The sequence below is a fragment of the Lontra canadensis genome, unplaced genomic scaffold, assembly GCF_010015895.1.
Source record: "Lontra canadensis isolate GAN:19392208 unplaced genomic scaffold, GSC_riverotter_1.0 scaffold76, whole genome shotgun sequence".
NCBI lineage: Eukaryota > Metazoa > Chordata > Mammalia > Carnivora > Mustelidae > Lontra > Lontra canadensis.
This window is the reverse complement of record NW_022631070.1, coordinates 2,649,268-2,721,356: the sequence shown is the minus strand read 5'-3', so window position 1 is coordinate 2,721,356 and position 72,089 is coordinate 2,649,268.

Genomic DNA, 72,089 nt, shown 5'->3' with positions numbered 1-72,089 from the left:
TTATAATTCAATATAACCTCTGTCAAAATCTCAGTAGACCTTTGTACAGAAATTGAGAAACTGAAATTAAAATTGATATGGACATACAAAGAATGTGGAATAGTCAAACTAAGTTTATAAAAGAAGAATATAGTTGAAGACCTATACTATGCAATTTCAAAATTTACGGTAATCAAGACAATGTGGTATTGATTAAAAAATAGGCATAGAGTTCAATGGAACCAAATAGAGTAGTACAAAAATAAGCCCTCACATTTATGATTGACTGCCATTGAAACAGGTACCAAGATGATTCAGTAAGAGGAAATATAGTCTTTTCAACAAGTAGTATATGAATAATAATTAGATATTCACGTGCAGATAAATAAACTCTGATCTCACAACCATAGACAGAATTAACTCATGAGGATCTCAGGCTTAAATTTAAGAGATAAAGCTATTAAATTTCTAGAGGTCACAGGAGAAATCCTTGGGTTAAACTGGGTGTTTCTCAACCTTGTTTTCATTATTACCCCCTCTTTAAAGAGATTTTTAAACATTTTTATCTAATTGGAAAATTCTAATTGAAATTTTAACATAATAGACTTAGATTTTCCCTTCCTCCCTTCCACCCTCCTTCCCTCCTTCCTTTTCTTTCTTCCTTCTTTCTTCCTTTCTCCCTTCCTTCTTTCCCCCTTCCCTTCCTCTCTCTCCTGTTCTTTCTTTCCTTTTTTTCTTTTTTTCCTTTCTTTCTTTCTCCCTCCCTCTCTTCCTCCCTCCCTCCTTCCTTCCTTCTTTCCCTTCCTTCCTTCCTCTTTCTCTTTTTTCTTTCTTTCTTTCTTTCTTTCTTTCATTCAAGTTTTTCACCCATTCAGAAGAACCCATATTTATCCCTTTGAGGCTGATAATGCCGCATTGAGAATGCCCAAATTTGGGAAGTGTTTCTAGATGTGCTGCCAAAGTATGAGCCAAACAAGGGATATTGATAAAGTGGAATTCATCAAAATTTCATCACAGGATTTTATGCTTCAAAAGACACTGATAAGAAAATTAGAATAATACTCACAAATAGAAGCTATTCGCAAATCATATATCTGACAAAAAATTTGTATTTAGAATATGTAAGGAATTTTTATGACTCAATAATACCAAGATAAATATCTCAATTAACAAATGGGTGAGGGGTGCTTGGGTGGCTCAGTGGCTTAAGCCTCTGCCTTTGGCTCAGGTCATCATCTCAGGGTCCTGGGATCGAGCCCCGCATCAGGCTCTCTGCTCAGCAGGGAGCCTGCTTCCCCCACCTCTCTCTGCCTGCCTCTCTGCCTACTTGGGATCTCTCTGTCAAATAAATAAATAAAATCTTTTTAAAAATGGGTGAAAACAAAGCACTTAAATAGACATTTCATTAAAGAGATATATGAATTAAAATGTGCTCAACATTATTCTTCATTAGGTGAAGGCAAATGAAAAATGCAATGAAATATCATTACAGAGCCATTCAAATTGCTGTATGAAAACCAGACAAAACCAAGTGCTGATGAGCATGTGGAGAAATGGAATCCCTCATATATTAGACAATGATATAACCACTTTGGTAAGTAGTCTGACAAATTTTTAAAAAGATTAAACTTAAACATCATAAAACTCAGCAATTCCACCTTAGGAATCTACCTAAGAGAAGTGAGAAGATCTGTATGTGCACATACATCCATACTACGAATGTGCACAGAAATATCATACGTAATAGTGCTAGAATGGAAAAAATCCAAATACCCATCCAAATATACACCACCTGGTGTACAGGTAAAAAAATGAGGTGTGTGTGTGTGTGTGTGTGTAAAATAAATTTTATGTTTATATATTTTCTATATAAAATATACATTAAAAGTAATATTACTCAGTAATGAAAAGAATATGATACAGAATCATCACAACACGGATGAACCTGAAAACATTATTCAAGGTGAAAAAAAAAAAGCCAGATACAAAGACTATGTAGTGTGTAATTTCATTGCATGAAATATCCAGAAAAAGGCAATTTTTAGAGATGCTAGTTTTCTGGGGCTGGGATGATTGTGTATATTGACTTGACGATCAATAAAGCACTGGACTCATGGGAATTCTTTTGGCTGATGAAAATATTCTGAAATCGGATTGTAGTGATACTGCCAAAACTTTATAAATTTAATAAAAATTATTGATTGTACTCTTATAATGACTGATATTTATCAGTCATAAATGATAATATGAATAAAATGATAATATGATAAATGAATAAAAGATACGAGTGTATCTTTTATTCAATAAAGCTTTTTAAAAACTATTAAGTATCCTGCTTAACAGTGTTGTAAATATTTAGGGCTTTGCAAAGATCGGATTTTTAACTAAAACGGATAAAGACTAGCATAAAAGAATGAAAAATTTATGTCTGAAAGCTTAGTCTAAGAGAGCTACAATTTAGTAAAAAAACATAGTTTAAGATCAATCTTTTTAAAAAGATTTTATTATTGACTGACTTGAGAGACAGAGAGAGAGAGAGATTGAGAGCATCTGTGGGAGTGGGTGGAGGAGAAGAGGGGGAGGGGGACGGACAAGCAGGCACTGTGCTGAGCAGAAGCCCCATGATGGGCTGGATCTCAAGACCCTGAAAGCATGATCTGAGCCAAAGCCAAAAGTCCTATGCTTAACCCACTGAGCCACCAGATACTGAGCCACCAGATACCCCAAGACCAATCTTGGATGGTCTCTTCAGAACGCAGAAGAGTTTCTTCTTCTTAGATGGTTTCTTCAGAACTCAGAAGAAATGCAGAAACTCAAATGTAGAAAAATGTTACAGTGACCAAGCTCATGTGAGCACTGTTATAACTCAGGCTGAAACCTCTGTGATGGGCTGGGGATCAGGGAAAGGGGGAGTATAGCAGGACAGGAGTCAGGAATACCACTAAGGTTGTTGGAAAGGCCAATGCTCAAGGAACCAGGTCGTGCACATAATCAGTCCTCGGGTGGCAGCATGGTTCTGTGAGACTACATCAAAACCTGCTTCCTGACCACAGTCTGGGATGTACAGAGAACAGCCTAGAGTCTGACTGCAAGTCACATATAGGGCTCTGAAAGGGGATCCTTAGGAACCTGGGGGCACTGTTGAAGCCGAGGCAAACAGTAGAAGAGATAAAGTCTCTGGAGAAGGGGTGTGTGGGGCAGAGGTGAGTGGAATACATATTTCCAAAATGTGTAATAGAGTCTGTGAGTGAAAATTAGCATAACAAATGAGTCCTCTTAGATCTAAAATAATGGTGGTCCTATTCCTTTCTTGGAGAGAGAGATTTTTCCCATTAAGAACAAAGCTTTACATTAAAGAGGAATTTTTCTTTTTTTCTTACAGTAATAATTGACTTCTTGTTTCAAATGATACATGTTCACCCAGCAGTCAGATTAAGCTTTTTATTTTTTCATTTAGGAGGGAAATAGTCTCTTCTTCTCAAATATAATCAAGGGAATGAGAAGAGCGTTACTGGCGAGTTCAGATATACCTCATTAATTTCTTCATTCCAAGAGACATCTGACAAGTCAGAGAAATCCCCTTAAGAAGAAAATAAGTTTGACACGTTAGGAGATGGTAGCCATATGTGCTTACTAAACAGCATCTCACAAAAATGATGATTTGATAGCTCCTTAATATTATGAAATTCTTTATTTCCTACGAATTTCCTTATTTCTCCATGTTTTTCAGAAAAGAGAGAAACTAGAGAATCTTTTCTTTCTTTCTCTTTTTCTCTTCAAGTGTGTTACAGTGGATCATCCAGCTCAGGGACCCATACTGTAAAAGTAATCAGTTGCTTACAAGATTTTGTAAACGAAGCCCCTTTGTACCTCGGAGAATATATGATTTAGATCGCTTACAGAGCAAGCTAAAACACAAAGAACAGTGACACTGGCCTTTTGAAGTGCAGCTTCACTCAACATCCTATTTTCTGCTGTGAACCACACAACTCTGGGAGCACAGACTCATAGAGTCTGTCTTCACAGAGAGAGGCAGCAAGGAGCAGCTCTCTCTTGTCTGATTATCTTGGTCCAGGTTCTGAGCGCACGGTTCCAAATAATAAAAGCAGGACAGTCCTTCCTGGGCAGAGTGCATAAAAGTGCCCAATCGTCAATGAGCACTGTTTCCAGAGGGTCCTGGAGAGATGGATGCTTATGTTCATAGTGTCAACACCATAGTTTAATTTGATAAAAGTCAATATAATTACTAAAAATTAGCATGTCATTTATAGTTTCCATCCTCTGGTGACCTACTAAAGGCTGATGACAGCGATCTCCAGCTAAGTAAATCTCCTTTTGTTATTTTCAGTTTTCCAGCATCATTCCTTAAATGTTTTATCCCGCAAATAGAATGTGGCTGGATTTATTTTGCTCAATCTGAGACTCTCTTTGCCTTAAGGTAGGAAGGTATTTCCTTTCCAAGTATTTGGATTCCTCCTATGTTTGTACTTTTTCCTTGTCAATTTATTTTTATTTTTTTATTTATCATGATTTGTAAACCATCTATGAAATGGGATATTAATAGAAAATAGATCATAGAAATTATTATGATAGCAATGTTATGAGTAGTAAATGAACAGTGCTTGGAACATAATAAACAGTATGTAACAGTGAGGTAAAACAAAAAAACATGTTGTTCCTTTATTTTCCTCTAGAGGTTAGGTGTACTTGATCTTATCTTTATTGTTATAACGGTTACAATTAAAGCTTAATGAAACATGTTTACACATTTGTTTAAGAATCATAATGATGAGTATGCATAAGCTTCCGACTTCGAATAAGCTGGGCTATTTGAAAACTATCTTACCTCATTTTTCACTTTCATTAACTATTTGCTGTTTTAATTCAAATTCTACTTACAATTAATTTTTACATCAGGAAGCAATTCTTTCTGATGATTTCAGTAATCTCCACTTTTATTTTATTTATTATTTTTTTAAAGATTTTATTTATTTATTTATTTTTTTATTTGACAGACAGAGATCACAAGTAGGTGGAGAGGCAGGCAGAGAGAGAGGGAGGAAGCAGGATCCCCGCTGAGCAGAGAGCCCAATGCGGAGCTTGATCCCAGGACCCTGGGATCATGACCGGAGCCTAAGGCAGAAGCCCAACCCACTGAGCCACCCAGGTGCCCCTCATCTCCACTTTTATATTGTAAATACATTTTAAGATTTCAGTTTCACTATTTATGGCCTCTCACATTTCTTAAATTCTAGCTCTTCTCTTTCTTGTTTTATTTTGCTGCAATGGATCTTTGATACTTTCCGATGACAGCATTGTTGCTGGCAACACTTTGTAGTCCTAACATGTTCTATGATATCTTTGTCTTCACACTTCACTGATAATTTGGAGGAATAACAATTCTAACTCAATTTTCTCCCTCTGAATTAAAAAAAAATGTTAATAGTTCTTTGTTAGCTAGATTTCAACTGAGAAATTTGATGCTGTTTTGATTTTTTTTTCCTCTACATTTTTTGAGTTTAGAAGCTATAGAAACATCTTTCGGTAAAAGTCTTTTCCATGTTTTTTCTTTATTGTTGCCAGAAAGGGCCACTTTAATCTTAAGACTTGTTCTGTTTTTCAGCTTGTAGACATTTTTCTTTGACAAACTGTTGATTGAATCATAATCATTACTTTTTGCCCCAGCATGCCATGTCCCCATTTAATGTTTCTTTTTTTCTTCTTTTCCTGGGGCTTTGGTGATGTGGATGTTGGATCTGCTCCATTTAGCCTCTACCATTCTTAACTCTTCCCACCTTTGCTCCTTCTCTTTTCTTGTCCTGGGGGATTTCCTTGACTCTGTCTTGCAGAATGCTACCCTGATCTTCAGACACACCCGCTGAAAGGGAGCCAACTGTCCTGTCTACTGCTCACCGGTGGAGTCTCTGGACTGTCGGGTTTCCCTGGCGAAGTCTGGGTGAGAAGCAGATAAGGAATATGGGAAAGTGCATAACTGCAGAAACTTTATATTCATCGTGGAGAAATTTTATGTATTTCGTTAATAGCCAGGGTTGTCTTCCTGTATCCCTTCTCTGTACTGAGTTACAGATCTTTTTTTTTTTTTAAAGCAGGGTCCACACCCCATGTGGAGCCCAACACAGAGCTTGAACTCACCACCATGAGATCAAGACCTGAGCCAAAATCAAGAGCGGGATGCCTGACCTACTGAGCCACCCAGGTGCCTCAGTTCCCAAATTTTCTTCTCTTGTTACTTCTTTTTATCTCCCACTCCCAGGCCTACCCTAAAGGCTCCTCACCCTCCCACAGATCTTATTTTGCTCATTAAAAAAGAGCATTTTTTGTGCTTTAGTCTGAGGACAACCTGCAGCCAGTGACATAAACAAGGTGGCACGTGGCAGAGAGTCCTCTCAATATTTGCCCCTTTACCTACCCTGTCGCCAGCTCTGATTTTTTGTCCTTATTTATCTTTATTGAAGTGACTCTGAGGCTTGTGAGTTCCTCCTGAAGAAAGACTCGTATCACCATGCTAGCCTTTTTCTCTGTGTTGTTTTTACTGCTCTGGTTTCTGACTCACTCTAGTCCGGTTGGCTTCGTGTGGTCCATCGATCCTTCAGGAAGTGCTATTAGATCTTTTTTGTCGTCTCCTCCCAACCCCCCACACCTTCCTCTTCCTCCTTTTTCTTCCAGCCATATTATTGATTCATGTGTTTCCTTATAGTTTTTTTTTACCCTTTTTTTTTTTTAAGTGAGAATCTTGGGAAAATCTTTAAATCTTACATGAGAAAGGGAAGGTGAACAGCTATGTTCTTTCCACCTTGTTGAAGAGTAAGTTTGGCCAAGTCTCTGGATTGGGTGAATCAACTTTCAATGACAACCTTTTCCTCCTTTGTCTGTTTCTATTACCAAAGTTATGAAATCTAGAAACTAGAATGGGGAGTCCCCTTTAAAGCTAGAAGTGGCTGTGTGACTCGGTGTTGGACAATGTGCTGTAGGCATAAATCTTAGGGGGAGGTTTTTTTTCAAGAGTAAAAAGTGAAAATCCTTTACCTTTTTGTCCCCCTCTGTCCCTCAGCTTTTTTTTCTTTTTTTCCATTTTCCCTCTAATCTGACAATCTTTGAAGTAAGATCATGGGATCCAAGCCAACATTCTAAGGATGGTGGAGCACAAAGAAAGAAATCTTGGTCTCTAGTGGTATAGATGAAGAGCTGAATCAGCATTAATAGGATTTTCCCCACTTTTTCTTTGTGGGGAGGAGAACCCTCTTTTTTAAAGCTACTGTTAGATCCTTTTTTCTATCAGCTAAAGGCTAATGTAACCTGACTAAAGCTTATTTCCATCTTTGTGGGCCACAGTGTTACCACAGCAAAGGGGACACGGTATCCTTCAGGAAATTGCCAAAACATCTATATTTGTTTCTGATTACAGTTTTAATGACAATATAGTATGTCACTGAAATGAATCCATTAATTATTAATTATTGATAATGTATTATTAACAATATTGTTAAAATGGCAATATCCCCACAATTGGTCTATAGGTTGAACATTGTTGCTACCAAACTTCTTTCTAACTTCTGTGCAGAAATTGAAAAGCTGGTTAAAATCCATAGGGAAATGAAAAAGAGCAAGAATAGCCAAAACAATCTTGAAAAGAAATAATACTGGTAGACTTCTACTTCCCGATTTTAAAACTTACTACACAGCTAATAATGAAGACAGCATGGTATTGGCACAAGGACAAACAAGTAGATCAGTTATTGACAAAATCATGGCATATTGGTTTATGATAGCTGGAATTCACTGATAAATTTAAATATAAACAATGATGAAAGTCAAGCTATTCAGGATTTATCTAGTAAAATTTGAACCTGGGCTTGGGGAAGAAGTCACCTTATTTTTTTCTGTTTGTAAGCTGGATTCTTACCTCATCATAATTTCAAGGTGATAGCCCAGTTGCAAAATAATTCACATGTCAAAGATGACAATGTCAGAATTCTATCCTGGGAACTTCCCATGAAAGTTAACATGTAAATATTGTAACAGACATGTGCCAAATAACAACTCAAGTTATGAGGATGAACTTCAACCTTGACTTAAAAATTACTTTGGATGTTAAGTGGAAAATAGAGCTACCCTACGACCCACCAATTGCACTACTAGGTATTTACCCCTAAGATACAGATGTAGTGAAAAGAAGGGGCACATGCATCCTAATGTTCATAACAGCAATGTCCACAATAGCCGAACTGTGGAAAGAACCTAGATGTCCATCAACAGACGAATGGATAAAGAAGATGTGATATATATAGTAGCCATCAAAAGAAAAGAAATGAAATCTTGCCATTTGCCACAACATGGATGGAACTAGAGGGTATTATGCTGAGTGAAATAAGTCAATCAGAGAAAGACACTTATCATAGGATCTCTCTGATACGAGGAATTTGAGAGGCAGGGCAGGGGGTTGTGGGAGATAGGGAAGGAAAAAATGAAACAAGATGGGATTGGGAGGGAGACAAACCATAAGAGACTTTTAATCTCAGGAAACAAACTGAGGGTTGCTGGGGGATGTGGGGTAGGGATAGGGTGGTTGGGTTATGGACACTGGGGAGGGTATGTGCTATCATGAGTGCTGTGATATGTGTAAGCCTGATAATTCACAGACCTATAACCCTGAGGCAAATAATACATTATATGTTAATAAAAAAAAAAACAAAGCAAAAAAAAAAAAACTACTTTGGATGTTAGCTGAATTCTTGCTAGATGGTTTGGATGCATTGTAACAGAATGTGAGGTCTGTATTATAGGCAGAGAGAAGACTTAGTAAAAAGTCAAGAAATGAGTGGGAGCTACCTTTTCTTCTAAAATTTGTTTATTTGGTGGGGGGAAGGGCAGAGAGGTAGGGGCAGAGGGATAGAAGGTCTCAAGCAGACTCTGTGCTGATCCTAGCTGAAACCAAGAGTCAGACATTCAACTGACTGTCCCACCCAGGTGTCCCAGAGTATATAGGCTACCTTTAAATGTCTTTTATTTTGAGAAAATATAATAGTAATTTAAAGAGCCATATTCAAGACATAGGAAGCAGGTAAATGGCACATTCACCTAGAATTGTCGTTCAGTTTTCCTAAGTGTCTGGGAATGAGGGTTGAGGGCTTCACTGGGTGTTCATTTTTGATCAAGTGCATTAGCTGGATACTTGAGAGATCTCCTCTTGATATGGCGGTAGGGGCCTGCACACCTTATCTTACCTAGATTAGGCAAGGTTACTTTACCTTATCTCTTTTTGGGGTCAGAAGGAATGGTTTATAGATGTATGGGAGAGTAGAAAATTTAACATTGGGAGAATAAATCATACGATGATATTTGTTAATGGAAGTATCAATGCCAAGATAAGAATGAGGTTTTTGGAGGCAGAAACCACCTCTCATTGGAATATTCCTAGAATTTCTGTTAAAAAGCCAAATAATGATGATAATGATAATAATAAAACTGTACTTCTAGGAGAGTATGGTTTGGTGGAAATAGCATAAAACTTATGATCAGAAGAACTCTGAGCCTATCTCAGCTTCAAACTCCACTTGTTAATATCCTAATATAGTCAAGCCATTGTTTCACTTATACATTGTATTTGAAGGAATTGTTTGACTGCAAGTCATAGAAATCCAATTTGTTGAATCCTGAGGCAAAAGTAAATTTATTGGCCAGGTACCATACCACAGGAATGACAAGGACAGTGTTCATCTCATGGGGAGCTCCAAGATCCAAAAATTAGATTCCATGAGTGTTTGCATTGGATGTCTCTTTTTTTCTGATATTCTCTGCAGGATGGTTATATTGTCTAATACTAGCTTTGCCATCAAGAAAGATACGTGTCCACAGGCAGCTCTGGATTGACATGACTTATGACTGAAGAGAAAAAGAACTTTCTCTTCATTACCTATGTTTCAAAATCCGAGAAAAGCTGCTGACCAGGTCAGTTTGGGTCACCTGCCCAAGCTACTGTTTGGGCATAAGCCCAACCAAAAGATACTGTTCTTGTCAACACGTGAGGCAAGTGGATCAGGACATTTGGGGGCCCAAGCTGACTTCTGTGGCCAGAAAGTCAGCTTTCTGTGATTATTGTACCCAACTCCCCGTCTCCACCAAAAAAAAAAAGTGAGATGGGTAGATGCTAGGGAGAGAAATCAATGGTAGATATTATATATATTATATATTACTATTTTCCACTATAGGTATAATAATAATAAGAATCTCAGAGCACTTTTGTGAGAGCTGAGTGGGATGGACCACATGCGGAGTTTTGAAATCTATAATGCGGTCCTAGTGAGTGAGACTGTCATTCTAATACGGTTATATGTTCTTAAAATAGAGCAGTTACCTTTTTTACCACTAGATGACAGTCAAGTATAATTAGCTTATCAAAATGCTCACCTTATACAATTACTAAACATAAGCCTAGAACTAAGTCAGCATTTTTTTTTTTTTAATGTGGTCTTCAGTGAGCCAGAAGAAAAGAAGGTGCAATTTAAAGAGAGGTCTGCTTATCCCTTGGAAATAACATAATGCTTGTCAGTGTTAGTTGTTTTCTCAAATTCATTCATTCACTCTTTTGAAAACTAGTTTGCTTGGTGTCCAATTTTCTAAATTTAGTTTTCTACTTTTAAAATGACATTATTTACTTACAAGTTACCTATCATGAAGTTTACCCTTTAAAAGTATACAGTTCAACACAGAGGACATGGGGAGATGGAGAGGAGAAGTGAGTTGGGAGAAATTGGAGGGAGAGACAAACCATGAGAGAATGTGGACTCTGAGAAACAGATTGAGGGTTTTGGAGGCAGTGGGGTGGGGGGGTAGGGTGAGTCTGGCCGTGGGTATTAAGGAAGGCACATATTGAAATGAACACTGGGTGTGGTGCATAAACAATTAATCTTGGAACACTGAAAAAAATTAAATTACCAAAAATTAAATAAATAAATAAATAAATGTATAAATCAATAAATAAATATAGACAGTTCAGGGACACCTGGGTGGCTCAGTTAGTTAAGCGTCCGAGTCTTGATTTCAGCTCAGGTCATGATCTCAGGGTCTTGAGATCAAGCCCCCGTGGGGCTCCCTAATCAGTGCAGAGTTATTTGAGATTTTCTTCTCTCCCTCTGCTCCTTTCCCCTTCTCTCTCTGTGTGTGTCTCTCTCTCAAAAATAAATAAATAAATATTTAAAAATAAATAATGTGTAATTCAAGGAGTTTTAGTTTATTTACAGAATTATGCAAATACCATAACCTAATTTTATAACATTTTTTCTCACCCCAGAAGGACCCAACTTGTATCAATATGGGTTCCTTTGAGTTGTGTGGAGAAGAAACCAAAGAGCTAGATGTGGAGTCTCGTTGGGTGATCTGTTCCAGACAGACAGACGCAATTTAATGCTTCCAATAACAGCACTGATAATAATCAATATTTGTGGAAATGCACTATTTGCTGAATTCTAAGAACTTTACATGTGCTAATATATTTAAATTTGTAACAAAATTTCAATAAAGTAGAATGCCAATCTGAGAAAACTTCTTTAAATCGGATAAAGAACGTGAAAACTCTAATAAATCATGATATATTGTACTATTACTCCAAATTCATTATACACGCTCCCACTCTCTAACTTTAGAAAATGATAAAACTGAGGCACCCACTGCCATACTGAGGAAGTATAAGAATCCCAGCTCAAACTCAGGTAACCTGTCTGCAAGCACTAAACACAACAATATAAATTCATGCAAACTCATGGAGTATATGGTGTGCTATTCTAACTGTTGTTAATTTCCATTCTGGTACACCATCCAAAATATAGATACTCAATACCTGTTTTTAGAATAAATGTATATTTTTCTGTTCTAAATGTTCATTTTGAAGAATGCTGTCATTTACCTAGTTTTTATTTCTTTTATTTCTCATAGCACTCTTTTAAGGAGTATGTGACAACTGGATGGGAAAAAAAAGCACAGCTGCCCTAAATGAAAATTTTCATCCAGTTACCCCATACTCAAATTCCTTGATAGAAACAAAACTAGATTTTTTATGTGAAAAAATATATTGCAAAAAAATGACGATTTACCAGCTGTTGTGACCAATATACTGACTTTTGATATGGTCAAGATGTACCGTAGGGCTCAACGTCTAAGGAGGGAAAGAGAACCAAAAAGAGACAGTTTAAATGCAGTGTGACAACTCTGAGTTGCTCGAGGGAGGGAGGGAGGGTCTTCATGGGAAGGAGAATGTGAATAATGATGTACAGATTGGAAGAGTCCTTCTGGAAAGAGTGGCACCTGAACAGAATTTTGAAAGGCAAAAAGAATTCAGTTATAGGTGTAAAGAGAATTTAAGGTCACTCAGATCAGTAGAACATTTACATCTCTGAAGTACAGAGATGGAAAGAAGAAGGGGGAATATTCAGGTCATGAAGGCCTTTTCATGGTGCAATTTCAGCTACCGTAAGAATCCACTTGAGGGCTTCAAAGGGGAGAGATGTCATCAAATATATTTTTCAGAAAGGCTGCTTTAGTGGTAGTGTGGAGAACACAACAGAAATAAAGTGATGGAGGTAGAATGACCCTTTAAGATATTGCTATAATATTTTAAGGGAGAAAATGTGGAGACTTGAACCAAAACATAAGGACAAAACACTGCATGTCTTAGAAGAAATAACACATATAGAATTGGCGAAGGTTGGTAACTCATTCAATACAAGGTATGAAGGGAAATGGGGATTCAAAGCTAATATCCAACAGTGTTTGTTTAACTGGGAAGAAGGGGATAACATTTACCAATGTGGAGAAAACCAGGAAGGAATAGGTTACAGAGAGACTAGAAAGAGAAGAGACCCGACACAGCAAACTTGAGGTTTCATTGGGACATCTAAATTGAGACACCCTGCTGGCAACTGGACATGAGTGTCGAGGCAGCAGATACACTTGAGCTGAAAATGTACTTTTCAGAGATGTTATCATGTAAATGATAGCTGAGAGCTATTTGAATATCTTTCTCCACTCTCCTTCCTGGCCAATTTCCACCATTCTTTGTCCCAATTCTCCTGCTCCCTTTACTGTAAAGTTTTCCCTGCCTCTTTCAGGCAGGCACAGGTCCAAATGTGTACATGGCGTCCACGCTTTCTGACATGCACCATCAAGATCAGTCATTGACTTGGACTAAAATTGTTTGCTTCTATGTCTGCATGTCTAGCTTTTCATATATTTATTCCTGAGTGTTTTCAAGTCCAGCAGAGTTTCTGGCACATCAAGCATGTTCAGAAATAGACCTAGAACTAATCTTTCTGAACCAAACTGAATGATTGTCAAACCTTTATTAGGAATATAAAATATGACACTGTGAAAGGTAAAGTCCTTGTTCTAGACTTTGGCACATAAACTTGTCTAACGCCATTTATTTTTGTGTAAAAGGTCTTCTTTTAAAATCAATAGTGTCTGAAGTCCTTAAATTTCTAAACTGTTAAAGGGAGTCAGATGTTTTTAAATATTTAATGAAAATGTTTATGTACAACAATTGTGATTTGCTTACTTGACCTTTACATTCGATTTATTGTAGTTCATTAAAAGGATCTCAAGCAATGCTTTCAATGACTCTAAATGTTGAGTAAATGACTTAGATCATTATTTATTATTATATATCTCCACTGAGAAATCTTTGTAACAAACTGAGTTCTTAAAATATTGCTAGCTGGCTAACTGCTCTTCCTTCCTTTGGCTTCTGGCAAGAATGCAAGATAAACCAGACACAATTTTAAGAGGGAATTGAGAAACTTGATCATTTTTATTTGCGGCATTAAGAAAGACTAATGACGATGAAATGAACTGACAGCTGTGGTATTTAACATAGCACGCTTTGTAAGAATGATTTAAAAATTCCCTTAAAACATGAGGTAGTCTCTGTAATTACATAAGGAGTCTGTTTTGAGTCTAGAGGCCCAGATTTGGTCTGACGCTCTTGTCATTTGCATTGAAAAACTGTTTTGAAATTCTTGGATGAAAATGTTTAAGTCATAAAGTTAAGATACTTTGTATCAGAGGAGCTGTATGATATGTTTATTTTAGCAATGGTCCTTTAAACTCCCAGAGGACTATTTGTAATTTAGTTACTTGGTTTTTTATTGTCCTCTTTAGGTAGATAGAGGATCAAATAAACCTGATTTTATCACTTTCTACCTTGTTCTGTATTGCTAACACAGCATATCTGCAGGATGGTGGGGGTCTGTGTACTCTCTCGATTTGAAGTCAGGCTCATGCTTTCAAGTCACTCCTCCCATCTCGTCTGTTCTTAATACTTCCCCTATGTGGTTGTATTAGCGGAGGCTGGGGGACAAGGAGTAGTGTAGGCAACTTTTATGCCTTCTTGATGGATCAGGCCAGGCAGGAAGCCGATGGACTGCTCAAAAGTGGTGACTGGAGAGACCATACTGAAAATCTATTTGGAAAGGGGTGGGCAGGCTTTAAGGAAATCAATGTGGGATGATGTATCACTCTGTTGCTAATAATATCAGGGAGTCACTATGACCCCTAAACATGGAGGTACAAGTAGGGCAAAGAGGAGCTGTAGAAGATGCCTTATTCCAGAAGTCATGGCCTTGGGGGAGGGACACCAAACTTTGGCTCAGCTGCAAAGAAGCTGTTGGAATAATTACCCCAATTTCTTCCCCCTCCTACGCTTGGGTCTGCTGTCAGCATCTATTCTAGGATGAATTCACCCTGCGCACAGAGGATAAAGCCTTATGGATATGGTCTACCGAGGCTGGCCTCTTAAGGTTAGATCAGCTGGAGAAGGTATGTGGGGGGAAAAAAAGCCAGCGCCCACATTTATAGTCATGTATACACTCTAAGGTGCATTTCACACAGGATTAGATGTGATTGTGTCAGTCAGGGTTCCACCAGAGAAAAGAATCCAGATAAATGGATGGACGGAGAAAGAGAGAGAGAGAGAGAGATTGAAAGAATTGGCTTACATGATCGTAAAGTTTCACTAGGCAAGTCCAAAATCCCAAGGGCAGGCTGTTAGAAAGAGTAAGTCAGAAACTGTTGGGCAGGAGACGAAGCTTCCGTCCACAGAATTTTTTTCTTCCTCATGGAAACCTCAGTTCTGTAATTTAGTTCCTTCAACTTTTTGGATCAGATCCAGTCCAATTAGTGAGGACTACCTCCTTATCTAAAGTGGTTGTAGATGTTAATCCCATCTATAAAATCCCTTCACGGCAGCACCTAGATTCCTGTTCGCATGATTCACTGGGGACTACGGGCTGATCAGACGGACACATAAAATGGGTGAGCGCAGTGGGAGACCAAGCATGAAAGACCACCGTCACACTGGGCTGCTCGTACAAGTTAACATCAAGGAACAAGAATCATTAAGGGAGAAGATGATGTAGAAAAGGGGAAATTCTTTAAGTATGTAAGGGCTGCTCTTCAGGAATTTAATGTGAACCACTGGAGACACAACCACAGGGAAATGAGGCTACGCGAACATTTCTTCTGACTTGACTGCTTACACCATAGAAAAGGCCATTACCGAAAGACGGACATTTCAAGAAAAAGCTCCCAGTAACAGAACGTGACTCGGTAGGTGTGGATGTTATGCTAGTCATCGGGGGTATGGGGCTAAAGATCATTAGACATAATCACTATGTTCAAGAAACTTATTTTCTAATAGGAATACAGCGGAAGATTAAAACAATTACAGCAGAGTGTGATGAGTAGCGTGGCCTGGAATGCCATGAAAATACAGGGGATGGATAATGAACTTCAACTGGAGGTTAGGCTTCTAGGAAGAGCCGATATAAAAGTATCTGGGGAAGAAAAGAAAAAGTTGGACAAGGAACAGCATGATTTGTGAAGGGAACAGCATGCTTCTGAGTTAACAGCCGAGCTTAGTATGGCAGAAGCAAGGTCTGGGGGAGCCTGCATGGACTCTGGCTGCAGTCCACAGGCAGAAGTCATATCATAAAGTATTTTCTTTGACAAAACATGGTGAGACTAAACCTAGAGAGTCCCTTACTATATAATTGACATCTTATTTGTACTTTATTCTTCATATACAAAATATTTCAAATTTTCTTGCCTTCCTGTTTAGAATTCTGGCTTTCAATCTTTACTGCTACCACTCATGATAAAGTTAATCTGTGAAAACATTCATTGGAAAACGAAATTGTCCCCAGATTAAGAAGGATAGACAGGAAAAGCAAGGCAGACAAAAAAAGGCTAATGTTTCAATACACTTTCATGTGATTTTTCTATTCATGCCCATTTGAATTTTTTAAACAATAAAATGTCTACCCTTAAGAAGAAAGCAAATCCCTCTATATATCACAGGGGTCTCAGCACGAGCTTACATTGCATTTTTTTCTGGACCAGGACATATTTACTAGACAAGAGGTTGGGTCTAGGAGGAATCCAGTTTCATGAAGAATGGAGGACTGTGCTGGGAAAGATCTCACTGAGGGAAGAGAGATTCTGGAGGTCTTTCCAGGAAATCAGACCGTGTCTCAGAAAAAGGGAATGAGAATGTTATTATCTATCACTTACATGATCTCTACTCAGCCAGTATGTGCTCAGACAGAATCTTAAGGGAGGAGAACTGCAAGAAACATCAGTAGAAGCAGGAAGAGCTGACTCTGGCAAATGATGCTGTGGCTATTAATTAAATATTAGTCTTGTAGATAAAAACAGAGAGGGAGGCAAGCTGTAAGAGACTCTCGACTCTAGGAGCCAACCCAGGGTTGCTGGAGGGGAGGTGGGAAGAGGAATGGGGTAATGGGTGATGGCATGAAGGAGGGCACGTGATGTAATGAGCACCGGATGTTCTATGCAACTGATGAATTCCTAAATTCTACCCCTGAAACAAATAATACAGTATATGTAAACTAAATTGAATTCAAATAAAAAATTTTAAAAAAAGAGTAAATATTTCAATAAGGTCATTACACAGGACACTTAACTGGTTTCATGTGCCTATCTGTCATGGGTTGTGGTCTAGCTACCAAAGGCTCCTACCCACAAATTTCCCCAGAGGCTTGCTTTTGGGTGACTGGAGCCACCTCTCCACTAGGAGATACCTCTGAGTTATGCTTGAGTGCCCAGGGCCTGGCTCCCAGGAGAGGGTCTCTACAAAGCCCCCTCCCTTGCCTCAAGGTGGGAAGGGCTCTGCAGTGCTATTTAAGTTCCAGAAAATCACAAGGGAAGACACTGAGGTTTGACTTCTGGCAACTCATCTCTGCTTACCTTCTTCCCCTTCTCTACCTGGCTTCTCTTACCCTCTCCCAGGTTTCTCCTGAAAGCCCATCTTCCATAAATCACTTGCAAATAAAAGACCCTATCCCAGGCTCTTCCAGAGAATCCTACCAAAGACATATGCTAAAATGATTTTTAGATAAATTGAAAACAATGAAACAAAATTCTTAAAATGAAAGTAGGTGACAATATTATTTCAAGGAAAAAAGAAAAATAAAAACAAGAACAACAACAAAAAAAAACTAAAGCCAGGAACAGAACACATTTATACCTTTATAGATTTGACATTTGAGAATGTTAAAGACAAGATTTAGAAGTCATATTGGAAGAAAACTGGAATATATTTCAGAATCAAGTAATTAATATCTTCTAATTAAAAAAATCAAAGGTGCCGAGGAAAATGTTCACAAATATTATTCATAAAAAAGGAAGTGGGTAGCAAAATAACACAAAAACCCCAATTACAGCAATGTGGTGCCATGTTTTGGTATACAAAATAATTCTTCCTCTTTTTCTTTCTTTTCCTTCTTCTCCTTCTTCTTCTCCTCCTCCTCCTTCTTCTTTCTTCTTCCTCTCCCTCTTCCTCTTCTTTTTAGAGAATGGCAGTGCTCAATGTTGGATCAGGAGTGGGATAAAGACATTTTTACACAATGACGGTGGGAGTGAAAATTGGCATTTATTTTCTGGCAAGCAATTTTGCAGTATGTTACTTAAAGTTATGTACATTTTTCATGTAGAAATCCCACTTTCAGTTGTTTATTTTGAGGAGTTAGAGATATTGTCCAAGGCTTCTTAAATAGGATTTTTATTGTACTATTGCATATTACATGAAGTTGAAAAAGTCTGAATGCTAAAAAAAAATGTATTGAATAAGTTTGTGATGGCAAAATGATAGCTCTTATATTTCCAGTCGTTATGTTACTTCAGTGTCATCATATGCTACCCAGTGGTAACTATTATTCACATTGTGAAGAGGGTGATGAGGTCTCAGGAGAAGAGTGACACACTTTGGGTCACAAGATTGTCTAACATCTGGAGGAACCGTCCCATGTTCTCAACCAATACACAAGCCCGCCCTTTGCAAAGTCTGGTCTAAAACACAACCATGAAAGAAATAATATTATGCAAAAATACTCGTTGACACTGAGGATGTTCAAAATGTCGTGTCGGATGAAAAATAATACAGAAACTAGGACACACCGGATGGAACATCTATTTTCTGTAAAGAAAAAATGAAAAGCACATACATCATCTTATATGAAATTATTTAACAGGATCATTGACATTTGTTATTGTATGTAGATGTCACAAAGTCCTCCTGTGGTGGGCAGCATGGAAGGTGTCTCCTCAAGAAGCCACCTAGCATGAATACCCACGTACAGTCTTGTCCCCTCGGTTGTGGGTGGGACCTGTGTTTGCTTTTCATTCATAGGATATCACAAAGGTAACTGGGATGTCACTTCTGAATTTACATTGATAGGACTACTTGATTCTCCGGGACCTGAGTGTGGCCTGCAGGAGTTGGCAGCCACCTTCGGTCCTACAACCACACGGAAATAAATTCTGCGAACAACTTCAGTAAGCTTTTAAGTATATTCTTTCCCAGTAAAGCCTCCCTAGGAGGACATAGCCCTGCCAACACCTTGCAGTGCTGTCCCAAGCTGAGGACTCAGCCAAAGCGTGCCTGGACTTTTGACCCAAAGATCTGGGAATGGATAATGAACTTCTGTGACATGATCCGTGACATGATTGACGTGTACGGTTTTAAACTGCTGGTTTCGTAGTTACTCACTATACAACAATAGGTACATAACACACGTAAGAACCCTGGGGCGAGTTTCGTAGAATGGCACATATAAGGAGAAGTTCGATTCCAATTCTACAACCACGAGGAAATAAATTCAACTTACGGTTTATGTATATGATTTTATCTATCTGCAGTTAGACATCCGATGTGGGGAAGTCAGAAACTGTTCCAAGTGCTTTATATACATTGCTCGTTAAATCCTCATGACTCTTAGATGTGATTACTGCTGTTATCCCCATTTACAGTTAAAGAATCTGAGATAATGAGAATTTACTATGCAGATAATGAAGAATTCAGCATAATAAGTAATTCAACCTTTAGGTTTTACTGTCAGGGTGGAGTGAAACATTTCTTTGTCTATCACTGTTTATAGTATTGACAGAATGAAAGACACAAAGACAGAAGCCATATCTGTGTAACAGACACTAGGTTGAAGATAAAAAGTTATACTCCTCACTAGGAATCCCAGGTAGTTAACTAGATTAGATCCCTTCCGTCCATGGGGAAGCTGTGATTTGCTGTCTGTGAGCTAATCTCAGAGAAGGTTTATCCTGCCTGAGAAACTCTCCTGGAGGACAGGACTTCTCCCCTTCCACATGGGTTGGGGAGGATGAATTCTCTCCACCAACGCACAAAAAAGTTCGAGAGTGTAGAGTAACCCCTCCCCACTCCCTACCTACCCTCAGCCAAGAGAAAGTTGAAGTCTCAATGTCTGCCCAAAGCATCATTTATTAAGAGAATCTACGAAATAAACAGATCGAGCACATTAACAGTAACAACACAACGGCAATGAATATTATTAATTGCTAACTCCAGTCAGAAAACTCAGTAGCTCAAAGAAAAGAGTCTAAAACAATAACTAGAAGCGATAACTTCTAATGAAGATCCATGGGAGAAAGTGCCATGGGTTCAATACTAGGAGAACCATGAAAGTAATTTGCTAGATTTGTAGACTAAAGAAGAAGGAGGAGGAGGAGGAAGGGGAGGGTGGGGGAGGGGAGGGGGGGAGGAGGACAACACCAAGAACAAAAACCACCACCACCACCTGCATAATGCAATGATTTCAATATCCCACAATACGCTGATAATTTACAACCATTCTTTATGAAAATATTTGACCTTGGAATAGGTAGGGATTCCCTTAATGATATATATTAGAAAATTATAGAAAAATGAGAACTAACAGTGAACATTTGAAAGGTTTACAATAAAAGGTGGAAATGTAATACGGTGCCTGCTATGTTTTACTGACTGCAATAAGACAAGGGGGAAAAATGAGGCATACATAGTAGGAAAGGAAGAAACAAACTATATGTTTAGACTTAGAAAAACATGAGACGCAATAGAAAAATAACTAAAAATCACAGGTGAGTTTAAGAGTGTTACTAGAAGCCAAAATAGCATATAGAAATCAGCATTTTTATCAGTACCCACAAATTTGGAAGAAATAAAAGAAATAATTCCTTTCAAAAAAGATAAAAGGTACATAGGAATACACTTAAATGGAAGAAAAGAGAATTTAAATAAAGAAAGCTATAGTATTTTACGGATAGATCAAAAGATGACTTACTACATTGATAGACCCTACGTTTTGCAAAGATTCAATATTATAATGATTGAAGTTCTTCTGAAAGCAATCCATATATTCAACCCAACTACAATAAAAAATGTCTATGGGATATTTCAGAGAAAATTTTACAGACTGATTCTGTAGTCCAGCCTGGTAGGATAATATGTAAAAATAAACCCCAGATGAATTAAATCTAAACTTAAAAAAACAAAACTATAAAAAATAAAGAAACAATACAGAATAATATCTTTGCAATTTTATTTTGCATTGAGGGAAAATCTTCATAAATAAGACACACATTCCAGAAGCAACAAAGATTAAAGACAAACATGACTAGTAAAAATGTGAAAATTTATATGGAGAAAGACTTTGTTAGGTCAAAAGACACGGGGAAGGAGTGACTGGCTACATGATCTTCAAAAATCCAGAACCCCACAGAGAACCACTTAGCAGTTCAGACAGCCAAGATCACCACCAGCATTTCTTTCTGGTTTCCTGAGTCCTTGCTCTGGCTTTCAGGGGTCTGTGATCTTTCGCTTTTCTAACGGTTTTGCAAGACTTTAATTTTCTCCATCAAACTCTTTCCTTCTCGAAATACTCACGATGATTTCTATTTGCCTGGAGGAAATCCTGATTACTATGAGATTTCCCTAAAGGGAGACAGGGTCTAAAATCAACCTTATTCTTTCCCACAACTCCACGGGAAAGAATACCATGCTGATAAATGACATTTGGGGGGGGGGGTCACCTTTCAGTCTGCTTTCCCTTTTTTTTTTACATTTTTTAAAAAGATTTCATTTTTTAAAATTTATTTGACACAGATCGAGAGAGAGAGAGAGAGCACAAGCAGAGGGAGTGGCAGAGGGAGAGGGAGAAACAGACTCCCCACAGAGCAGGGAGCCCCATGTGGGGCTTGATCCCTGAGATCATGACCTGGGCCGAAGGCAGATGCTTAACCAACCGAGCCCCCCAGGAGCCCCTTTCCCTCTTTTGCCACTAAACAAGATGGCTAATGCCACTGACACACTTTCATCTTCGTACCCAGATTCTTCTCGTTTCTCATGACATCACTTCTCACTCTCGGAATATTGAAAGGCTGCTTATTTTCCTTTTAAGGTCTTTCTAAAGGCAATCAATTACCTAGCTCCTCCCAAAATGTAGATCTTGAAAACACAGAGCAGAACTTTTCATAGTTTATTTTCTATGCCATGTATGCTTGACTTTGATAAATGCTAAAAAAGTAAGTCCAGAGGGGTGCCTGGGTGCAGATGATTAAGCCTCCAACTCTTGATTCCAGCTCAGGTCATGATCTCAGGGTCCTGAGATCAAGCTCCACATTGGGCTCTGCACTCAGCGGAGTCGGCTTCAGACTCTCTCTCCCTCTGCCGCTGCCCCTCTGGTTCATGATTGCTCTTTGTCTAAAAATCAATCAATCATCAATCAATCAATCTTTTTAAAAAAACTCAATAAGCGCATAATTCAAATTACAGCTTTTTAACCATATTTCTCTACTATCCTTGCCCTCAGTTTATGGTTTTATTCTTACTATTTTCCACTATTAAGAAATGGGAGAAGATGGAGAAAAACAGAGACATAAATATAGACAGAGATAGAGACAGAGGTACAGATAGAGGGGGAATGAAGAGAAAGAGAAAAATAATTTTTCTTAATTTTTAAAAATTTTTTGTCCTGAATTCTTGGATGCTTGTTTTGGATTACACATCATGATGTTCGTAAAAAGAGCCTTTTATCTCGGCAGAATTGAGTAAACACTCACTGACTTGATTTTTACTGATAAAGCTTATGTTTCCAGCTTCAACTTGCTAAGAAATAACAGCAAATTGTTTTGTGAGTCCATTTTTCATCCTTTACCCTTTCATATTAGGAATGTCTCCTAAATCATTGGAGGACAAAAACAATAAATACCTACTCGATTAAGGACCAGTCAAATAAAATCCTAAGTTCAGGAAGGCCACTAATTACTCAGAAATAAATCGACTGGCTGACTTGCAGACAAGCACAAGAAAATCCCTTGCAAATTATAAACTACTCTGTACCCTTCTAAAAATCACACTCAAAGATAAATATTTCTGATCATCTTTAAAAATTCAGAAATCTAAAAATAACTCCCAGTCCACATTTTTTAACAGTTCTGTATTGAAATAAATTTAGTCTTGATACCTTTCCATTGGCTAAAACACATATGAATTATGATAGAGAAAGCAAACATTTCTCCCAGTGTTAGCTCCCCACCCACCCACGGATAAAAGCCTACGGAATGCATGGATATCTCACAGCGTCCAGCAGAGGGAGCTAGAGAACTTCTCCAAGAGTCTGCGGCTCAGCTGTCTGTTTCTGCTGTTTTAACTTTTGAGTATAGAACAATCATTGAGCTGTCAACCCAAATTAGTACAGAAATGTGTGGAATCTGTTCAACCCAAGCCACCTCCTTTTTCCAAAAATTGTTCTTCAGTTTACTGTAGCACATTGAGTTATGAAAGGAATATTTGCATGTTTGAAATTAATTTGATATAAAATATGAAAAGGCAAAGAAAAGCATGTGGCCTTTGAAATTCCTTGCATTATTTATATAGGAAATTCTCCACTACAGGAAGCTTCTAAGATATGATCAAATGGGACTGGCCCCAAGTTTCTTCTTTAGTGACTTAGTATTATAATATTATGTACGTGTTTTGGACTAAGACTTTTCCAATACAGTGAAATAGAGAATGGGAATTCTAATAGCTGACTTTCCTTTACCACAGTTTTGAACTGACTGCATTACATACTTCAGGGAGGTGTTCTAAACAGGGAGAAGAAAAAGGATTAAAGTCAATCTTAAAATCTCCCAGGTCATTTATAGAGCATTCTGCCTTTTTGAAAGTGCAAGTTATCTTCATGGACTCTCCTGTAAAACTCTGGATAAGCAATTATTGAAATTGACACATTCCTGCACGTTAAATAAAAATAATACCACACTATTCTTTCTTAATTATATTTTTAAATTCTCACTAGATCTATACATTCAATATATTATGCTGCTGTTCTGGTTAGGTTACATTTTGTTACGTGCATTTAGCTATTGTTTATTATTACGTGCATTTTTACTGTGTGCATTTTTATGTGTATTATTGAGGGGGGGTAGAGAGAACACTGACTAAAATATCTGAAAATCCACCTATGGCTCTTAGATGTTTTTTGTGTTATATGCTGCTGAAAATTTCTTAGTACCCTGATATACAAAAATGTAAGCAAATTCAGTTAATTTAGACAATATTGTTGACTAAAAGAATACTTAATTGCTTACAAAGTACTCTGGGAGGGCTAGAGACACAGGTTTGGAGTGCAAGGAGCCAGGGACCACACCTGCAGGTGCCCTGGTAAAAAGGTCCACGCACACCCCTGGAGAATGACAGCACAGGCACCAGTCATGTGGGCTCTCAAATGCGGAATGACAGCTGCTGTCACTGCCATCTCCAGGAGCTCCAACTAGATTCTTCTGCTGCCACCAACCGTGTCAACAGGGATCCAGTCCATGCACACTTTACTGCATCACTAGCTTCTCTGTGAAGGACTAGGTTTGACTTATTGATTCCTACAGCCTCGAACATATGCCAAAACCTTCGCTTCAGGGGAAGTCGGGATAGTAAACGTTTTTATTGTTGATCCTGCCAAATTGGTAAATAGGTTTTGCTTCCTTGGGTGTGAATTCCTCATGGATGAAAAGAATACTGACACCAGGTGACAAAAGCAATGACATATGTCCACTGCATGTATGCCTCAGTTGCTGAGATTTATTTAGCAAATGTTCATCAATTGTGTACTCGATGCTGGCCACTGGGAACCCAGCAGATCAAGACTCCTCCCACTGTGGAGTTTATAGTGGGTCAGGAGAGGAAAACTAAAACAACAGGCCCTACAAATCAATAAAGTATATATTCTGTTAGGTAGCCAAACAATAAATGGTAATGATTATAGTGTGTTAAAGAGAGAGAGAGAGAGGGAGGGAGGCAAGGAGGAAAAGGAATTAAAAGAAACTCTTGGTAAAATCTCAACCTCAGAAGGTTCAACTAACTCATTGGATAGCATGCACAACTCCAAGTTAAGGATTTCTGCTAATGCCCAGAGCTCCTTCAATACAGCTGTTACCCTCATTCCCTGTTCTGTAAAGTTATAGGTTAATTATAAAATTAACAGTGGTTGGGAAACATCTCTCCATGGGACTGTATGTTTCCGCACATTTTGAGAAGCAGCACTGAAAGGTCTTATTCCAAACTGTATTTTCATGGGTACTTGTATGACAGACCATCTTGGATGACAAATATTTCCCCCCAGTAGTTAATTCACAGGTGGATTTGTTTCCTGACCAGGATAGTAGATATAGGGTGTCCTACTGGGGCAAATGTTGACCATATTTGTGAGCACTCATTTTTAAATAACTATTGGGGTTTCCTAAACTCGGGGTTCCTTAGTTTTGATGCAAACTCACTACACATGCAGCATCCACTGGGCCTCTCTGCTTTTATCCCCATGGCATTTGGGGGGAGGGTAGGAGGAGATGATGGGAACATGAAGTTCAGGCTTCTGGCTATACTATGAATGATAAAGACTTCTGTTTCTGATCCAGGAGTTTTATGTGTTCTGTCTATTTCCATGAAATCATTTGCCTGGCTAACTTGTTAGCTTGCAAGATGTCTGGAAAATTACAGACATCTTACAGTTCTTCCCATCAAGCACCAATACACTATTTATGTATTTATGGAAAGAGCACTTAGCAATATACTATTTATTTAGCGAACACTTAACATGAGCTCTAAGACCTTAACAAATTCTCTAAGTGTTCGAGAATACTATTAATGACAGACCCAGTGTTGTACAGCAGGTCTCTAGAACTTCATCATCCTGCGTGACTGAAACTTTATACCCATTGAGTAGCATTGTATGATTACATTTATATACTTTTTGTAACAGAATGACATAGGAAAGCAAGAGAAACTTAGTTTGACAAGATAAACATGTACATGCTATAGTGTGGGCAAAATGCCCCAAGTCTTTTTTTCTGAAACTGGTCCTGATGCCGCTGTTGTCTTCTCTGTACTCCCTCCTCCAAGAGCCTCTGCCTTCAGCTGGTTCCCTGTGTCCTCTGCAGCTATTTGCCCAATTAAATGGCCCAAATCCTTTTCCTTGAAAGGTTGGAGCTTCTGGCATTTCTCCTCTTTCTCTTCCTTCTTATTCTTTTTAATCAGTTTTATGGAGGGATAATTTAGTTAGAGTAAAATTCACTTTTTTAAAGTGTACACTTGGATAACATTTGAGAAATGTAGTATTGTCATAATCAGATGGAATAATTTTATCATCACAGAGTGTTTTCTCAGGCATCTTGGATCTCCCAAGCCCTTGACTACAGATGATGACTTCACTGACTCTAGCATTGCCACATGCTACCAGAGGCCCGTCCTCGGCTATTATCTCTACACTCACTCTCGACCTCTTCGGGCCAGATAACAAACACCAAATTCTACCAATCTCTCTAAAATTCATATTCCGTGGCCCTGGCTTTTACCAAGTTCATGTTGTCTTTAGTTGTTATTTGAACAGAGAAGGAACTTAAAAAAGTGTATTAGGTACCTCGTGGTCACTGATATCAGGATTAGGACTTCAACATATATCTGGGGGGAATATAATTCAATGCATAGCAGGCGTGGTTTACAGTTCTCAATGTCTAGGCTAAGTTTAGGAGTGGATTGTTTCTGTTTTAAGAATTTAGATGTGAAAACGTACATTAGATAACTAAAATACCTTTCAGACACTCACATAGAGCTAGTATCTTATCTCCAAAACTCCAATATTATTTAATAATGTAAAATGTATTAAATGCCTCTGCCAGTCTTAGAGAGTGCTGATACAGACAGCTGACCAGATTAACTCTCTCTCCAGATTCCCTCCTTCATAAAGTCTCTGAAATAGCGCTATTTGATATTACAATACATCATGCTAAAGGGAAATTGTAGTCCTATCATTTTCAGATGCAGGTACCCATTTTAGTGCAAAATAATTTAAAATGAAAAAGATTTAAAAATCTTGAAGAGAAACTATCTTCAATTCTAAAACATGGCCCTAATACCCTTTGCAAAGCAAATTGTGGTACCCTGCTATTGCTGTGTTTAAAAAAAAAAAAAATGATGCCCAAGGCTAAATCAAATGGCACAATGGGATAATCAAGAATTTGTTCACAGGGCTTCTGACCCACCTTTTCCTTTTCTTATTATTCAGCCTCACAGCCAACAATGGTTAACATTTATTCTCAAAAAAAAAAAAAAAAAAGCAAACACATTCTTAGTAGGTGGAAAAATACTTATAAATATTTATTTCTGCTTCCAAGGCATTTGGGGTTTTAATTATGCAATGCTGGAAGTTAAATCATTCTGTGGAGAAAGTGTTGGTAAAATTCCCCCCAAAATGGGGAAATATTCTCCCAGAAATATACACTGATTTAGTAGCCCAGTAAGACTATATTAACTGGAACTACTTCTGGAATAACAGAGTAAGGACCTCCAAAAATCTAATCCTCTATGAAAGCAATAGCAGCAGTGGTAGAAAATGTTCAAAATTAACTTTTTCAGAACTCTGGAAATTTACCAAAGGTTTACAACACAATGGAGAGCATTTATTAAAGAAAAATGACTGAATCTGATAAAAAGACACTTTGTAGCATTTTAATTTACCCAACTCTCATCCTCTTCGCACCAGTTCTGCGACAACCTTGAAAACTAACAACCTCACAACCATAGTTAGTAGCTGTGAAAATCAGCAGCCTAGCAGCCACTGAAGGGTGTAAATGGGTTTGATGTTCCCTAAAAGCCCCAATCACTAGAGCATTGGCACTACTGGACTTGACTGATAGCTTCCTGGAAAAGTCCCATTCTCAAGTCTGGTCTTTATTTGACCTGACTCAAAACTCCCCAGGAGAACAATTCTCTCCCAGGGCATTTGTCAAAAACAATCAGTGGCAATATTTTAACATCACAGTTGCCTGAGTTGGTGATATCAGTTGGAGCAAACATGAGTCTCACTATCTATCTATCTGTGTATCTATATATGGTAATACATATACAGACATACACACACACACACACACACACACGCACACATGCACACACACACACACACACACAAAATTCAAGAGAAAAAGCGGAAAATAAGATACTCAGCTGTTCAAACAGATGTTTGAAAAACTCTGACACTTCCCTTGGAATCCAGAAGATGAGGTGCATGTGAAGAGCTGTGGCTAGACCCAGGAATCCCTGAGAAGTCCCTAGTGTCTCTTATGTGGCTTACTTTGGGTCCCTGTGCAAAAAAAAGAAGTCAAGTCAGAGGAGAGTTATAACCTGCCTAAGCATTGAAGGTATATTCCCAGTGCAAAATCAGGGTTCTTTAACAAAGGGTCTGAGATTTTTTGGTCAACTCATTTAAGGAGATCCCTGTCCACTCATTAGCTGACTACCAAATTAACAGAGCAGTGACTTTAGTGGCTCAATATGACACAGAACAGACACATTGAGAATGAGTCAATAAAGACACTAAATAAACAAATAGTACAAACGACAAAATCCTAGTAGAGAAGGTAACTTATTTCCAGAGTTTCCACATTATATTGTTAAAAATCCAGTTTTCAATAAACAAAAAAGCTACAAGATATACCAAGAAATTATGACACGTGCACATGTAGACATATGCACACACACAGTGGTAATTAGAAACGATTCCTTTTTTTTTTTTAATTAGAGAGGAGGGGAGGGGCAGAAGGAGAGGGAGAAAGAGGATCTTCAGCAGGATCCATGCTCACTGTGGAGCCCAACATGGGGCTTCATGTCACAATCCTGAGATAATGACCTGAGCTGAAATGAAGAGTCAATGCTAACCACCCAAGCCAACCGGGCGCCCCAATAGAAACTATTTCTGAGGAAGTCCAAACTTTGGATTGATTATACAAAGACTTAAAACAAGCTATTACATATATGTTCAAATAACTAAGGGAATCATGCTTTTGTTACAACTGAAGTATGACAATGATGTGTTACTAAATAGAGAATATCAATGAAGACATAGAAATTGTAAGAAAGAGCCAAATAGAAACGGTGGAATTCAAAAGTACAATCAATGAAATAAAAAATTCAGTAAAGTGGTTCAACAAAAAATTTTAATTGGCAGAATACATAATCTCTGAGCTCAAGTATAAGTTGATTGAGACTATCCAGTCTACTGAACTTTGCTGCTATAAACATTCAGGTGCACGTGCCCCTTCGGGTCACTACATTTGTATCTTAGAGTAAATACCTAGCAGTGCAATTGCTGGGTCGTAGGTTAGCTCTATTTTCAACTTCCTGAGGAACCTCCACACTGTTTTTAAAAGTGGCTGCACCAGTTTGCATTCCCACCAACAGAGCAGGAGGGTTCCTTTTTCTCCACAACCTCGCCAACACCTGTTGTTACTTGTGTTATTGATTTTAGCCATTCTGATAGGTGTGAGGTGATAATCTTATTGTAGTTTTGATTTGTATTTCCCTAATGGTAAGTGATGATGAACATCCTTTCAAGTGTCTGTTGGCTTTCTGGATGTCTTCTTTTGGAGCAATGTCTTTTCATGTATTCTGCCCATTTTTAAATTATATTATTTATTTTTGGGGTATTGAGTCTTATAAGTTCTTTATGTTATTTGGATACTAACCCTTTACTGGATATGTCATTTGCAAATATCTTCTGCCATTCCCTAGGTTGCCTTTTAGTTTTGTTGATTATTTCCTTCACTGTGCAGCTTTTAGTTTTAATGTAGCTCCAATAGTTTGCTTTTGCTTTTGTTTCCTTAGGAGACATATCTAGGAAAAGGTTGTTACAGCTGATGTCAAAGATGTTAAACTGCCTGTGCTTTCTTCTAAGATTTTTATGTTTTTTTTTTAGGTCTTTAACTCATTTTGAATTTATTTTTGTGTATGGTCTAAGAAAGAAGTCTATTTTCTTTCTTTGGAAGGTTGCTTTCCAGTTTTCCTAGCACCATTTGTTGAGAAGACTTTTTCCCACTGGATATTCTTGCCTACTTTGTTGAAGATTAATTGACGATATAGTTGTGGGTTTAGTTCTGGATTTTCTATTCTGTTCTATTGATCTCTGTGTCTATTTCTTTGCCAGTACCATACTATCTTGATCACTACAGCTTTGTAATAGAATTTAAGTCCAGAATTGTGATGCCTCCTTTTTCTTCTTCAAGACTGCTTTGGCTCTTCAGGGTCTTTATGTAGTTCCATAGAAATTTTAGGATTGTTTATTCTAGTTCTGTGAAAAATGCTGTTGGTATTTTGATAGAAATTGCCTTAAATGTGTAGATTGCTTTGGGTAGTATGGACATCTTAACACTGTTTATTCTTCTAATTCATGAGCATGGACTGTCTTTTAATTTCTTTGTGTCATCTTCAATTTCTTTATAGTTTTCAGTGTACACGTTTTTCACCTCTTTGGTTAGGCTTATTCTAAGTTATTATTTTTGGTGCAATTGTAAATAGATTACTTTCTCTTAATTTCTTAAATTCACTTCATTTCTTTTTCTGCTTCATTATTGGTGTAGAGAAGTGCAACACATTTATGTTCATTGATTTTATATCCTGTGACTTCATTGAACTTGTTTACTAGTTCTAGCAGTTTCTTGGTGGAGTCCTTTCCATATATATATATATATATATATATATATATATATATATATATAATCTTATCTGCAAATACTGAAAGCTTTATTTCTTTCTTACCAGATGGGCTGTCAATTTGTTGTCGGACTGCTGTGGCTGGGACTTCTGGTACAATGTTGAGAGTAGACATCCTTGTTTTATTCCTGACATTGGTGGAAAACTATCAGGTTTTCCCAAATGAAGATGATGTCAGCTGTGGGATTTTTCTATATCTATGGTCTTTACGATGTTGATGTATGTTCCCTCTAAACTTACTTTGTTGAGCGTATTTATCATGAATGGATGTTGTACTTTGTTCTGCATCTATTTAAATGATCATGCAGTTCTTATTCTTCTCTTATTGATGTGATGTTTTATGTTGATTGATTTGCAAATATTGAGCCACCACTGCAACCCAGAAATAAATCCCACTCAATCATGGCGAATGATTTTTTTAATGTAATGTTGAATTTGGCTTTACTGAGGATTTTTGCTTCTGTGTTCATCAAAGTTATTGATCTCTAGTTCTCTTTTACAGTGGGGATTTTATCCAGTTTTGGTATCAGGACAATGCTGACCTCATAGAATGAATTTGGAAGTTTTCCTTCCTTTTCTATTTTTTGGAATATTTTGAGAAGAATAGGTAACTCTTCTTTAAATGTCTGAAAGAATTTGCTTGTAAAGTCATCTGATCCTAGACTTTTGGTTGTTGGGAGTTTTTTGATTACTGATTCAATTTATTTCCTTATTATCACGCTGATCAAATTTCCTATTTTTTCCTGTTTCAGTTTGGTGGTTTACATGTTCCTAGGAATTTATCCATTTCTTCTAGTTGTCCAATTTGTTGTCAGATCTTTTCATAATATTTTCTTATGATTGTTTGTATTTCTGTGGTGTTGGTTGTTATTTATCCTCTCTTATTTGTGATTTTTAAATTTGAATCCTTTATCTTTTTTTCTTTAAGTCTGGGTAGAGTTTTACCAATTTTTTTGACTTTTTTCCCCCAAAGAACAAGCTTCTGGTTTTATTGATCTGTTCTATTATTATTTTTTAAAGTTTCTGTCATTTTTTTTTCTTTTCTAATCTTTTTTTCTTTTCTTCCTTCTACTATTTTAGATTTTGTTTTTCTTTTTCTGACTTCTTCAGATGGAAGAGTAGGTTGTTTATTTGAGATTTTTCTGGCTTCTTGAGGCAGGCCTGTAGTACTATAATCTTCCCTGTTTGCACCACTTCTGCTGCATCCATCCCAAAGGCTTTGGACCACTATATTTTCATTTTTGCTATGTACTTTTAAAAATTTCTTCCTTTAGTTCCTGTTTGACCCACTCATTATGATTAGTGGCATGTTCTTTAACCTCCATGTATTGTGGTCTAATTTTTTTTGTGGTCGACTTCTAATTTCATAATATTGTGATCAGAAAAAGTGCATGATAGGACTTCAGATCAGAAAAAGTGCATGATAGGACTTCAGACTTCTTGTGTCTATTGAGACCTATTTTGTGGTCTAATATGTGATCTATTCTGAATATGTATTCTGCTATTTTTGAATAGAATGTTCTGAATATATCTGTTAAGCAGATCTATTTGAAGCCATTGTTTCCTTGTTGATTTTCTGTTTAGATGATCTGCCCATTAATGTAAGTGGGCATTAAAACCCCTACTATTATTATATTATTACCAATTAGTTCTTTTATGTTAGTTATTAACTGTTTTATGTATTGGGGTGCTCCTATATTGGGTGCATAAGTATTTACAATTGTTTTATCTTCTTATTGGATTATTCCTTTTATTATTATATAATGTCTTTGTCTTTCTTTGTCTCTTATTAGAGTCTTTGTTTTAAAGTTGATTTTGTCCAATGCAAGTATTGCTATTCCAGTTATCTTTCAACATTCATTTGCATGATAAATATTTCTCGACCCCTTCACTTTCAATCTGCAGGTGTTTTTAGGTCTAAAATGAGTCTCTTGTAGGCTGCACATAGATGGGTCTTGTGTTATTTATTTATTTATTTATTTATTTATTTATTTATTTTAGTGATTCATCATTTATAGTTTTCATTGGTCTTGTTTTTTTAATCCACACTGTCACCCTATTGGAGCATATAGCCCATTTTATTGGAGCATGTAGTCCACCTGCATTAGGAAAGTTATTGATAAATATGTATTTACTGCCATTTTATTATGTGTTGTTGTTGTATATGAAGACTTTCTCTGATCCTTTATTGTCTTTTTTGCTTTCAAGTTTTGCCAATTTTTTTAGTGATGTATTTGGATTTCTTCCTCTTTGGATCTTTATTAGTGGTTTTTGATATATAGTTACCATTAGGTTTATATATAACCTCTTCTGCACACAGCAGTCTATATTAAGTTGTTGGTCATTTAAATTTGAATTTAAATGACATTCTTCTCTCTTCCCCACATTTTGGGTACATGTTATTATATTTTATATCCTTTTTGTGTGTGTGTGTGTGTGTGTGTGTGAATTCCTTACGGAGATATTCATCTCTACTGTTTCCTACCTTTATATGGTCACTTTTGGTCTCCTTTCCATCAAAGAGTCACCTTTAATATTTTTTGCGGGGCTGGTTTAGTGGTCATGAACTCCTTTAGTTTTTGTCTGGGAAACTCTTTATCTTTTCTTCTATTCTGAATGTTAGCCTTGCTGGGTAGAGTATTCCTGGCTGCAGATTTCCCCCACTCAGCATTTCGAATGTATCATGCCACTTTCTTCTGGCTTGCAAAATTTCTGTTAAAAAAAATAATAATCTCCTGCTAGCCTTGTAAGTTACTGTCTTCTTTTGTCTTGCTGCTTTTAATTTTTTTTATCACTGTATTTTGCCAATTTAAATATAATATGTCTCGGTGTGGGTCTGTTTTGTTGATTTTAATGGGGCTCTCTGTGCCTCCTGGATCTGGATATTTGTTTCCTTCTCCAGATCAGGAAAGTTTTCATATATTATTTCTTCAAATAAATTTTGTCCCGTTTTCTCTCTCCTCATCTTCTAGAACTATAATACAAATATTATTTCATTTGATGGAGTCACTGAGTTCCCTAAGTCTATTGTCATCGCACATACTTGTTTTATCTCTCTTTTGTTCATCTTGGGTACTTTCCATTTCTTTCTCTTCCAGGTCACTAATTTGTTCCTTTCCTTCTTCCAGCCTGCTGTCTAGCCTGTCAAGTGTGTTTCTTATTTCATTTCCTGAGCGCTTTATCTCTGCTATGTTATTCCTCATCTCTCTTTGAAGGGTCTCACTTGTGTCTTCCCTCTTCTCTCAAGTCCAGTGAGTATCCTTATGATCATTACTTTAAATTCTCTATCAGGCACATTACTTATATCTGTTTCATTTAGATCTCTGGCCATCTCTTGTCCTTTTCTTTCACTTGGTATAGATTTCTCTGTCTTCTCATTTTGTTTTCTTCTCTGTGTGCCTGTTTCTCTGTGTTAAGAAAGTCAGTTATGTCTTTTGCTACTGAAAGCACTGACTTTATGAAGAAGGAATCCTGGAGTGGCCCTCAGTGCAGCGTCCCCTGTTCAGCAGATCCTGGCATTCAGGAGAATATCCTATGGGTGTGGCTTTCACTCTGCTGTCTGAGTCCCTTTTCCTTTCAGTGCAGTCAGTTACACTGATTCTCTGCCTTCTGTGGGCTCTGCTTGCTCTCTGTGGTGTTAATGCGACCCAGGCAGGCAGCTCTGAGGGGTTGTGCCCACTGGGGAATTTGGAGTAGGGTATCAGTGTTAGCAAAATTTGGGCTGGGCCAATAGTCCTATGCCAGATTTTCCAAAGTGCAGCAGGGTCTGGAGGCTTCACGCCAGTGTGGCTGGTGGTGTGAGATTGAGTGCAGCATGGGGTGGTAGCTGGGTACAGCTCGGCCTGGTGTGTGATGGTGGCTGGGGGCACACAACTGGGCGAGGCATGTGAGGATGGCTGGGGACCCATGGTTGGACACGGCACTAGGTGGCAGCTGTACACCCGGCTGGCTGGGTGGGGCACACGCACAGCTCTAACAGAATTTGCCCTGAGCTTAGTGCCGAGGCTAACAGCCTTGGAGTGGGTGAATCCTCAGGGGGACTCGGGTGCCTGGTGCACTGCTAGCAGGCGAGGCAGCAAGAGCCTGTGCAGCCCTGCCTCTTGCAGGTGGCTTTCATGCTGGGAAGCAGGGTGGGAAATGGCACCTGCTAGGTGCCTCATTTTCAGAGAAGTCTCCCAACAAACTCTGAAATCAGTATGGACAGGTCTCTCTTCCATATGCCCCTGACTTTATGTAAACTGCTCTTTTTTATGTTGCTTCTGCGCGTAGGCTGCCATCCCTCTAAAGGCAGCGATCCAGCTGTCAACTTGCCTTCCCAGCTTGCCAAGGGCTGAGCCAGCTGACTTTTAAAACTGCAGCTCCATGTCCCCCTCGGTGTACAAACTCAGGGAATTTGGCCCCTCTGGTTTTTGAAGCCAAACATTGTGGGGAATAATCTTCCGTGTGTGAGCTGCCTGCTGTGAGGGCTCACTTCTCTGTTCCCTTCATGGGGACAGCATCCTGTCTGCTGTAGGCAGCCTCCTTCCACCTTCCCGACCTACCTAACCTTTCAGATACAGCTTCTTCTCTACATTTAGTTGTGGAGTTTACTCTTCCAGTCTTCAATTGCTCTCTGGCTTACTGACTCTGATGTGTATGAAACCTAGTTCTAAATGTGGGACCAGGTGAGCTCAACATCCTCCTAAGCTGTCATCTCCCCAAGCTCCCTCTGGTTGTGTGTTCTTTAGTGGAATAGGCAAACTCTACATGTCTCCATTTCCTTATCTGTAAGGTGGAGATAATGCTAGTATTTATCTCATAGGGTTGCATTATAAACTAGGAGAATTAATGTGTAGAAAGCACTTGGAACAGTCAGCCAGCACACAGTAAGTGCTCAATAAATGCTAGCCAGATGATGATGCTGGATTGCAAGATCACCGGGTGACTTCTCAGAGCCAATGCTAACTCAACGGAATGGCCCTGGGAACAAAGCAAACTTTTCAGTTGCTTATGGTGCTTATTTCTTAGGTAAAGTGTCACCTTAGTCTTTTTCAGCATCAGATGGGCTGCAGGCAAAATCTGAAGGAGACTTCTTTGCTTTTTAAAGTCAGGGAAACTTATCGTTAAGGCAAGAACAAAAATAATATGCTTGTGATGGGGATTTTGTGTTATAGAATGGAAATGATCCTAGGTAAGCAAATGAGAACAATGTGTTCCATCAGATGACAGTTTGAGAAGTTGTATGCATGCTACTTTGATTTGCTTATGTCCAATCAGAATATTAGCACTGCATTAGAAGGGTATCAGTATAGTACAAAATTTTTGAATTCCTTAAAGGGTCTGGAAGATAAATGTGTATATAGGCATTCTGATGGCTCATGTTCTTTAATGACTATTGGACGGAATGCAGACTGAAAAGTTCATTCGGTAGAGATATTCATTCTTTTTTTTCATGTCCAGCTGTATTGGAACTTATGCTGAAATTTTAGGTTTCAAGTTAAAGAGAATTTCAGGCCTTACTGAGTCTCAGTTTTATTCTAAGGAAGCAATGACTATAGGAGGAATAGAAGCAAAGTGTACTACTAGGTATTAGGAGTATGCATGCATCCCTCAAATACATCTCTACTGATGTCAGCGTCTCAATCTGTATGGAGTCCAGTAGTCATTAAAGAGCTTGAAATCATCAGAATCCTTACGTATGAGTATATTTTCCAAACCTCTTAAACCACTGGCTGTCCAGTACCTGTTTAATTCAGTGGGCATTAAGCACTTTTGTGGTATATACTAAACATTTATGAGCCAAAGATGATTAAGAAATGAACTTTGCCCTTTGGAAGTTACCAATACTATCTAAAAGCAGGTTACAACAAAGGCTTAATTACCATACAGCTTTTCCTTTTTAAAAAATAAAAACTCTTTATCACTGAATTTTACATCCATTTTCAAAGTTAAATTAACAGATAACAAGCAAAAAACAACATTTTAGCAATCTGTCAATTCATTCAAAACAGGTATCTGTCAGCATGTTGGTGACAGTGCCAGCTGGCAATCTAAAATTATATCTCCTCAATTGTTATTCCGCTGCAACAAGAGGAACTATCTAAAATAATATAATTACCTGGCTTGTGAAGTTCCATAATTTCAAAAATTTCAGGTGGCAGCTACTAGAAAAAATACAGACCACTTTTATTTCTTTCAGTCTCATCTTTTTTCTTCTTGGACTGAGCATAAACTCTTGCTTTTTTTTCCCCTTTTTTTGTTTTTAAGAAATATAAAATCCATCCTAAATTATATGGGGGAAATGCTGTCTATGTTCAAGACAGTCAAGAGTGTACCATATCCAAGTTGGTTGAGTCAGGACACCATATAAATATGTAGCCTTCATTACTTCATAACAGTGATAATCCTAAAATTGTATTTTATTCAAAGGGTCCCCAGTCTTGGGCAGCTGGGTCATTCAGCAGATCAGAGCTGTTTACCCTCCTGTGATGCTTGAAATTTATTTTTAGGAAAAGCTATATCTCACTATATATAAGTAATTTGGAAATGCAGCCTCAGCTGCTGATTCTTTTCTGTCTTAGCTGAAAAATCCTCGTTTTCTTACGAGCCAAAATATTGAGTTTGAGGATTAAGAAACAGAACAGGTATAATGGCTTGCTATACAAACATATCTTGGAGGATTATATCTTGAACGTATTTTTTAATTGGAAAGAGACTTGGAAAAATGGAAGACAATACTCTAGTTGGTAAAGTTCTTCACGAGCTCATGAGGTCTTCACGAGTTAGTAATTCTGAAAATATGACCTAGTTCTTAAAGGAAAATATCAATCATTTTATTTTCATAGGACATAGATAAATGTAATTTTTTATACCTCATTTGGAGCTTACATTGATCTATCTTCCACTGTGGCCCAACTTTGATAGGAATGTTTTTCTTTTTACCCCTAAGAGTAGTGATATATTTCTCTAGGAAGTATACTGCTGTTTAGTATACCTGGCTTCTGAACCTAGTATGTGGGTTCATCTTCCAGAAAAACAAAAAACAAAACACAAAAAACCAAAAATACAAAAAACAAGCATCATTGCTTCAAAAACAAAAAAAAGAAAGAAAAAAATCAAAAGGAGAAAAAAGACAATGAATTCTGTATTCTCTAACCAAAATGTATACATACATTAATTAATAACTACTAATACTAGTACATAGGTACTTACTGGTATATTTACTAGCATACTTATTGGCATCTATATACTAGTATTTTTGCTTAGCTCTATATTTTCTGAATTCTGTAGTAAAAGACAAAACATACATGAAATAGGAAATACATAATACTGGTAAACAGACACAGACGTGTTGATGGGCTGGACATGGATAAATGGGCAAAGAGAAAAAAGTATTTTAGTTATGGAAAAGAGTGTAAATAAGGGTCTAGACATAGAGTTCATTAAGGGGATAAACCTAGTGACTCAGAAAGTATGTACTGATGATGAATAAATAGAACTCAATAGAGTTCTAAAAAATATACAAGACAAAATTTCAAGCTGAAATTCTGTGAATATATTATTCATGCCAGAAATTTTTGTCTAAACTGTTTCTTGAGTATTTCCATAAGGGTTCAGGAGTTATTTCTTCATCGGACTAACAATTCTAGTTAGGCATCAACTTTCAAAGAAAAATAAGCCAAACTGATATATGATATTTTTTTCTTAAAAACTTCTGAATGTTCTTCAATACCTCTACATACTTCATAATTCTTGTTAATCCTGCTGCCACACATCTAGGGTTTCAAAGGCACTTTTAATTTGGCTCCTTCTCTATGCATCACTGAATAAACCCTCATTTTGAATGACTATATTCGTAACAGGCAGATTGTTAATTTAAATTCCTTGTACTGTTATAAGGCGGCAGAAGTTAATGATTTATATTTGGTTGTAAAATCTTTTATAACGACTTAAGATTCATAGTCATAGTGACAGAATTCAAAGTCCCATTTCTAAAATTCTCTGCACCATTTTTGCCTTTGCCTTTGCTTTTGCCATTTCTCCAGTCTCTTCACAAACATTCTTGAAGATCTACTATGTCCCAGGCACTAGGAATGTTAAAAGATATAGGAGATGTCAGATGCCATAATGTGGTCTCCAAGCTGGTTTGCCTAGGTTCAAATCACAGTCTGATGGATATTTTATATATATATACACTATATATATATAAAATAATATATATACACATATCCACATACATATGATTGATTATACATATGATTTATATCTATATATAAATATATACACACTTCATATAAGTGATATAGATCTATTATACACACAGGTGATATAACATATATGTAGATGTATACATATAGATGTATGTTGCTATATATAATACACATAGTTGATATATACCTATCACTATGTGTACATATAATAACATATACCTCCGAGTAACATAGTATAATAACATATACTATCCATACACACACACCATATATACATATATTTGTGTGGGAGGGGAGAGAGAGAAAGAGAGTTATCCTATGGTAAGCTCTTTATAATATTGGTTATTGATATATGATATTTCTCATGAAAAGCAAGAGCCTCTAATAAGGACTAAAGGAGTAGAACTAGCCTTAAAGCCTATATTAAGCTAGCAGGTGTTTGGAATTCAGAAGGTGAAATCTTCTGGGCTATTGTATTTTGTTAGACTGGTGATATTCAAGGACTTCTAGGTGTCAATGAACTTCTGAAATAGAGAAACTCTTCCTCAGGTAAGCACTATTTAGAGGATTGTTTTTTCGAACTCTGGATTCTTTTATTCATAAACTAAGATAATGCAGTAAACTTGGAGACAATAAATTCATCTATGAGATGTCAACAAATTGTATTTCTTTTTCCACTTAGGATTATTATGAGTATAGCTTTTTCATGTCATGTGTTAGATGCAGAAATGTAAAGAAATATAAAAATCAAAAATAACTTTTAATAACTTAAATAGAAAAAAAAAGTCCATTTAGGATTCTCTGGCCTTCTCTTTCTCCCAACAACAACAAAAAATTCTCTTGCTTTCCCTCTACTTCCTTATACACTTTGATTCTCACCTGTTTATTGCTGTTCTATCATATCAGTTAATTATTCCTTTTGCCTCCATCTGCTTTGAGGACATCCATTTCCAGTTTCATTTTATTTAATAGAGGAAAGTTGGTTATAGAGAGTATCATGGGAAATGTGGCAAAAGAAACAAGTATCTAGAATTTCAGGTCAATTTTTTCAGTGTCTCTTTACCCTGGCCTTGGCAACAAAGATATATTTTAAGGGAAAGGAAAAGAACCATATAAAGTAAAATGTCTATAATCTCTGAGTACAACCTTTTGAATTATGTAATTTTCCCAACGATTCTGAACCTGAGAAAACAATATGTAAATTTACAATTTCATCATTTAGAGAAATATGCTATATTTCAGAGGCATAAGGGACCTCCAGAGATGAGGAGTAACTGAAACAGATTTTCAGTACAGAAAATGGTGCTCCCTTTTTTCCCTAGTTTTGAGTCATTTTCTTTTTATTGGGCAGAGATGAACAAATCACCAAAACTCAAAGGAGAAGGAAGACTTACACATCAAAAGTAGTTCTTATATGCACAAAATATCTTAGAACTGACCTATGTCTGGATTCTCTAGGGGAACTTTGATACTTGGCCGGCTCCAAAGCAGTGAGAATGGTGGCACCATGGAGAATATTTCTTGAGGAGTCAATCTGATCTGTGGCGTTCTTCCCCTTTGTTATTTGGAATGAAACCTCTCCTATGTCTGATGACCAATCCAATCAATAAAGTACACTTTCAATTTTCTCTTCTATGTACATTTTTTGGAGTGTCTTATGTCATTTGGAGTCTGGGTGTACTCAATTTCAGGAGACTTACACAGGAAAGCAACTTGGGTATTTTTTCAGTTTGAATAATTTCTGAATTGAGACATAAGAGTTGAATGAGTCTGACTTTATTTTCCACTGGTAAAGCTGGTCTTCAGATCTCTCTAATCAAACTCAGTCTTGATGTTTTCTATCTTGAGCCCCCTTGCTCTGTCTCAGGCATTTCTATAACAATGAGCTAGAGGGGGTCCATGCCTTTACGGTATCTTTATTTTTATTACAATTCCATTAGAATTCTACTGTTATTCTATTTAGGTCTAACAACAAAAGAATTTCCGAAAAGAGAAGAAATCTTGACACTTCTCAGATAGTGGATATCATGATTTAAGATATTTTGATAATCCAAAATCTTGAGACATACCTTAGTCTGAACTAACTAGGAATCATTACCAGTCATTACTGGGTGACATATATAGACATATATAGAAATCAAGTTTATGTTTAAGTAGTGTCCCACAAATTTCAGGATTATTGTAACCACTATCTCATTATAATGAATGTACTATAATTCAAGGAGAAATACGCAGTACAAAGTAAATACTTTTAAATAGAAAATGTGATATTAATAATATAGGTATTACATGTTAACCAATTAGTGATATGAATTAAAAAGATTAAAAATACTCTGCATATATACAGCCAGGATGAAATTCCTAAAAATAATAAATGAAACTTGTTACAATTCAAAATGCCAAATAACGTGGGACATTCACTGCCCATGTTCTACTAGTTTTAGCTTAGGTTTTATTTCTAATTTGCCTTTATAGGGATGAGTAGAGAATAAATACTTTTGTTGAAAATATAAATTGTTGGGGCGCCTGGGTGGCTCAGTGGGTTAAAGCCTCTGCCTTCGGCTCAGGTCATGATCCCAGGGTCATGGGATCGAGCCCCGCATCGGGCTCTCTGCTCAGCAGGGAGCCTGCTTCCCCTCCTCTCTCTCTGCCTACCTCTCCGCTTACTTGTGATCTCTGTCCGTTGAATAAATAAATAAAATCTTAAAAAAAAGAAAATGTGAATTGTCAAGGTAATTTAAGCCGTTTCTATTCCACATCATTTATTCCTTCCGTGTATAGATAATACCTTGCATTAGGAACTCTGAAGGATACAAAGGAGAGAGACTCTTCTGTTCTCTAGAAACACACACTCTGGTTGGAAAGACACATAAAATAAACATGAATACCATAAACATGGAATGCACATAGTTCACAGCAAATTTACAAATAAGTTATTTTAGGGTCTCAGAAATGACAGAGACTAATTTCATTTCAGGGCTGAGAAGATTTCATGAAAGCAATGGCATTTGGTAGAGAACTTAGAAAATGTGAGGACTTGAACAGCAATGAAGGCAATGAGGGCATGATATTGGTGGAACGAAGAAGTGAGATGGAGAGGAAAGATGAGGTCAGGAGGAGGCAGAGTGGAAGGAGGGAAGCACCGGATTAAAGACTTAGTTACAGGTGCAATTGATCAGACTCAATTTACTGGCAATAGGAGAGATAAATTTGTCCAAAAATGAGTCAGATATTCTAGTCTAAAGCTCAACAACTTTTGAAGGAGAGATAGAGTTGTAAGCATTGAGGAAATGAGAGGGCTGAGACACAGCAAAGTAAGGAAAGCCTCCTGGGGACAGAACACCTGGCAAAACTGGGATGCCTGGGTGGTCTAGTGGGTTAAGCCTCTGCCTTCGGCTCAGGTCATGATCCTGGGGTCCTGGGATCGAGCCCCACATCAGGCTCTCTGCTCAGTGGGGAGCCTGCTTCCCCCCCTCTCTCTCTGCCTGCCTCTCTGCCTACTTGTGATGTCTCTCTCTCTGTCAAATAAGTAAATAAAATCTTAAAAGAAAAAACCCGACATTTATGAGTCACAGGACAAGAGAGATTTTTTAAAAGGAGATCAAGAAGATACAGACAATCAGGTAGGGAAAAAAAAAAAAAAGAACAACAAGGACAGGTTGTGTCTTAGAAACCAAGTTAAAATAATATACCGAAAGAGGAAAATACTTAATTTAACCATGTTGACTATCAAAGACCACAAGTAAGAAAAATGAGAATCCATTATAGCTGGAAGAAATGGAATCATACCAGTTAATGTATGGGTAATAGTTTCAGAAGAACTGGGCTGTGGGATGAGGATAATTTCTAACTGTCTGGAACAATATAAGTTTAATTGTAATGATGGTTTCATGACACATTGTTAGCTTCTATACTTTATTCTTGAAATCCCATGTCTCAGTGAGCGAGCGAAACATTGTTAGAATCACAAAATCAAAGGTCTGAAGACTTACAGTGATCCTTGTTAAACAATGCATTTCAATGAAGTGAAATTGAAGTTGGGACTTGAACTTTGACACTGAAGAACAGAGAGAACTAAATTCAGAAATATCTCAAATATACTTAAGTATGAGGGCGCAGAATTATCTCTAATTCTTAAATCACCATTTATGGCACAGCACCAAAAAATCCTAAAATGTCTTTTACAGAGCACACAATTTAAACAAAAATGAGATCAATATCACCAATGATTTTAAGAGTCATCTGAAGACCAGCATCTATTTTCTTTGAACCCCACTATGGACAACTGACTGAGGAAGTGCTACTCCTCTCACACCTATATAGTTTCTGACACATACATGTACCATCCATCCATCTTAACTTTGCATAAGGTTCATAGAAGGGAGGACGGCAAAGGCCTCACTCAACTGGGTCAACATCTGATATAACTCATAATTTATTCCCCATCAAATTTGTAACTCAAGGTCTTTTAGGTTTGGTTCTTTCTTTTATCCTAAAGGCCTCTGCATTGCTCTCCTTGTTCAATTAAAATAGTATGCCATGGCCATTTTTTGTTAGCTGGTAAAAGAAAAGCCAATCACTCAAGCCAATGACCATTGTTTTGCAGGTGGTTTGCTCTCCCTTACATTTTAAGATAAGAATTTTGCAGAGGATCTCATTTGTTAACTAGCAGGTGATTAAGAGACCTACATCATAGTTTGATCCACTTTTAATACACAGGCTACTCAGTAATATCACAGCTCGTTAAACATGTGGTTACTGCAACTAATTATTATTAGATAAGGAATTAAAACATAGACGTATGGAATTGGTTAATGGTCTCATGGTGCCCTACACAAAAATAAACGATTTTGAGAGTTTTCACCTTCACCATTCTGCCCCATTCCCATGAACTTTTCTTGTTGTGAACACTCAGAGTCTGCTAATTTTTTGGTAACAACATTTGGGGAAATGTGATTAGTGATCTACATTGCCAGCTTGTAGGAAGAAACATTCTGTAACAAACAAACAAACAAACAAACTCTCTCTCTCTCTCTCCTTTTTTAAGGAACTGCGGAGGAGATAAAGAACACAATAAGCCCTTCAGCAAAGGAAGAGATGGCATTGTAAGCCATTAACAGTTTAAAGTGGATTAACTTAATGTGTTATTCGATGCAGAAATATTCATACACATGATATGATCAGAGAAATCTACTGAACTGTGCATCTAGGTTATAGCAGAAAGTCAGGTATGGGAGGTGATTTATTATTTTCTTATAAATTAAATTGGCTATTGTAGAATTTCAGATTCTGCGTAACCTGGCTAAAAAATTGATTTTGTAGTGTTGTTCTGATTTTGATCACCTAACACCTGTTAGCCTACTCACTATAGCACAGACATCAACATTTTTCTGAGGACACCGAGTCATTTTTGTTTGTTTTTCTAGATACTAGCCTTTGACTCCAGACTCATTCTTGGAATTTGAGTAGACATGGGGAGATAGGCAAGTTGGGACTTTTTCAGCTGAAAATGAGGAAACTTTAACGAACCTACTCAAACACCTACTAGGTTGTGTCCATCACTACACCCGTACTCCCAACCCTCCTGAGCCTACATTTCCTTTCTCAACAGAATTCACCACCTTTTCATACGATGTAACATAGTATCATGTCTATTATGTATGGACTAGCACCCCCAACACACACACACACACATACACACACACACACATAGGAATGTACACTCCACAAAGGTGGGAGCTCTAGAAATGATCTACCCTCATGTATAAAATGGGGACAATGATCATAAGGAGTAAATGAGTTCATATTTGGAAAGCATTTTGAAGAATGTCTGCTCATAGTGAGTGCCATTCAAGAAATTTCTGTAATAAACAAATCAGAAGCTTTTTAAAGAGACAGATTCTTTTTAAGATACAGTTACGGTTGGGGGAACAAGTGTTTGACATGGCAAATGCAGGCTTGCCACGTGAAGAGACACTGATTGCAGAATAAAGCTAGTCAAAGACAAGTTGAATGTGAACCAAAGTCATAATGATATTGTGTGAGCCCTGGATTTTGCTGTACCCAGAGTCAGATACGTCCCCAGACTTTCAGGTACATGAATCAAAGACTTTTTTTTTCTTTTCATTAAGTTAATTTGATTGGATGTTTCATCACCTGAACCCCATAAAATCTTAAAAAACACATAGGCCTACTGCTACTTACTGAATTTCAATTTTACATTCTGTTTGTGGCCAATGTATCTATTCCTATTTCTTCATTCATGAAGTATTTATGGAGGACCTTCTATGGATTGGGATATATTAAATAAGTTGATATGAGTACCCCCCCCCCCCACAAAAAAAAGCTTATAGTCTCCTTAGGTCGAGAGACAGTCTAAAAGGATAAATTCTGATAAATGCTGTTAAGACAACAAACTGAGTGTCAGAATACAACAACATGATATTAACTTAGGATGCCTTACCAGAAGTCCTTTCTGAACTGTTACTCAATAGGAAAGTGAAATTCTAAGAAGGAAGCAGTTAGAAACCTATAAGACCTCAGCCTCATTCTAGGCTCTTTCTCAGACTCTTCTGGTAAACTCAAGTATGGAAAGGGGGCTGGATTAGCTAAAGCCTGATAAGCAATCGGGGGGTGATGCAACAGGAGAATTTGAGGATTAACAGAGAGACATTGCCTAACATCGAGGTAATAGTAGGTCAGTGAAGATGGGGACGAGAGAGAAGTAGCCAGTAGGTGAACACAGTTTGCCTTGGAAAAAAAGCTAGAGAAATGTGGAGCTGGGATGTGGTGGAGTGGGGAGAGGTAGGAGTTGATAACGGAGTGCCAAGGCGAGGAATGTTCTTAAGTTTCTCAGTGAGCTAGAAGAAACACTCAGCCAGGGAGAATGGAGTTGGCATTTTAGATTGGGGGATGAAACTCAGGCTCAAATTAGTTAAGACCTCCTTGGGAGTGTCCTTGATAATAAGAAAGTGTACACTGTACTTCCAATGCTCTCCCCTTACTTTTAGAAAATGTGTATCAGTGAAGACATCTTTCAACTTTAGTAATAAACGTGTATTGATAATATAAATAAGTAATGCTCCAAACACCATAGGACATTTATATCCCCTTCTAAACTAGTACATTCACTGTTACTTTGGAAACTGCAGTTTTTTTGTTTTGGTTTTTTTTTTTTGGGGGGGGCTCAGATTGCTAAAGCATGCAAAATAGCACTGATGCAAAATAGCATCTGATGAATATAGAATATGATACATTTCCAAAGATATATACAATAGTTCTAACAATGTTTTTGATTTTTGAGACACTTGGAAACTTGCTTATCTAATGATCACTGCTACTTTGTATGATTTCCTCGCACAGCTTCCCTCATTGGTGTCTTTACCAGCGAAACTGCATCCAGCAGCTGCGGCTCAATATATGTGACCTGATACATGAACGAAAAAGGCTGGATGACTTGTGTGCATTTATTTTACAAAAGGGGAATGTATTAAAATTGATTTCCAACTTTTTTTAAATGTCTCAAACATTTCAGCAACTCTTCGCCGGTAAGTATTGGCCAGGCTTCCTTCTTTCACACTAATCTGGATTGTCTGTTGAGAACCATCAAGTCAGTAGTAGGAGATTTTCACATGCATTCATGTAAATGAGTCTCTGACTCCAACTTGGTTGTAGGGTGGGTAATGACAGCCTAAAACATGATAAAGTAAACAGAAAAACTAATTACTTATAGAGGCTTCCTCTTTGGTAGGCTGACCCTTAATCAATTCCTCCTAAATGCTAATTCCTTACTCTCTTTGCTCTATTTTCCAGATAATATTTGACATTGTAATAATGCTTTAAAGACTTGTATGTTGGGGCACCTGGGTGACTCAGTGGGTTAAGCTTCCGCCTTCAGCTCAGGTCATGATCTCAGGGTCCTGGGATTGAGTCCTGCATCGGGCTCTCTGCTTCCCCGCCGCCCGCCTCCCTCTCTGCCTACTTGTGATCTCTCTCTCTGTCAAATAAATAAATAAATAAATAAATAAATAAAATCTTTAAGAAAGTAAATAGTTGTATGTTCCCACTCCTAGGAATATTTGAGAAGACTTAGAACAAAATAATATACTTCTCGTAACATATCTTCGCACAGGAATCTGACAGAGAAGTTTCAGAAGGCAGGTGGTTCCTTCCTGTACACACATTTCTTAAGACAAGGGACACTAACAGGGTCCTACTGAAGTGACAAGTAAACCTCTCTTAGGAAATTTATATTTTTTTCTCCTCTGTCCTCTTTCCTCTCCCCTTTCTCTGGTTCTTTCCCTCTCCTTTCTTTTCTCCTCTCCTTCCTTCCCCCCTCCTTTACTCCTACCCTTCCTCTCTCCTTTTTTTTTTCTCTTTTTTGTCACTGTAAGAGGTAGAAAAGAGTCAGTGCCCCAAAACCAAGGCAGTTTGGAAGGTTTAATAGGTAGGAGACAGCCAATCCTGTAACATGCTTCTTACTGTAATAGAACTCTTTGAAAGTATTCATCAATACTCACTCAATTTTTTTATTTCTCAAGACACTTAGCATTGGCCTCTGCATCATGACTGTTCAAAAATGTTTTTCAGAGAACTTGAAAATATTTTCGTCATCTTGCAGTGTCAGTAAGAAATTATGATTGTTTTAGTTCATTAGGATTTATGATTTTTATAGGTATTTTCTCTTCATTTTGATCTTTTATAATTCTACAATCTATCATTGACTATGTACTTTGTGTCAGTCCCTGTTCTGTTTTTATTGTTAAGGATGCAAAAAAAAAAAAAAAAGATAAAATATAGCTTCTACCCTGGAGGAACTCATGGCCTAGTCGGGGAGAGAGATGGAGAAGGATGAAGTATTTAATAGGTTATGGTGTTCTGTGTTTGGATTCGCATTTATAAAGGTGACTGAGAGACAGCAAGGAGAGGACAAATGCTTTTAAAGGTTTTAAAGCACCAATTCCTGGGCCCAAGCCAAGAGCTTCTGACTGAGCAGGTCTGGGGTGAGACCTGAGAGTGTGTACCTCTAACACAATCACAGGTAAGTGCTGATGTTGCTGGTCCAGGGACCACACTCCGAGTAGCACGGCTCCTCAGTAACATGAATGAATGAACTACAGACACTAAGAATGAATCTCAGAAATGTGGTGTTGGTGAAAAAAAATTGGACAAACCAAAGAGCAATCTTGGTTTTATTCCACTGATATAAAGTTCAAAAGAAGGCAAAATGAATCTATGATGTCAAGATATGATTACCTTTGGAGTGGGCAGGCAGTGTGACTTCATGGTGTAAAAGGGAAGTTACCAGACTACGGGTAGTATTTTGTATCTTTACCTGGGTGCTGGTTACATGACTGCATACAGTTTATAAATATTCATGAAGCTGTATTCATTTTGTAAAATATTTTTGTTTGTATATTTTACTTAATGTAAAACAGTAACAAACACAATAATGATGGAGGCATAGGCAGAACCAGAAGGCAGTCACTAAGCATTTACCTTGCTCTAGATGCCATTACAGACCTTGGTGGTGACAGAAAAATAAATATGACATATCACCTTCAAATAAATCAATTTAATCGGGGAGTAAGTTACTTTAATAAGAAACATTATGATTTAGGCAAAAAATGTCTAAAGTGCTACAGAGCTTCAAAGGAGACATATAACTTCTGGTTTAGAAGATCTGCAAAGGCTTTAAGAAGGAAACAGTGATTGAAATAGGTCTTGGAATGATGTGCAGTATTCACAACTGATTTGGCTTCGTATCTAAAACCATTTTTTTTTTGGTCTTTCTACAAGGGTCTTGTAGTCAAGTTCTCTTTTTTTTTCCCCTCAATTGGCAACTATATAGGCCTTTTATTATTATTATTATTATTATTATTATAGGTCTATTACTATTTATTACTATATTCTAGCTGACTCTGTGGGTAGTCACTCTCAACAAGAATTTCAGGTATCTTATGTTGTTCATCATTAAAGAGACCATTTCAAACGTACCTTTTATCTGGTGAAAATTTACCCATTCTACTTGATGTAATAGCCGAGACATAAAAAACAGGGACAAGTAAAACAAAAGTCCATTTTGCTAAAATAGGTGCTAAGATGAGGTCTGTTCTTTCAGCCTAGGTCCAAAGGCACACAAATTCATTCTCCATTCTATTTTACAAAGTATGAAAGTTATATTGTTGTATTGTTTAAATAGAGCTCATTTGAGGTTCTGCATTATAGAAAGCAGCAGAAGAAAAATACTACAATAATAAGCTGTTAATAATAGAGCTGGCCCAAGCAGGAATAAAAACACATTCAAATTAGGCAATTTCCATGAATAGCTTTAAGGACAAAAATTGTATCGCGTTGCCCTTCAAAATTAAGGTTCAAAGGAATTTACAACGCTGTGTAATACAGCCTCGTCTAGTCTCATATTCTTCTCCAAAGCAGGTCTCATTCAGGTATCTAAATATATTAATGGCTGTGTCATTCTGCATCTCCACTAAAAGTCTAAAACTTCCATTTTTCTGCATCTTTCCCAGTACTTGGTTCTGTCAGTATGGTTGTATTTTAGCCATTCTAATTTAGGTGTGTAGTAGTGTGTCCTTTTGTTTACTTTGCATTTTTTTTTTTCGATGCTAGTGATGATGTACATTTTCTCTTGTGTTTACTTGCCATCTACACATTTTTTTTAAAGCTTTTGTTTGTTTATTTGTCAGAGAGAGAGAAAACACAAGCTGAGGGGGGAGCAGCAGGCAGAGGGAGCAGCAGACTCCCCGCTGAGCAGGGAGCCCGATACAGGGATCCATCCCAGGACCCTGGGATCATGACCTGAGCTGAACGCAGACTCTTAACGCACTGAGCCACCCAGACACCCCTACACATCTTCTTTGATGAAGTTTTTATTAACGCTCTTGCCAGTTTTTAAATGACTTGTCTGTTTTCTGTTACTAATTTTTTTTTTGCAAACCTTTTTTTTTTCTAATTTTATTTAATTTTTTTGTAGTGTTCCAAGATTCATTGTTTAGGCACCACACCCAATACTCCATGAAACATGTGCCCTCCTTAATACCCACCACTAGGCTTACCCAACCCCCCACAAAACCCTCAGTTTGTTTCTCAGACTCCACAGTCTCTCATGGTTTGTCTCCTCCTCCAATTTTCCCCAACTTACTTCTCCTCTCCATCTCCCAGTGTCCTCCATGTTATTCCTTATGTTTCACAAGTAAGTGAAACCATACGATAACTGGTTCTCTCTGCTTGACTTATTTCACTCATAATCTCCTCCAGTCCTGCCCATGATGTATTTGTGTTGATACAAAAGTTGGGTACTCAACCTTTCTGATGGAGGCATAATACTCCATTATATATATGGACCATATCTTCTTTACCCATTCATCCATTGAAGGGCATCTCTGCTCCTTCCATAGTTTGGTGACTGTGGCCATTGCTGTTATGAACACTGGGGTACAGTTGGCCCTTCTTTTCACTACATCTGTATCTTTGGGGGTAAATACCCAGTAGTGCAATTACAGGGTCATAGGTAGCTCTGTTTTTAATTTCTTAAGGAATCCCCACATTGTGTTCCAAAGTGGCTGCACCAACTTGCATTCCCACCAACAGTGTAAGAGGGTTCTCCTTTCTCCACATCCTCTCCAACACATGTTGTTTACTGTCTTGTTGATTTGGGCCATTCTGCCTGGTGTGAGGTGGTATCTCAATGTGGTTTTGATTTGAATCTCCCTGATGGCTAATGATGATGAACATTTTTTCATGTGCCTGTTAGCCATTTGCATGTCTTCTTTGGAGAAGTGTCTGTTCATGACTTCTGCCCATATTTTGACCTGATTATCTGCTTTGTGTGTGTTTAATTTGAGGAGTTTTGTTACTAATTTGAGAGTTCTTTACATATTCCAGGTTAAGGAATTTGTCAGAGATGTGTTTTCCAAGTTATGTCCTTCCCATCTGGACCTTCTGTTTTCATTCTCTTAAACGTGTCTTTCCCAGAACACGTTTTTAATTTGGGTGAAGCCCAACATATCAACATATCAATTAGTTTTACTGTATGAGTCATGCTAGCATATAGAAATATAATTCATTTTAATTGAATTTTTCCTATTGTTCTTTTCTTATGACATTGCTAGCCTCACTTACTAACAGTAGCAGCAGTTTTGGTATTCTTTGATATAGTCTACATAGACAATAATGATACCTTAAAATAGAAAGACTTTTGTTTCTTATTTTTCAATCTGTAAATCTTCTATTTCTTTTTTTTTTTAAGATTTTATTTATTTATTTGACAGAGAGAGAGACACATAGTGGGAGAGAGAGCACAAGCAGGGAGAGAGGGTGAGAGAGAAGCAGACTCTCTGCTGGGCAGGGAGCCCTATATGGGCCTTGATCTCAGGACCCTTTGATCACGTCCTGAGCCGAAAGCAGATGCTTAACGACTGAGCCACCCATGCACTCTAAAGCTTCTATTTCTTTTTCTTGCTATATTTCATTGGCTGTAACCACCAGCATGAAGCTGAGTATGAGTAGTTAGAATTCATATTTTGGTTTGTTCCTGATCTCAGGAACATTCTGTTTCCACTAGTAAGTGTAATATTTCAAGTTTCTTGTAGATGTCCTTTATTAGGTTCTCAATTCCTAGTTTGCCTAGAGTTTTAAATTATGAATATATAATACATTTTGTCAAGTTATTTTTCTTTATCTGTTGAGATGATAACATATACTGTTTTATGTCTGTTGATAATATTGACATATTGATTCTATTTCAAATGTTGAGCCATTCTCGCATTGCTGTGATAAATCTCACCCAGTAGTATTATATATTGTTTGGTATGATTTGGTAACATTTTCTTGAAGGTTTTACGTCTAAGATTGCAGGGGTTACTAGTCCTTTGTTCTCTTTTCTTATAATGTGTCTGTCTGGTTTTAGCATCTATCCATTGATGGCCTCATAAAATAAAAGGGATGTTTTCCCTCATCTACTTTGGAAGAGTTTGTTTATTTTTGTATTTTGTATTTTTTTTTCCTTTGGTGCTATTAAACAGTTAGACCATTGAGGCCCAGACCTTTGTTTGTTGGATTTGCTGTTATTTGCTGTCCAAAGTTTGATTATGATCTATACGGGCATGGATTTCTCTGGATTTACTTAGTTTGGGTTTCTTCAGCTTCTTGTCAGTTTCCCTAGATTAACCTCTTATGAAAAATCTGAGAACATTTAAACATTATTTCTAAAAGTGTATTTTCAGTTCCATGCTTTCTTACCTCCTTTTTTTAAAGGTAAATTTATTTTTTTCCAGAATTAAGAATATTTTTTTCACAAAACAATGATACCACAGCAATCTGTGTATTTTGTTGCAATTTGCACACTTTGAGATTACACACTTCGTATACCTGTTTTTACCAAGCTCATGTTTTTTTTCCCCCCCAGATACTTTTATTGAGATATAAGTCACACAATCCTAAGATTCCCATTTAAGGAGTGCAATTCAATGGTTTTTAGTATATGCACAGATAAATGCAACCATCATCACCAGTCAGGTTTAGAACATTTTCATTACCTCAAAAAGAAATACTGTATCCTTTGGTAACACTCCCCATGACCACATTCCTCTGCTTCTGGGTTATAAGCAACCACTAATCTACTTTCTGTCTCCACAGAGTCTCTGTTCTGGGCATTTTATATGAATAAAATCACAGGATATACAGTCTTTCAGGATGGCTTCTTTCACTTGGTGCTGTTTTCAAGATCCATCCATGTTTTAGCACATATCTGTTTTTCATCCCTTTTTTATGGCTCAATTATATTTCACTGTATGGATTTAACACATTTCATTTATCCATTTATTGGTTGATGGACATTTAGGTTGTTTCCACCTTTTGGTTATTATGTATAACACTAATGTAAACATTAATAGACACATTTTTGTGTGTAGAAATGTGTTTTCATTTTTCTTGGGCATATGCCTAGAAGGGGAATTGCTGTGTTATATGATAGCTTTATGTTCAATGGTTTGAGGAACTGCCAGATTATTTTCCAAGGTCGTTGCACCATTTTAAATTTCTTCTACTACTGTAGGAGGATTTCCTTTCCTCCATAACCACACCAACTCTTATCATCTTATTTTTTTATTCTATCTATCTTAATATGCACAAAATGGCATCTCACAGTGGTTTTAATTTTTATTTTCCTGATGATTAATGATATCAAACAACTTTTTTATGTGCTTATTTGTCATTTGTATATCTTCCTTGAAGAAATGTCTACTCATATCCTTTACCTACTTTTAAATTAGATTACTTGGCTTTTTATTGTTGTAAAAGTTCTTTACATATTCTGGATACATGCTCTCTGTCTGATATATAATTCATATGTATTTTCTCCCATTTTGTCTGTTGCTTTTCACTTTCCTAAGGTTGTCTCTTAAAACACAAAAGTTTCTAATTTTGATGAAATTATCCATATCATTCAATTTATCCATATTTGTTGCTTATACTTTAGGGTCATATATTGCCAAATCCAAAGCCACAGAAATTTACTCATGTCTTTTTTTTTTTTTTTTTAAGATTCCAATGAGTAGAATCTTAGTCCTTTTATTATTGCTCCAGAGGTCCCTGAGGCTCAGTTCATTTTTAAAATCTAATTTATCTCATTTACATTGCATAATTTCCTTTCATCTATCTTTGAGTTTAATAATTTTTTGCCTTTGTAATCTCCATTCTGCTATTGACTCCATCCAGTGTTTTCTCTTTTTTTTAAAATCTTATTATATTTTGGTTCTGTCTTCTATCTTCTATTTCCTTGCAGAACTTTCTTTTTGCTTATTTGTTTCAAGAATGTTTATATTGCCCATTAGACCACTTTTATGATGACAGCTTTAAAATCTTTGTCCGATAATTTCAACATCTTTGTGATCTTGGTGTTAGTGTCTGTAGATTGTCTTTTCTCACTCAAGTAGAGATTTGTCTAGTTTTTTAAATTTATGTGGACATTTCAAGAATAACATTATGAGACTGGTTGGTATTTAAACTTGTGTTTTAGTGGGTTATCCTGCAGAATGGCAATGGGAGGTAAGGATCTAGGCACAGACTTTGCCAAGGAAATGTGGCACCCGGTCACAGCTGACAGGGATGGGTCACAGAGCTTCATACACAAACTCAGCTGGGGAGTGCTGCCTTGTGACCACAGACTGATGATGGAGGAAAGCAGAATTCTGTCCAAGGACTGCACTAGGCCAGGGTGACTTTGGGTCCCTCTGTTACTACAGAACATGGTTAAAGACCGGGGTCCACCTACAGATTTGGCCAGGAAAAGTCCCATGAGAATGCCCCCCCACCCCGCCCAGATAAAGCAGAGGGAGAAGTAGCATTTCAGGTTGAAGGGATAGCAATGAATAAGGAAATGAGAGCCTCCCCCATACAGGATGTGTTCACTAAATCTTGTCTAATCTTTTTTTTTTTTTCATTTAATTTTATTTATTTGTCAGAGATAGAGAAAAAGAGTGAGAGAGCACAAGAAGCATGGGGAGCAGAGGGAGAGGCAGAAGCAGACTTCCCACTGAGCAGGGAGCCCGATGCAGGACTCCATCCCAGGACTCTGGGATTACGACCTGAGCCAAAGGCAGATGCTTAACTGCCTGAGCCACCCAGCTGTTCCCAAATCTTAAACAATCTAATGTAGTTAGAAGATAAGCTTCGGGAGATAGAGTGAACAGGGTGAGGCTGAAAAGATAGGGTAAGTAAGAGTCGATGGGGTGAGTAGCATTCGTGTTAGTCAGGGTCCTGCTAGGAAGGCACATTCCAATTTCGTATAGTAGAATTAAAAAAAAAAAAATGGACTTCAATGGATCAGATCTTTTTTTGTCCCCTGTTCTACCCGAAGTCTTTTGACTGTTTTCCCATGGAGAGATGTCATCTGTTTCTCTAGGCCTTGGAACCTGGGATGGTCTGAGACTTTGACACATGGCATGGGTGGACGTGAAGTACCCACACTTCCCAACCCAGGCCTTAGGGGGCCTTTAGCTTCTTCTTGGGCCAGAGGGAAACCTTCAGCCATCAAGTAAAGGTGTCACATTCTGCCAGAGAGGGACATCCTGCAGGATCTAACACCACACAGGGAGGAAAACTGAGGTTTCGCACATTCCCGTGAGTACAGAGGACAGCACGAGGAGAGTGTCAACCATCCCGGCCAAATCCCCGCTGCGTGGGCCATCCCCGCCGTGTGTGCCATCCCCACTGAGGCTCCAGACATGTGCGAGAGGCCATTTGGCTCCTTCAGCTGCCATCGAACCGCTTCAGTTAACACTGGTGAAGGGATGAGCCATCGTTCTGGGATCCTGTGCAAATTTCAGAATGACAGGAATCATGAACAACAAACGGATGTTTTCAGCCACTGAATCCGGGTGTTGTTTTACACGGCAAATAGACACTGAAGCACTCAGTCAGTGAGGAGAGGTCATGAGAGGAATTACTTTAAAGGTGTGGAAGGTGCTTAGGGAAATCCAAAGCAGGATGTTATGTTCCAGGCTAGCCATAGCAGGGGGCCCCATTCTCAGACTCAAAGGGGCAAGAGCAAGGGATGGTCCCACAATTCAAAGGAATGTGTTGTTGCATGGAGCTTCTAAACAGGAACGTGGCCTTGGGAGAGAAATAAAGGCAATCAGGGGAGTTGATGGTCGGTCTCATTCTCCTCCTGCCGTCTGTCTCCTGCCAATACACTGAACCCCAGAAGCCAGTGGGCCACTGTCATTTCGGTCATACACTAACTTGAAACAAAAACGTTAGCTCCTTATGTAAAGTAGCACAACAAAAACCCCGCCCCTCCCCCAATAAATAAATTAAAAAAGTAGAAAGAAAAAAGTAGTTAAGACTTGGCTCTGCATTTCCCATTCTTCGGCTATTTCGGAAGCAGCCCAGTAAAGACAGGAGCGGCCCCCGCTGCGCTCTGATTTGGAGTTCTAGAGTTCTAGATCCCCAAACATTCAAGGCGATCAAAGATGATAGAACTGTTACAGAATATTCCATCACAGCAGAATTTCTACATGAAAATAAAGACTGAAAATGAGGTCCGAGGGAAGAGCCGACCGGTGTGGTGACTGCTGTTGAAACCTTCGCAGATCCTTTCTGGAACTCTGGCAGGCAGGGGGATGAGTGGCTCGTTTGTTAGTCGAGCAAGGAATGCCATTTGCCTCTGGTGAGTTAATGAAGTCATGTTTGGTGGGGGCAGCTCTAAAAAAATGTGTCCAGATTTTTTTTCAAACAAACAGGAAGCAGACAAACAAGGAGGACCTGCTTGAGGTGGCTAACCTTCCAGTAAGAACAGTTGCTCAGTGAGTTGATGCACTGGGAGCGGTACCTATTGTCAATTAAAAAACAAAAAAACAGGGGTGCCTGGGTGGCTCAGTGGGTTAAGCACCTGCCTTCAGCTCAGGTCATGATCTCAGGGTCCTGGGATCGAGCCCCATGTTGGGCTCTCTGCTCAGCGGGGAGCCTGCTCCCCCCCCCACTTTCTCTGCCTGCCTCTCTGCCTACTTGTGATCTCTGTCAAATAAATATTTAAAAACAAACAAACAACAAGGCAAACAAGTTTGATTAGTTGTTCCTTCTGGAAGAATCCATAGGTGTCACAGACACTGCTCAGTTGGCCCTGTTTATTGAAGAAGTCCTGACTGAGTTTGAAGTCACCGACAAGTTAGCATCTAGAAATTGTCGGGCAAGTATTTTCAAAGCTGAAAAAATACTCATCTGGTGCAACCTGAAGTGAAATCTACTAACGTGTGTCGCAATCGAAGATGATGAAATTGTTTGGAATAGGGAAAGGCTCCGTTGGACAAATTCACAAAGGCTTGGGAGCGTGTATGGTGTTTACGGCCTGTGGTTATTTGCTGAAGTATCAGCAGATACTTGGCGGGAGCTTATGTGAGTCCAGCATAGATCATGGAGCAGTGGTGTCAGCGGTGAAAGCCAGCCACTTCCCTGAACTTACCCACTGTCAGTTCCGTGACTTCCTGTCAGAAACCGCTGAGGACCCTGGCATGCCCTACCATCGATGCCAGCACCCTGATGATAGCTTTGTAGCGGTCAAGTTGTATTGTGGATTTCTGAGCTCGGGGTCAAGACTGCAATGGGTGTGGTGTATAAACAATGAATTTTGGAACACCGAAAAGAAATAAAATAAAAATAAAATAATAAAAAAAAAGATTGCAATGTATCTGAACAAGGGCTGCCCTCAACTGTTTATGTTCAGTAAATTAGTTTTTGCTGCCTACTTGACTACTCTTCTTAATTAACTCAGCCTAAAACTGCAAAGCAAAACGTGCTTATTTGTGAAAGTTATACTGCAGTGAAGTCATTTTGACAAGAAACATTGTTTGAATCACAAGTAATGTCAAGCTGTTTGATACATTTCTGGTGCTGTCAAAAGTTAAAACAAGTAGTGAGATACAGATTTGCATAGAATATGTTTTCCAAGCTCAAACCAAAGTTCCAGCAGCATTTCTGACCTCAATGTAAGTGCAAAAGAAATTTCCATACTTCACAATCTACTTCAATGTGCAAGTAAGGACTTTTCACCCAACTTCATTTGGAGCTAATTGATAGGCGATGGAATGACATGTACGACGCCGCTATCAAGTAGAAATCCAACAGAATTCTATAAATGCCTCCATATTGATGAACATGGCCAATTAAATTCATATGCTTATTGAACGTCAGTATTTGGAAGTAAACATCTGCATGAGGAAACATTTTCAAAGATAAAATATGTAAGATCTCACAACTGAGTCCTCTGGATGGAATGTGTGAAGAAAAGGTCTCTGTCAGCATCTCACCCAGCCAGGGAAGCCAGGCACTCCCTCATGGGCTCTCACTTTCCCTCTGGAAATCAGGGGCGACAAGGGCTCTCTTGGCGCTGAGCTGGGCTGCCCCGGCGGAAGGGTGCTGTGGGGAAATACAAGCTGTTCTTTTACCCTTTCCAATGCACGCCCTCAGATTGTTGTTTTCCTCCAACAGCGTGCTCTACTGCTCTGCTGGCCTCCTGGTCTTCCAAAAAAGGTTCTTTCATCCGTGCATGATTGTAAAAATCAGTACTCTTTGGTGGAAAGGCAGTTAAAAAAAAAAAAAGGCAAAAAACCAAAACCAAAACCAAAACCAAACCTTCTATTCTGCCATTTTGATGATGTCACTCTTTGCGTGATCCAATTTCCCTTCTAAATTGAAGGTTTGTCATGGTCTTCCATTATCCCTTTCCTCGGTGTGTACTTTCTAAGGCCTCTGAAGCTTCTAGCTGGTTCCATAATTCTTAAAATCACCGTTGTCCCCGTGGTGATTAGTACCACAACCCCTTGGTCTCTAGACCTCTTGTCCTTTATGCTCAGTCCCTTGTCACTGTGGAATGATTTCAGTTACTGTATCTCAACGCATGCTCAGACCTAGAACCCCAATCCCAGACATACATAAAGGTTTCTTTCCTGAGGCTACCTGGGAATAATTCCTAAGGCATGAGTCCTAGCCCTATCAGGAAAGAGAGGACACACTCACTTTTAATGGGGTGACTTTAATAAAGGAGGATGATTTTTGAAACAATGAGTAGGATTTAGAGAAACCGACAGGGACAGAGGACTTGCAGGGCTGACTCGAGGCATGGCAGGGGTCCTCGCTGTATGGCCACCTCACGCATCCCAGGTTGGGGGGTGGTGGGGAAGACCGGCCAAATTCCTTTTCCTCCTACCCTCTGCTTCCCTACAAATGTCTCTCTTCCCCCAGCTGACTCCATTCAACTAGAAGCCAGAAGGAATGTAAACAGAGTGAGGCAATCTGAGTGAGCGAGAACCCGTGTAGCAAGATGGCAAGACTAGTTATGGGACGTGGAGAGATAAACAGACAGTATCCAGCACAGCACAGAAGCTGGATATTTGGCATCCTACTTTTGACAGAAAAATCAAAGTTTTTTTGACACCACAAAATTCACCTAAGAATAATAACCTTATGAAGTTTAAAACACTATGCAGGAACTTTTAGAATAAAAAGCCCCCCCCCCCTCTCTCTCCCCGGCAAACTCTCTGAAAAAGCATCGCTCTACAAATGCCTATAACTTCATGTTTCTGACCCTTTCAATAATTTATTTGAACGTGATCATTTATTGACCAAGCTAATCTGGATCATTCTCCTGACGTGATTGTGTAAGAACATGTATGAAATACCATTATTTGCATATAGCCGAGATTAATCGGATGACATTAAATGTGTGTGTGTGTGTTGGGCGGGGGGAGAGTGTTAAATGTCAGAAATACACAAGAAATGTAAGTTCTGAGCATTATGTTTAAGTGCTGATGCTGTGGGGGTTTTATGAGACTTAGTTAGGCATCTCTTTAGGAGAATGAGGTTTTAATGCTAAATATGGATAGAAACTGTGGCCTTCATCCACTGTGAGGCAATAGGGTAGATATGGGACCACTTCATAGAGTCTGGGCTTTGAAAGAATTGCCCATTCCATGGAAGGAAATGAGAACTGCTCTCTCCACTGACACATCAGGATTAAGAGAGACTTCCTCTGGCTAACAGGAAAAAGCAATCTCTCGATAGAAGAAGCATCATGAGTACTACGGATAAGTGTGGTCTCTGCGTTCATAGAGACTGAGTGATGTGGGAATCCCAGCCTGAGAAATTAGTGTAGAAACTGGTTCCAGGTTAGACAACCTTCTGCAGAAAGCTAGCAAAGGCTCAGCTGTTCCTTTGGGGCTTTCTGCAAATAAAAGGTGCAGGATTCACCTGTCTGGGAGAAAAGGTTAGTGACGACTGGGTCAGGAGTTAATACCGGCAAACTGCACGGGTGACGGACGTCCCATGCCATAGGCTCTGGCGGATTATTAGGACACTGAGAAAATAATGAAGAACACAATGAAAGAATCTGTCTCTCCTTGAGTGAGTGTAATTTTCCTGGGTGTGTTCGTTCCAGGAGGTTTCTGGGGAGGCGAATAAGATCAGCTTTCCACGACCCTGAGTTCTAAGTTCTTTCCCCTGTTTGCTTAGTCTTGGCATGTAAACCTCTCCACCTCTATCTCTCCAAATCTATTCTGCTTCTGAAGGATGTCCTCTGCCAGCCAGGAGCTCTGTTAGTTTCTTCACAAGACACAGCCATTATGGAGCACAATTAGCCCACTTTTTGAAGGTGTTCATATGTACTGTTATGTTTTTAGATCAGCCACCTGTGGCCACTGGATTCCACACCCACGCCAGCAAATCCCTTTCAGTTCTTTCCTGGGTGCCAGTGGGAATTTGGTAACAATTTTTGGGCACTCCAGTGGGTGGAAGGTTTCTACAATTCTTTTTCTTCTCTATCACTCCAGTGACATCAGTCCCATCATTATTTCTTGCCAGACTCGACCTTGCTTTTCTCAACATTTACACATACTTACTCATAATTTAGAATCTGTGGCTTATATTTCTTCCCTAGGTTCACTAAAAATGTGTTGTTGTTGTTGTTGTTGTTGTTTTCCCCTGATTCTGACTTTATCTGATAAGGCTGGCCTTCCTTGGGATCAAATTTATGGCTAGATGTCTATTTACCACCACCCTTCTCAAGAAGTAAGCTCTAGACCTTGCTTCTGCAAATCAATCATCGTCTAACTGCATCTGTGATAATATGCACTTTGTGGAAAACCAGAAAAGAATGAGAAGGGAAAAGAGACATCTAACACAGTTATGTAAACTTTGTTCAAATAAAAACATTTTAATGTGAAGTTATCTATTTGATCAAAGGAGACTCAATCTTTCTCTTTCATTCCCTCATATGTTATCTAGGAAATTATTAAAATTTCACTTCCCTTATTCACCTACGGGTCTGCTGTAAAGGAGGAGGAAAAGAAAAAGCCATGAGAAGAAAGCCTAATAATCAGGCTACAAGCATGCTAAAACTGTATTCCCTGCTTCAGATAAGTAACTTTGCAAGAAGCCCATCCCTTAGACCACAAGGATACTTCCAGTTTTCTTAGACTGAGGATAGCTTTTGCTGACTGTCAGGAAATGGAAAAGGCAGTTTAATGTATCAATTTTATAAACTGATGATTTATTAAACCACACATTGTCAGGAAAGAAGACAAACTCAAGGAAAGTTCTACATCTATGGTTATCCAGGCAAGACAATTAACAGCTTGGGGAAAGAAGTCTTTTGCATCACTATGTATTGTTATAAATTTTTATTTTTTTTTTCAGGCAAAGAAATCTCTTTGCAGAAAAATCTCAATGCAGTTTGATAAAGAAAGAATCAAAGGGGGTAACTGCATTATAGATTAGCTCTTACCAAGAACGTAGTTTGCAAAGTTACTTAAGATTGTGGAGGCAGACACTCTTACTTTCACGACGAGGTGAAGAACAAGACAGTCCTAGGATTTGAGCTTTTATAGAGAAAGGCCTTGATTTTTAAAAATCAAGGTGATCAAAGGATCTGGCAGTTTAGAATGCAATACATTTTTCACGAAGATGCAACATAATTTAAAATGAGAAATTTAGAAGGATATTAGAATAAAGCAAACTATTTAGTATTCAGGAAAAAATGAAAATAAGAAAGTCTTTAAATAAATAAGATATTTAGAGTTTAACAGACAGTAAATTGAATGGTAGATGAATAAAGTAAAGAAATGCAGAATGACTCAAGGAAGATAAGTCAGGAAAGTATGTTGATGAGAACATGTTTTGTTATATTAAGTGACTGTGCTCTGCCTTTTAGAAATAACTTCAGCATATACCTTTAAAGAATGTCAAGCTGAATGTTTCCGTGTTATGCAGAAAGAACTGTTGTTTCATAATGCAAGAGTGTTAATGGATAACTTTCTGCTCAATCTGGATATATTTCATAGGAAATCACAGTGAGGTCTCACTACTTGTGTAGACTGTGAAACATTCCTTGTGTTGCCATGTAAGACCTTCAGAGTATAATATATTGTGACTATGATAATATTTTCCATAAAAATTAGTGATGTAGTGGTTGACTTTTATCATTTTTTATACCCTACTACAGGAATGACTTCCGTACCATGAGCCTGCTTATAGTAATATCAAAGAAAGGTGAAAAGAAATGCCGCTCCAATTGTACATCTCAGAGACTTCTTCCCATGATTGATCTCAGGGACCAAAATACCACAAACTAAGCAGTTCTCCCTAAAACAAGCAAACAAGAAAACCCAAAAAGCACACTGAGTTCTCAGGAAAGAAATGGCTCAGAATTATCTTAGGAATCTGAGCCGGGAGAGGGAGATTACACACGTTCAATTCAAAATACCATTCCACTTCTTTAAATGAGACTCCTGTGCTTGCTCTGGAAAAGACCTATGCCTGTCAGTTCTGCAAAGGAACTGCTGCACGACAAAAGGAAATTAATTTGCATTTAAAAAACAAAGCAGTTATGAGCAGTATCACCCACGTATTTGGCTTCACAACTGGGTTCGAATGTATGTTCTACCAGAGCAGTAAGGAAAAAATAAATACATAAATAAAAGGGGAAGGAAAACCTTGAATTCAAAAATTTGGTTTGATGAGCAATAACATATTTCTGGCTTCAGGGGCCAACACATGATTTGTTAAAATTTATGTACCTTTGTGCCACACTCCATTCCTAATGAATGTAGCCTAAATTTAATATCTGCTTGTCCAGCATTATCTCATATACTGTGTTTTCTGCCCAATCTATGCGTTCTTAGAGCACACCCTGCAATCAGCTGTCTCTGTGAATCTGTGCACATGGTCCCCCTATCCGGAATGCTCACCCCTCCTTCAGGGCTCTGCCAGCTAACTTGGCCACTGTATGGGCCACTTAGTTGCCATCCATTTTCCCCTCGATGTCCTTCAAGATAATTCCTGGAAGCAAATATCTTCTTTTATTTCTGAACTCCTACCACACTTCATTTTTACTTGCCAGAATACAGAATACATTTTACCTTCTTCCATAGTATTTTATGGACCTCTCTTATTTCCTGCTCTAGTGTTAAGATATCTCATGACAAGCATCTAACCTTCACTGTATCTGCCCTATAGTCACGTAGAGAAGAGACCACCTCATACAGAGGAGGGGACACTCAAGGGATGACTACTGAACTGGGGAAGGTTACAGACATTATCAAGAACAGAACCGACACAGACATCTGCATACTTACACTCTTGTCCCAGAATTACGTTTCCATAACACAAGTCTTTGGTTTGGTTGATTAATAAGAAAGCAAAAAACCTGCACAAATATTTAGGTGGAGTGATGCTTTTTGCTGCTGTAAGTCGAAGAATCATTTATGCTCCTTTACCCAGAATGATGAAAGCTATAGACTCTCTTTGTAAATGTTCGGAAGAAATCACCTTGAGAATACAGGGTTTTTCATAGTCTGGAGCATTAAAGATTTATTTATTTATTTTAGAGAAGGAGAGAAGAGTGTGAGCAGGGGAAAGGTACGGAGGGCGAGAGAGAATCTCAAGCAGATACCCTACTGAGTGCAGAGTCTGATGTGGGGCTCCATCTCACGAACCCGAGATCATGACCTCAACTGAAATCAAGAATCAGATGCTCAGGGGCGCCCGGGTGGCTCAGTGGGTTAAGCCTCTGCCTTCGGCTCGGGTCGTGATTCCAGGGTCCTGGGATCGAGCCCTGCATCGGGCTCTCTGCTCGGCGGGGAGCCTGCTTCCTCCTCTCTCTCTCTCTGCCTGCCTCTCTGCCTACTTGTGATCTCTGTCTGTCAAAAAAATAAATAAAATCTAGGGTGCCTGGGTGGCTCAGTGGGTTAAGCCGCTGCCTTCGGCTGGGGTCATGATCTCAGGGCCCTGGGATCAAGCCCCACATCAGGCTCTCTGCTCAGCAGGGAGCCTGCTCCCTCCTCTCTCTCCGCCTGCCTCTCTGTCTACTTGTGATCTCTCTGTCAAATAAATAAATAAAATCTTAAAAATAAATAAATAAATAAATAAAATAAAATCTTAAAAAAAAAAAAGAATCAGATGCTCAACTGACTGAACCACCCAGGCACCCCACAGTCTGGAAGTTTAAAGAGATGGATTCAATTTGAGGGAATGCAAATTGTTGAGACTTTGTATTTTAATGGCATTTACCCACTTCATTAGTGTATCATTTTCTCAACATTAAATTTAGTAAACAGAGAGAAAGAGAGCACTCTACATACAAATTATGAATTGGAATCACAGAAAAGAATAGAAAAAGGAGGAGTGGAGAATAAATAAAGAGGTCACCAATGAAATATATAACATGTGACATGTCTTGGTTGGAGACTGAGATATCAGAATATAAAATAATTGGAATTAACAGCCACTCTAGGGATATTCTTCTTTCAAATTTTGAACTGCTTTCTCATAGTAAAATGAATCCCTTAATTGCCAGAAGATAACAACAATTATGAATATTTTAGAATTATCTTATTAACAATGAATGCTGACATGAAGTAACAGCAAGGCCAACAGAAAAGTCCCCACAGTTTTGTTCTCTTGTCTTTAGATAAAATCAGATTGTTCTGAACCATGCGAGGCACCTGACACATTTCACATCAACTGGGTCTTGATGCGATAAGAAATCTTACTCATTTGTTTAAATGCAGAGAGAAGGGAAACATTCAACTTCTTGGGTGTGAGGAACGCTGGAAAGGAAGGATTTCTTTTTCTTTATATTGTTCTTATTTTGGAAGCGTGGTATACTTAGCAAAAAATTAAAAAAAAAAATAGGTGCCTTGTGGGAATCTGAATGAAATACATTATTAGTGACCCTAAAACTCCCTTAGTGGATTTGCTCCACGCAATGAATGAAATTGAGCTTCTGTTTCAAGGTGGCGAGCAGTACACCTGAGCCACAGGCTTGGGTCTGATAAGGGTCAGGTTCTCACAGAGCCCATTTATCTCACCTCTTCCTTCTTTCCGAGTTTCCCTTCTGAGAGTGCTGACACCTTCCACACATGAGGAGGATGTAGCTCCCATGAATACAGTTTGGGTTACTGATATTGTGATTTCGAATCAGAAATATGCTTGTTCTTCATGCTTGTTTGTGGCACAGAACTTCTAAAACCCTTGGAATTTCCTAAGTGGTGGGAGCTACTCTTTCATATGTTAATGAGGTGGCTTTTGGACCCCACCTAAGGAGGTGGCTAGTCCCCAGAAGAACCAACCATGTGATTAGAAGGTTGGAACTTTTAGTCCCAGGAAAGGAGAAAGATTGGAGGTTGAATCAGTTGCCAATGGCCAGTGATTTGACCCATTTCACCTATGTAATGGAGCTTCCACAAAAGGATGGGGTTCAGAGAGCTATAGGTTGGTGAACACATGGGGATTCAAGGAGAGTGGTGTACTCAGAGAGCATGGAAACTCTGCGTCCTTCGCCACACCTTGCCCTATGCGTCTCTTCCATTAGGCTGTTCCTGACTTACATCCCTTCATGATAAGCTGGAAACGTAGTAAGTAAAATGTGTCTCTGAGTTCTGTGAGCTGCTCTAGCAAGTTAATGGAACCCAAGGAAGGGGCTGTGAGAACTTCTGACTTTCTAGCTAGTTGGTCAGAAGTACAGGGACAGCATGGACTTACGACCCACATCTTTTTTTTTTTTTAAGATTTTATTTATTTATTTGATACATGGAGATCACAAGTAGGCAGAGGGGCAGGCAGGGAGAGAGGGGGAAGCAGGCTCCCTGCTGAGCAGAGAGCCTGATGCGGGGCTCGATCCCAGGACCTTGGGATCATGACCTGAGCCGAAGGCAGAGGCTTAACCCACTGAGCCACCCAGGCGCCCCACGACCCACATCTTAAGTGTGTGTGGGTCCGTCTTGTGGGACTGAGACTTTGACCTGCAGGATCTGGTGCTATCTCTGGGTAGGTTGTGTCAGAATTGAGTTGAATTATAGGACACCCAGCTGCTGTCTGCGAACTGCTTTGAAGGTGCAGGGAGAACTCCCACCCCAACATGTCAGAATTGGGTCTCAGGTCCCTAACTGACCTTTGGTCGTAGACTCACTAGAGCAAAGAGCACAGGAAACTCATGGTTCATGTATTCAGATACAACTCAAGAGATGCATTGCCTAAGATTTATGCATTAGATTGGAATCAAATTTTACATTAAAATTATTTTTATAGCTAAAATTATTGAGGAGAGCCATTAATCAACAGGCTACGGAAATTACGCCCCTTGACATTTTATCATTTTTACTTTTCAATGCATTTCAGCACACCTTTGTCATTTAATAATCATAAAACCCTGACTGGATACTGACATTCATCTTTTGTGGATTAGAAAAGTGCGCTTTACAGAAGATTAATGACTATTTCAAAGAAACAAATGAAATTAGTTTATCAGGAATCAGCCACCATTCCAACTCAGGGGTCTTGATCTAGGTTTTTTCCCTACTATATTACAGCTATATCCTTAGGAGTTATTCGGTTAATATGGCCAAAGAAAATATGAAACTCGGGTAATTTTGTGGGTGCCCTGAATTAATGAGGGGACTTATTATAGTTACAGAATTAAAAAAATACAAACAGGTGTAGCCTTCATAGAAAGAAAATGGAGTAATTTTTGTGCAAGGTGTTTAATATGTTATAACACTCCATGGCAATAGGAAGTTGAGACTCCTATCCTCATTTTACAGATAAGAAAACATAATTGAAAGGTTAATTAATTTGCAAAGATCACATCAATAGTAACCATTGCTAGGCACACTGGCTCCAAAATTTGTTTCAAAATACCTTGCTTAAGTGGGCTTCTCTTTCCTGTTTCTCTCCAGGTTACTCGGGTGCAAATTTCCCTGTGTTTACGGCCCTCCAGACAACACCCTTTGGCTTTCTAGAGCCCCAAGACAGAAGGCAATTACACATACTCTGAGGGGCTTGCTTGAGGGAAGAGAGGTCTCCTTTCTCTCCTTCTTCACCAGCTAGTCCATTTATTTCCTTCCAATATAGCATCTAAAGGACTATTAAGACAAAGCTCCGTAGGCTGAATCAGGCTAGGGAAGGCGAATGGGTTATTTCCTTTATTACGGAGAATTCGCTTTGAAAGAATAGCTATAATTGAAACATTTCAGGGCAAATATTTTCGGTAGGAGGCCCTCGTTTTCTATGATCCCTTTCCCCTCAAGGTTAAAACTGGTCGTTCTTTAGAAGTTACTTTATGGGATTTTGAGTCACTTGCTGTTGATGGGCTCCAAAGGGCACTTGAAGAAGCAGCTGGTCTGGAGGCTGGACCTCAGAAGGTCCATCACATACATGCTAGCAGGTGAGTTCTCTGAGGCTACCGCCTTATGCTAGAGCCCAGAAAGTCTAAACCAGATTCTGTCTACAAGGCCAAAGAAGGTTTGGAAGTAGTTGAAAGGTGGAGTAGAATGAGACAGATAGAAGTATGGTTTGAGACACTGCTAGGAGCTTCCCAGAGAATTCCTGAGGTGGAGACAGGGTATATTGACTTATGTTTACTCACTTGGGTTTGTTGAGAAGAGATGATAAAAGAGAAGGTTCAGAGCGTGGTGGGCCTACAAAATGGTATGATTGAACAAATGCACCCTAAGTGACATTTTAAAATTTGATTAAAATGAAAGATTACAGTAATTCTAGGGAAAATCTTTCCCTAACAACAGTAGGCTGATTATATGTTCTTAGACATATATGTTATCCGTGGCATAATTTTACAGGTAAGAAAGAAAGATGGCATATGTTGAATTAAGAGAGAAAATGAATGTGCTTCATCCAACATTTAGATGTGCCTTTTTCAGGGATTATTTCTCTACGATTTTTTAAATGTCTCTTGATAGCAAATGTTTAACCAGAAGCACCAAGATGTCCCTCTGGATATTTTCTTCTCTTAAAAGAAAAATATTGTTTGTCAGCCAGAGTGATCATCTCCAACTCTCCATTAAAGTTAGAATATTAGACCCATGCTAAGGTTTTTCCCCGGCAGGAATGCAGTATGACAATTCTTTCACATTTTCAGGAGACAGACGCAAAGCACATTGAAAGCCCAGAGAAATAATCACTAGCAACCAAGTGTATTAACTGATCAGTCTTGGGAGTTAAATGGCATCAAAATGAGCTTCTAAACAAGAGACATGGACCAAAAGCAGTTATATGTTTATGTCTGTAGAGCAGGTATGGCTTTGTTTGGATGGCATAGTTTCATCCATTGTTCTGTGTGTGTGTCCAGGATGCCCTGAAAACTACATGTTAATTTTGGACCTAGCTCATTGCAAATGTTGTGTTGAACATGCACCAACAACTTTATATAGAAATCAATGTGCACTTGCCACCGAAAACACCAGACCTATTAACCAAGTCTTTTGAAGAAATATATATTCTTTTGCAAGTTTCTTCATTATTTATGAAACCTCCTGTCTTCAGTCAGAAGCAAAAGTGACTAGGAGCTCAGAGAACTATAATTTCAGGTTTTCCCTCAGGGACAAAAAGGAGACTGAAAAGCAACAGAGCTTAAACAAAAAAATAAAATAATTTCATTGTGCAAGGTAAAACTTAGTTTTCTCTAGAAAATATAAGGGGAAGGAAACCGATGAGGAAGGAGAGGAAAGCAGGGAGATACCAAGCGATAAAGAGCGTGGGGGAAGGCAGATTAGAAGCAAGAGACATGGAGATAGGGGAAGGTAAAGGAAAAAACACAGAAAGACCCAGAAGTGTGTTGTTGGATATAACACAGAGCCAGGTCCATCATCTTCCTCAGTCTCCCCCTTCTCTCTTTTAATTAGATCACGGAGTATCATTTCTTTCTTACCCACTGGAGTCACTACCTAGAGCTTGGTTCTTCTGGTGTGAACAACAAACAGAGCCTCATTGTGTAATTTTGCTGGGACCTTACACACTGTCCCACTCTCTTACTACAAAGTCAGACTACAGAATCCATTTCCCCAGATGGAATGAAGCTACCATACATTCTCTTACATAACATTCAAGGAAGGTAAGGGTTTTTTAAAGAAGTAATCAACACAGAGATCAAATAAGTCAAGGAGAAAAATAGTAAATACTTACTGCATTTTATAAGTGATTAATTACTGAAAAACCTTACCAAAGTTTTAACGTAAGTGGTGGTTTTATAAACCTGTTAGTGAATTAAAGAGGTATTAAAGTTGTGTACACTGAGGGTACCTGGGGGGCTCAGTGGGTTAAGCCTCTGCCTTAAGCTCAGGTCATGATCTCAAGGTCCTGGGATCGAGCCCCACATCGGACTCTCTGCTCAGCAGGGAGCCTGCTTCCCCTTCTCTCTGCCTGCCTCTCTGCCTACTTGTGATCTCTCTCTCTCTGTCAAATAAATACATAAAATCTTTTTTAAAATTCTTTTTAAACATTTTTTAAAAGTTTTATGTATTTATTTGACAGAGAGAGAGAGATCACAAGTAGGCAGAGAGGCAGGCAGAGAGAGAGGCGGACGCAGGCTCCCCACTGAGCAGAGGGCCCAATGCGGGGCTCGATCCCAGGACCCTGAGATCACGGCCTGAGTCGAAGGCAGTGGCTTAACCCATTTAGACACCCAGGGACCCCTAAATACATAAAATCTTTTAAAAAATTGTATACAGTGAAAAAATAAACAGCACTGAAAAGCAATAAGGGAAACCAGAAACATGCTTTGTCACATAATGCAGAAGCAAAGAACAAATTGAAAGTAGCATCCATATGGCTTCCATGACTAGGTTAGGTAGAAAGGAAGAGAATTTTTTATTTTTTCTGAAAAGAATTAGGGAAAATCCAGAAGCTCAAAGTTTTAAAAGATGAGATTCTGAAAATCAAAAGCCATTTTTAAAAAAAGTTATTTGTAGCTCTTGATTGCTAGGAGATTGCATTTATTAAGACTGAAATCAGGGGTGCCTGGGTGGCTTAGTTGGTTAAGTGTAGGGCTCTTTTTCTTTTTATTAAAGATTTTATTTATTCCAGAGAGAGAGAGAGAAAGAACTAGTGGGGGTAGGGGCAGAGTGAAACGGAGAAGCAGACTCTGTGAGCATGGGGCCCAAAGCAGGGCTTGATCTCATGACCCTGAGATTGTGATCTGAACTGAGACAAAGAGCTGGGCACTCAACTGACGGGCACTCAACCAGCGGAGCCACCCAGGCCCCCCAAGTGTTTGATTCTTGATTTTGGCTCATGTCATTTTCTCAGGGTCATGGTATCAAGCCCTGCATCAGGCTCTGTGCTGGGTGTGGAGCCTGCTTGAGATTCTCTCTCTCTCTCCCTTTGTCCCTCACTCCATCTCTCTCCCTCACACACGTACACACAGACTGAAATCAGACTACAAATGGAGCACTAGATAGCCCTAGGAAAGATATGCCATATTAAATTTATCAGTATATTATTAATCTAAGTAAGATGAATTTTAAAAGTAGGGTTTTTCATTTGCTCAGATGCAATAATTTCATGAACCTCTGTTGGTTCTACATGGTTTTATGCTAAATAATCCTTATGATAACATTGTGCAATTCTATTTTCAGAGAAAATATAGGTCACACGTCATCGACATGTATGTGACTGTGGGTTTTTTCCTTTTTTTTTTTTTTTTGCCAGCATGTATGGCATACGGTCTTCCCTAATGGGTCATTAACTTCATATTCAGTCTAGGTAGATTTTATTTCCAGCATCTATAGATGGCTTCAGCTCTAATTTCTTAGTTTTTTTCAAAAGGAAACAGAAGCAAATATTGCATTCTCAATATGCCTTACATTTTGATCAAAATGTTTAAACCCCAGAAACCAAATATCTGGAAAACAGCCAGTCCATGACAACACATCTCTGTTTCAGGGAAGAAACACAGAAGACCAAATCAGAGCCTTTGATGCAATCAGCCCTGAATGGTCAAGACCCAGTCAGTGACTACCAATTTCTGCATTTTTCTGTCCTTTTTCCAACTTAGGACAAACTGGAAAAAACCAATGATGTTCCCCAAACCAACTACATATGCATCCCTGCTTCTGGTTAGCCTAAACACAACTTGTCCATATCAGTAGCTTCCGGTAAGAGCATACCTAAAGCCTACCTACCCTTTTTATTTTCTCCCGTCTGCCTTTGAGTCTTTGCCAAACACAGCAATTGTGGCTGACTCCCTTGCTGTGGCAAACTTCTAAATAATAGACTCTGTTTTTAGTTGGGTAGTCTCTATTTCTATAAACCTATTGTTCTTTTTTTTAAAATATATTTTTAATTTATTATTATTATGTTCAATTAGCCAACATATAGTACATTATTAATTTTTGATATAGTGATCAATGATTCATTAGTTGCATAGAACACCCAGTGTTAATCACCACACATGCCCTCCTTAATACCCATCACCCGGTTACCCCATCCCCCCATCCCCCTCTCTTCTGTACCCCTCAGTTTGTTTCCCAGAGTCCAGACCATCATTCTTAAGGACAGCTAAAAAAACCAAAAACTAAAAACCAAAAAACCAAAACCCCCAAAACCTGTGTTAGAAGGAGAGTGCCTTCTTACTCTGGTTCTGTGGGTAAGGACATCCAACTATGACTTTGCTTTTCCTTTCTCCAACCTGTGGAGGAGAAACAAGTTACCTGATTGGTGAGCAAGAAGAATTAGTACCGAATGCTTATTTAAGAGGATTCAAGCTATCAAAAGTCCTAAGCAAGGGGGTTTGAGAATGTTTCTTCTCTCTATATTTTGAATTCCATACTGACCTAGGTAGAAGTATGTCTGTAAACTCATTTTTTTGGTCCATGCTCTTAGGGAGTGTCACTTGGAGGGTAAGTCTGTGTATTTGAACTTAAGCTTTGGGCTTCAGTCTGCCTAAGTATTCATCTGGAGGTAGAGAAAATTTTGAGACTCTCCCAAGCACCACCACCAACAGGTTCCCCCAATCCTCCACCAACTTTGTCTTTTTTTTTTTTCTTTTCCTGACATCAAGATAAAGAGGACCTTATCCTCCACTGCTTCACAGAAAAAAATCCTGGAGAATCATAAGTCCCTAGGATCCTAAGAAAATTAAATTTCATAGAAGTTCTGTAATTTGTTTCCTTTCCAAATGCTTTTTTTTTTTTAAATGCAGTCTCACCCCCCCTTTTTTTTCTATTTTACAAATTTATAATTTTTGCACTTTCAGTGCGTGGGTGTGTGCAAATGAGCTTAATGTGCTTCTGTTAATTTTCACACTGTTTTCTGTTGTGTTCCTGCTGGGCTGCTAAAATCAACTTGAAAAAAAATGTCATTACTGTTACCTGGGTATTAGAAAAATTGTTATTTTTCACTCTCATATGGAAAAAACAATCATTTGAACAAAAACAATAAAATAGATCACATGATATTATTTTACTTGAGACTACTGGGTTAACTTGCATGACACAGGAATATCTAGCCTGTGATTCAAATTTTGCTCCATGGAAAGATGTGGGGGTCTCGGTGTTTAGATAAAAATGCCAACCCAGTGATGAATAGATCTGCCTAAGAGAACAGATTTATTTACTTTGTCTAATATTTGAAAATATTTTTTATTCTTTGTCATATTTAACTCCTTTAATATTATACAAGAAGGATTTAGCCAGTTCCTCAAAGTG